The following is a 69,730-nucleotide window of genomic DNA, read 5'->3' as shown; positions in this document are numbered from 1 at the left end:
ATCTTGAATAATTATAGCATATACCTTTAATAATCTGAATGATTGTCTATATTTATTTTCTTAGAGGCCATGTGGTGTGGGAATCAAATTGTGAAAGGTTTTTAATTTCAGACCTTTTCCCTGAAATAAATAAATAAAGAGCTCATTACTCATTACTATATATCTTGCTTTTACAAGCAATAAAAATTCATATGTTGGGATTTTCAGAACCAAGTGGATTCCTTAAATAGTTGACCTTCCATGTGTATTACAGAATCTAGGGCAATTACAGCATATGTGGCTGAGAAATTCAAGGAAACTGGAACTGATCTCATTAAGCACAATAACCCCAAAGAAGCTGCTTTGGTTAAGGTGTGGATGGAGGTGGAATCCCAGAATTTCAACTCAGCAATCTCTCCCATTGTCTTTGAATATATTGTGGGGCCTATAATGGGCAAAGCTGCTGACCAAGCAGTCATCGATGCCAACTTGGAGAAGCTAGGAAAAGTGCTTGATGTGTATGAATCCAAGCTGAGTATCACCAAGTACTTGGCTGGTGATTTTTATAGCCTGGCTGATCTACACCACTTTCCTTACACTCACTATTTCATGACAACACCATGGGCCTCGTTGGTCAATGACCGTCCCCATGTTAAGGCATGGTGGGAGGACATTTCTTCTAGGCCTGCTTTCAAGAAAATTGTTGGGGCCATGACTTTTGGTGAAGGGAAATGAGAATTTGAAGGCATGATGTAGTCATGTGGTGGTTTTTCTCAATGGACTATATGAAATAAAAATAACTTGTAGTGCTTCCCTTTCTTAGTTCAAGGCTTTTTGAGCACTTTAATTAAAAAATTTCAGTCTCGCTTGAACTATCCTTTTCCCTTGCGGACTTTCATTATCCCAAAGAGATGGCAGGTTGGTGATGAATTTTGCATGCTTTACCTAGTCTCTCTTCACCCCTGTCGAATGTGCATATTTATGACTTTATGTTTATATCGAGGCGAAAATGTCTTTTCGGTCCTTTTATTTTCGGAAATTTCCCACATTTTTTGGAGCTCCTATTTTGGTTACTGAAAATTGAAACTTTAGTTATTACTGTGATCTCATTCACATAATTTAATTTGATATAAGATAGAATTTCTACTCTAGTCTAATTTAAGTGTATATGTATGTGAGTCTCTCTTCTATAGACTTGAATCCTGACCTTTGATCCTATACTCCACAAGCATTTATACTTGTGGAGTGACCACCACACCAAGAGTGCGCGGTGGTTGATAAGCGCTGACTTAACTATTAAAATATCTAGTTGCAGATTCACGTGATGTGTGAAAATAAATAATTATTTTATACTGTAATATAATATATAATTTTTTAAAATTTTTTTTTGAAGATAATTTATTCTTCCTAAAATTTAAACAATTTCTATTTTGTTAAATTCGGTCCCTGACAATTTCAGTTTCCATTCAGTCCATTTTAGACAAACTGGGCATTAGATTTTTTATTTTGTCTGTGGTTTTTTTTTTTCAAGTTAAACTTAAAATTCATTATTTTTTCTTCATTTTTGGGTTTTTGGGATGAAAAGTATGAAATTTTATTATATTTAGATTAAATTTTTTAATTTTGAGTTAAAAAAAAAAGTAGACACTAGAAATTAGAAATAGGGGCCCTAAAAATGAAGTAAAAATGATAAATATTTAAAAGTTCTATTTGGTCTATATTGGTTCTATTCAGTCCAATTTATTCCATTCTGTCCACTATAGCTCTGCTTGGTCCAATTAGGCCCATTTCGTCTTATTCAGTCCACTTTAGTCTAATTCGGTCCATGCAGTCCACATTGGCTCTATTCCGTTCATACTGGTCCTATCTGTCTACTTTGATCCACTTTAGTCCTACTCAGTCCATTCAGTATACTTTGGTCCTATTCGGTCCATTTTGTCCACTTTGGTTCCATTCGGTCCATTACACTTTGGTTCTATTCAGTCCGTTTTGGTCCAGTCTATCCACTTCAATCCTATTTGGTTCCTTTCGGTCCAGTCTGCCCACATTGGTCCTATTCGATCCTTTTTGGTCCATTCTGTCTAATTTGGTTCACCTTGTACCTATTCAGTCCTATTCTCTCCATTTGGTCTGCTTTGTTTTATTTCTTCCAAGTTGGTCCATTCAGATCATTTCGGTTTATTTTGGTATACTTCGATCTATTTTTGTGCACTTACATAATGGAAAAAGACATGTTTGGGTTGAAGCACCTAACTTAAATCCAAATTTATTAATAATTAAAAAAAATCTCAAACTCATAATATCTAAAATTTTAAGTATATCATTTATTGTTGTTACACTTTTGTTGAGGTTAGGGCTGTCCACAGGTCGGGTTTGGTTTTGGACCTAACTCGAACCTGACCAGTCGGCGTCGGGTGGAAGGTGGAGGGACCCAAAACTGACCGTTGGCGTCAATCGGTTGAGTCGGTTTCGGGTTCTGGTGATGCTTGGTCGGTTCGGTCGGTGGAGAGAGTCACCGGATCTTGCAAATGTCGTCGGAATCTTCAAAAACTTCGCCGGAATCTACAAAAACTCACTCCATTTGCATCGAAAATCACCAAGATCACAAGATCACCACCGGATCTAGACGGAGAACTCAAGATCTCCACCCGATCTGGGTGGAAATCGCGAGATCTACACCAGATCTGGGCAGAGAACTCAAGATCTCTACTCGATATGGACGAAGAACTCGAGATCTCCACCGAATCTGGGCATAGAAAGGAAGATCTCCACTAAAACTTGGCTAATTTGAGAGAGAAAAGGAGGAAAATCGAACAAATCTACCTATTCATCGATCAAGTCGGCTCCGGCGGGTTGAGAGAAGTGAAACCGAAACTCAAACCGAAGAGGGCCGGGTTTCGTTGGACAAAATCGTCACCGACCGCGGTGGTGCTCGGGTCGGTCGGCTTTTGGTTTGGGTGGCAGCGGGTCGAGCGGGTCCTGAGCACCCCTAGTTGAGCTATATTATTAATTAATGCAGTATTTTAGTCCATTTCGGTGCGGCTAAATTTTAGTGAAAGTCTTTTTAAACATAAAGCCTATGAGAATACAAATGTAATCTTTAGAGCAATTATTCCTTGTTTTAACATCGTTACTTTTAAATGATTTGTATGAGATTGTTTATACATTTAAGCAAAATAAATAAATATATACATATGTTGGTATGCATAATTTTTATGTAAATAAACTATTCAAATTATTCATTCTTTTAAAAGAGATTATTATGATAATCAAAACTTATATCAAATTTATACTGAATATGTATAATTTATTCTCTAAATTTTATTGGGGAGAGAGAGAGAGAGAGAGAGAGAGAGAGAGAGAGAGAGAGAGAGAGAGAGAGAGAGAGAGAGAGAGAGAGAGAGAGAGAGAGAGAGAGAGAGAGAGAGACTACTTGTGACAGGGAACTAAAAAATACAACACCAAAACATATAAGCCCAAAATAAAGTTTTAAAAATACAGTAATTCATCAATATAAAGTAGAGTTGTAAGAAAAAATAAAAAATCAAGAGAGAGAATAATAACTTTTTTCAAGAGAGAATGTGAGAAAGAATAATAAGAAATTTATAGAAAATAATATGAGAAGAAAAAAAAAAGGAAAAAAAAAATTATAGTAATAAACACCAAATTATTCAAGTCATGTTAGGTAATAAAATAACATTCTATTCTTCTATATTATCTTTTTAATGCAATATGATAAAATCTATGAAATCAAAGAGAATTAAAATGATAACAACTTAGAAACACCAAACTTAGTCATAGTGGAATTCCAAATAATACAAAAATTCATCAACCTAAAGTAGAGATGCAAGAAAAATATTTGAAAAATCCACCAAAAATGAAAAATAAAAGAGAGAGAGAGAAAGAGAGAGAGAGAGAGAGAAATACTTTCACACACAAGGTGTTTGGGTTTTGTAGAGGTTGTAGTTTGTTCTTGGTTGATATTTGGAGTTTGGCTGTGGGTTTGCTTGAATTTTGGAGTTTGGCTGTAGGTTTGTTTAGGCAAGGTGTTTGATTTTTGGAGGTTGTGGTTTGGGTTATGCTTGGTTGTAATCTCTTTTCTTTTCTTTTTTAAGTTTGCGTTCTTGTATTTTCATGTTCAAGATCAACGTATATTTGAATTCATGTACCTTTTTTGCTCAAATTTTTAATTTTGTTAATTTGATAAATTAATTTATTACAATCAAATGCTGACGTGACATTTTTTATTTCTATTTTAATGGCCATGTTTGCGCTTAACACGACAATTATGCATTTTGTGTGCCATATAAGTAGTTTCAGTTAGTGAGATGATGGTAGAGATTGAATTGATAATGATTTTTTATTTTTAGGGACCAAAATAGGAGGCTCCAAAAAAGTGTGGACCAAATTGGAAAATGACCCAAAATGTAGGGACAAGAAATGTATTTTTGCCTTATATCAATGCTTTTATTTAAAATATATTTTTGCATATATTTTATCCCTAATTTATTCATTTGTATCTATTACCATTCCAAAATACTCTCTCTCTCTCTCTCTCTCTCTATATATATATATATATATATATTGCCCTTCCTCCCCCCACTTTCTCTTTTATTTTTACCTTATTAATGTTGTAGCCACCTCATTATAGTAGGTACAATACCTCACTCGCCTCACCCTCAACCTCACCCTCAACCTACTTTTGTATCTTTTATATTTGCCTCTTTAATACCAAAGTCACCTCACTAAGATGGTAAAATACCTACAACCCGCCTCTCGTTTTAGACCTACTCTACAAGAGTTTATCCCAACCTAAAGAGGCAATGAGATGGGGACTTGAGAATCCCCTAAAGGTGGCTCCAAGATCTATGATATTTAGGTGATTTGAACCATTGACCTCATTGATTACATGAGGCTTAGGAACCACACTAAACCAAATTGCTGGTGTAATTTTTCCTAATTCACTTATTACTTATATGGTTTTCGACTAAGTCTACATTCACAATGTTATGTTCTAAAAATTTAGAATAATTGACAAACTGTAAATACAAACTTGTCTAAATATTGATCTTAGAGTCTATAGGGCATATTAGACAATGCTCAATGTGTTGCTAGTCAGAATACAAGAAAAAGGAATCTGTAGGTTTAAGAATTCGAAACATGTCAGGTTTGATCGATTAAGGTGCAGTTATGTAGAATTTTAATAAAGCCCAACATCTCATTAAGCTCATTAAGTTATTAGGGCTTCAGATCTATTTCACATAGTATTTAAAGGAAACCCTAAGACACGTTTTGTTATGACTTTGGAGGTACTCTTTTAAGATCTAAAAGGTACTTTTCTTTCCCTTTGTTACTACTGGAAATCATTCACATACCATTAGAACTAGTTGATTTGAAGTTGTTGCTACAAGATCATACATATTTAAACCCTCAAGGGTGGTCTTGGAATCATAAATTGAAGAGTTTGTGTTGCTAAACCTTTAAGTGGGATCTCAAATTCACAAACGTGGGTATTTGTGCACAACAAATTTAAGATAGAAGAGTCTGTGGAGTCGGAATTGCAGGTGATCATGTTAGTAAGTTCTACAAGAGGTAGCTTTAAATTTAGGGTTTAAATCTATTGTAATCTTCCATTCTATCATAGTGGCTTTGTTTATTTTGAGGATAATTGGATTAAAACCTCCCCAGGTTTTTTCCTTTGAAACAGTTGGTTTCATTAGTTTTCCTAGATCATCATATTACTATCTTCTTTACTTTTCCATACTAAGTAATATGTTTGCATGTGTTTAACCTAGATTTCATAATGAAGCTAAGTAACTACTTGAATAATTCATTCGGTTAAACTAATATGGTTTTAAAGGGTCTAAACATAAACAAACACACAAGTTGAACTCTACAATATCTACAAATTTGAGCTTACAAAACAAATTTGAAAAAATACAATATTACCCCAAACAGCTTTACAAAACCCAAAATTCAATTCAATTAAAATTTACAAACTTGTTTAAAGAAACCCAAACACCTTGAGACATTTGACTTAATAGGCTTCATGATCATGGTAGGAGAAAGAAAAGCTTGCACCTTTCATCCAAACTCTTATCTCACTTTTTGGAAAATTATTAAATACTTTCGAAGTACGATGATATGGAGCTCTCTACGATCATTTTTGCATACTTTCTTAGATAAAAAAAAAAAGTCCAATTACTTCTATCAACTATATAAAAAAGTGTCAATAGCTTTTCTACAGGAATTTGGTTTATTCAATTCTTGTCTTTTTTTGGGTTTTTGGTTTTGTTGTGAAAAAGCAAAAGTTGGTTTTATTGTGAGCAAAAACTCACCATTTCATGTGGCTTGGCCTTTTCTTTTTGTTCTAATAATCACTATTCATGCCAGTATGTTTTGAGCTTGTTTCCATTTTTATTTTTTAAAATATTTATATGTGGTGATAGATTATTTTGGTTTTAGAAGCTATTATACCTACACAATAAATTGTCATAATATATTTACAATTGTTGAGATGTTAGTTTCTTACTGATCAAAATAAAATATAATATAATAAACTATCAGATTGAAACTAACCACAACTGAAAATAAAACTCTTGTGAAAATATTATGACATTTTGGTGTTGTTACAATATTTTTTACAATTACTAAATTATCAGTTGCATATAAATCAAAATAAAATAAGATAAAATAAAATTTAAAAAAATTTACCATATCAAGACGTACCACAACTTAAAATAAAGGAATTGTAAAAATGTGACATTTTGTTATTGTCATAATATTTTCACATTGTAAGTTTTTCAAAGCATTCGCATCAGTTAATACAAAATGGCACAAATACCAATTTTTACCCAACTAACCCCAAAAGTCATCCACATTAGTTTATGCGTTTATAATGCAAAATGCATTTTAGCTATGGTTCTTGTGCAAATATGCACAAGCACTATTGTTGTGCATTCAATTTTTATTATTTCTTTGCATTTCTTGACAATAAAGGAAAAGAGTAGTTGGAGATTTTGTTATTGTCATAATATATTTACAATTGTTGAGGTATCAGACTATTATTAGTAGCTTATAGATCAAAATAAATTAATAATATATTATATCAGGACTCACCACAGCTTAAAATAAATGTATTATGAAAATGTGACATTTTGTTATTGTCACAATATTTTCACAACTGTTGAGGTGTAAGTTTTTTATAGGTTAAAATAAAATAAAAAATTATTCAATTGGGACCCACCACAACTATAAAAAAATGTATTGTGAAAATGTTATAACATTTTGTTGTTGTCACATATTTTCAAAACTATTGAGGTGTAAGTTTTTACTTTTCATATGTCAAAAATAAAATACACTATCAAACTGAGATTGACCACAACTAAAATTAAAGTTATTTTTGAAAATATTAACATTTTGTTATGTCTCTAAACGTTTTTGGTTTAGACAATTTTGGTAAGCATGTTTCACTCAATGTTTTCTTAGGCTACCTTTTGTTGTTTTATTTTACTAAGCACCAACACAATTTTAGTAAAAAAAAACCACTTTCCCCCTTTATGTTTGGGTTTAATTCACAATTTTCCTCCTAAACTTTAAAATTGAGCAATTTCTCTCTTTATATTTTGGAAACAACAGAATACCCTTTGTGGTTACTCTTTCAATTAAGCCCTAACAGAATGTTATGATTTCCAGTGTGCAATGTCTAAACTAGTCCCACTAAATCTTAATATCCCAAAATTTTCCTTCATATTTTTTAGTTTTATATGATAGTTTGAACTACCCTGAACTACCCCTGCTATACATGGTGTTCTATTTGTTACCTAGAGAACATTGATTTAGTAGGTTTTAATTTTCTAAATTTATAATTTTATATAATTCAACGACACATATGGCTTTTGTTATCTTGTTCTTTTTTCTTAAAAAAAAAAAAAAAAATTTATTTCTTGCTTAAAATGGTGTTTGTTAAAAACTAAATAAGCTAAACACTGTAGTTACGTGCATAAAATGTTAGTTAATAAAGAACGAAGTATGAATAAAGATCTTCATTGTGGATAGTTGTAGATATTTGATGAAGAGTTTCAATTTTCTCCTTAATTTAATTCATTACGAAAATTCAAATATCATAACAATGTCTTAGTAAAACACAGTTGCTTATTGTTGGAAGATGATATTTGTTATCATTCTTAGAATTTTTTTAGTCAAATAGCTTTTAAGAAACTATCATATTAAAATAGATATTCATATGTTAAATAGTTATGCTAAGTTTATATGTAATCAAAATTCTTATATAAATGATATTAGAAATGCATGACATGCATTTTTTAGTGCATGGTTTTATACTTCTTCAAATAGAACCTCCATCTTAAATTTTGCATGTGCTACCCAAACTAGTATTTAAAAGTTAAAACTCATAGTGTATTAACTATTGGTCCCACGTTTTTTCTGATGAGATTTGTTGCAAACTAAGTTTTAGTAACTTCTGTAAAATGCACGTGTTAAGTAGTCATTTAGTGAAAATTTCAATTTTGACAAAGAAGTTTTCATCTATATATATAATATATATGCTTGGATAAGTGTCTATCTAAGGCATGAATACATGTGTATTTTTACAAGAGTTGTTGCAACTTAGTTAACAACAAATCCTTGATCTAACCCAGCCCTACCATGAAAAAATGTGGAGACCAATATAAAAAAGATTAAGAATTTGCTGCAAATTAAGTTGCAGCAACTCTTGTAAAAATGCACATATGCCAGTGTCTCAGATAGATACATATCCAAACTTATATTTAAATGAAAACTTCTTTGTCAAGATTGAATTTTTTACCAAATTACAAGTTGACATGTGTGAATTTTAAAGGAGTTGCTACAATTTAGTTTGCAACAAATCTTTGCCCTAATTCTCGGTGGCGGCTCCAGAAATTATTTTTAGGGTAATCATTAAAAAACTTAAATTATACAATATTTAATAAAAAAGATAGTTATATCTCATTATCAATGCTGTACGCTATATCTCTTTCAAAATTTTAGTTAAATTTTTTTTTTGGATTTTTCTTTTTGTTTGTAAAGGCTCAATATATTGTTAAAAGGACCAAAATATGATTACAAACTTATTGTAGCCTAAGACTACAACTTTCACTAAACAAATTAACATGAATACATATTTTGAAAATCTGATGTCAAGTTAATTGTTGAATTGTATATTTTTGTTATATTCTTAAAACACATGTCAAGTTTCATGTCAATCAGATGTTATTTACTATTTGATCTATAAACTTTTTTTTTGTGTATAATTTTAGACTACAAAAACTTGAAAATTAAACATTTGATTGACAACATAAACTATTTATCTTTAATCTTCTTGAAGTTTTGCAAGCATGGAGGATTAAAAAAAATATAATCTTATTGTGAAATTGTTAAAATTCATATCCAATAAAAAAATATTGAGTAGAGTTGTAGCCTTAATCTACAACCAAGTTTATTACTAAATTTTTTCCAAAGTTTAATTATATTGGACCTAAAAAAAATTTAGGGTGGTCACACTTTTTTTTTTAAGATAAGAAAGTCATAAGATTTTTAAATTTTATATATAATAATGATTTTTTTTCTAGGCCAAGGTGGTCCTGTGACCACCCTGACTCTAACGTGCAGCCGCCAGGGCTAATTCTTATATTTAAGCAGTAGTTAATTAGGTCTATGTTATTTTTAAGTTTCCGTCAATTTGGTTCTTAATATCAAATCACAAATTTATTTGCACAATCAAACACAGAAAAAATACAAATTAAATTTACCAATTTCCAACTTCAGCATACACAAATTTCAACTTAGCAGTTAACAACTAAAATAAAGTCATATTTGGATTTAGAATGATTGTAAATTGATAATAATATGGATCAAATTGAGTACAAGAAGAAAAAAAAAAAAAAACTTGAATTAGTCTATGATTAAAATACAGTGATCAAATTGACTCTTAACAAAAGGTAAGTATCAAATTGCTAATAACCCAAAATGACCCTAAATTGTAGCATCAGAATAATATTTTTGACTGAAAACAACTATTATATATTTCAAATTTACCGCGTCAATGTTTAAACACGTTTAGGTCCAAACGGTGTCATTTTATGACTTCCCGACAGTGCTGGTCACGCCACGTGGGATGTGTCCGTTGGTTTGAAGGTGGAGATAATGGAGATTTCTAGTTAGTAGAAGCCTTAAAAGTTGGGCCAAAAATAATTTAATAAGATCTTATTGGCCGCTTGGACCGAAATAGGCCTAATATATTCTACCTCCACTTTGTCTTTTTGTATTGCATAGAATGATGAACTAAGCGAAGGGTAAGAAAAATATTGTAAAATGAAATATGCTTTTGCGAATAAATTACTGAGCCACTTTAGAGGTGTCTATATATGTAATGAAATGATCACATACTTCATCATGTCATGCTGTTGGAAATATTCAAAGAATTTTTTTTTGATAAACGTTGGAAATAGTCAAAAACTCAAAATTAGGAATATGTAATGAAATGATCATATGCTTCAGCTAGTCATTATTCTGTTGGAAATATTCAAAATTTTTTTATTTTTTATTTTTATAAACGTTGGAAATAGTCAAAATATATCCTGGCTACAATTTTGATAAGGTAACAAGAAAATAGTGGTGATTTGATGGTGAAATTCGACAAGCATGGTGATATCTGAAATGGTAACGCAATTAAATTTAGACCTCATTAATCATTATCTCCGTTCCAATCTGTATCCACCGTCATATGTCAACACTAGTGGTGGTCAAGACTAGCTGGGCCACAACTATATATAACACCTTCCTCTATATCTTAGCCTATATAACATACAGTTCACTTCACCTCAACACATAGCATATCTCTCTCTCTCTCTCTCTCTCACACTTTGGATCCTTGTTTTAGTGAGAAAATGGCTATGAAGCTTTATGGACTTCCCATGTCTACATGCACCACTCGTGTGATGGCTTGCCTCCACGAGAAAGGTGTAGATTTTGAGCTTGTTCCGGTTAACCTTGGCACTGGGGAACACAAACAGCCTCCTTTTCTATCTAAGAATGTATGTATTATCCACATCAAATCTAATACTATTTATTCTCCTTGCACTCGATTTTATATTATCGAATCTCCATGCTTTTGTAGATACACAATTTTTAGTTTTCAAATTGGCTTATAATATCTTTTTGGGTAAAAAAACATTGCAGCCCTTTGGTCAGATTCCAGTGCTAGAAGATGGTGATCTCACTCTTTTTGGTAAGTTCACCTTATATATATATATTTTCGTATAATTTTTCTTCTGCTACCTAATTATTTTCCTCATGCTTATGACTATATTGTCTATCATAGTGATGATTGCTCTAAATCCAATTTAGTGTGCATTTGGATAGCGCTGAAAAGCACTATCCTGCGTCTGCGTTTTTTTTTTTTTGAGAAGAGCATTCAGCACTTTTAGTAGATTCTGTGTACTGTTTTATGGGATCTATAAACCTCTTTTTTCAATAAAAATTTCATTAAAAATGGATCTCACGGCATTATTTACACATTTAAAAATGATTTTACTACAATATTCTCAATTTTCAATAAAATAAGCGGTATCTAAACACACCCTAGAATAACTTTTTCCTGCATAAATACTTGAATACAATTTAAAAAAAAAATTTTGTTTGAATGAAACTTATAATTAATTAATTAATCATTTTTATTTTTATTTTTTATCAAAGAGTGATAGAATAGGTCACTCTATACACTTGTACTGTTCCTGTTGAACTCTTAAAAAGTGTCAAAAGTGGTGCACTGGTGCTTGGCTCGGATTGTATTGGAGGCACCATTACTATAATTAACATGACAAGTGGCCTAGAGATAAAAGTGCCCTGCAAAAGTAAAAATGAAAGGGTACGAATGTACGATAGCTTGGTATTGGAGATGTTCAACAATGATCCAAGTTTAACAGAATATATATGACATTGGATTTGGATATTCATGTGTCAAAACTCCAAATCATTTTGCTAAGCTTGTTGTTTCTGTACCATGTTGTTGTGAACTTGTCATGGCTCGAAGACAATGGGGCCAAGCAAGCCATCATTGGTTTATATTGCCTTATGAGATCAACAATGTACATTAAATAAAATTTAAAGGGAATTCAAGATAATAATGGAATAAAAAAATAGAGTTAGATTAAATTAGAGTAAAATTTTATCTCAGAAAAAAAAAGAGTTAATTATTTTCCCCTTCTCCATAATAAATTCACTTTGATTTCTTACATATTCTACTAGTTTCTTTCTTAGTTCATCCTGATTAATTTAATTATAACATACTTTTAATCATCTGAATGTTTGTCGAGATTTTTTTTCTTTTGGCCATGTGGTGCGGGAGTCAAATTGTGAAAGGTTTTTGATTTCAAAATCTTTTCCCTGAAAAAAATAAATAAAGAGCTCATTAGTCATTACTTATATATCTTGCCTTCACAAGCAATATAAATTCATATGTTAAATATATGTTTTGTCAGGGCTGTTTTCTGAACTAAGTGGATTCCTTAAATAATTGACCTTTCATGTGTATTACAGAATCTAGGGCAATCACAGCATATGTGGCTGAGAAATGCAAGGAAACTGGAACTGATCTCATGAGGCACACAAACCCCAAAGAAGCTGCTATGGTTAAGGTATGGATGGAGGTGGAATCCCAGACTTTCAACCCTGCAATCTCTCCCATTGTCTTGGAATATGTTATTGGGCCTTCAATGGGCAAAAAAACTGAACAAGCAGTCGTCGATGGCTGCATGGGGAAGCTAGGACAAGTGCTTGATGTGTATGAGTCTAGGCTGAGTACGTGCAAGTACTTGGCTGGTGATTTCTATAGCATGGCTGACCTGCATCACCTTCCTTTCATGCACTATTTCATGACCACACCATGTGCCTCGATGGTTAAAGACCGTCCCCATGTTATGGCATGGTGGCAAGACATTTCTTCTAGGCCTGCTTTCAAGAAAATGGTTGGGGCCATGACTTTTGGTTAAGAGGAAATGCTAACATCTTGGAGGAACTTGATGAGATCATGTGGTGGTTTACCTTAGAGGATTATGTATAGTCTATATTAAATAAAATAACTTTTGAGTGCTCTGTCTTTCTCATATGAGTTTTCTTATCACCTAATGTAAACGTTCAAAGCTTTTTGAACACTTAATGAATAAAAATTTACAGTTTCGCTTGACCTATCATTTTCCCTGCGTACTTTTGAGGGCTTTCACCATCCCAAAGAGATGACAGGGTGGTGATCAATTTTGCTTCATTTACCTTGTCTCTTTGCACCCCGCCGTCGATTGTGTATATTTATGTTTTTATGATTGTATTCATAATTGTTAAATCATGAATTGTAATGTAAATCGATTTTTTATATTTCTATATCGTGAATTGTATCGTATCATATTGTATATTATAAGATATATAAAACACTTAATAAATAAATAAATAAATATATATATATATATACACAAAAACTTATAGATATACATATATAAAAGATATATTCATTATAAATCTGTAATATATTCAACAAAGGTCATTAAATAAATCAAATTAACATATTTTTATAACAGACGCATCAAATTGATTAAACACAGAAGTGATAATACATGATATATATAAGCCAAAACAATAGTTTCTTTTCATTATCTTGTCTAATCAACTCCATCTAAGTTAATGTTATCATATTGTTCATTATCTTGCAAAATTATTTTTTCATTGACATTTTAGTCATTATAATCAATATTTACTTTCTCTTTTTTTTTTATTCTGATATTTTATTCTTTATATTTTTTCTTAGCATTCTAGCTTTTCAGACTTGTAACAATAATAGTAACATAAAAAATAATTATATTTTCATTTAATACATTATTCATGGCATAGAAAAGAACTAATTTGCAAATATAAAAGTAAAGTGTCAAGTGTATGGTTTCGTAGGAGAAAGAGTAGAGAGGGGAAAAAAAAACTCATGGAAATGTTATTTAATTAGACTCAATTAAGTATCCCAATAATTTTGTGTTAAAAAAAAGTCTAACAATTTGTTTAAATCAAACAGAATTGAAACAACAAATTTTAACAGAAAAACCTCATTTTAAATCCAAATGTTTATGTATTGTACGATACACCAATACCATACGATTCATACAATACATAATTATGTATCGGACGATTCATGAGCACTTATAATGTGTCCTTATGATACAGAACTTTTTGTGTATACAATACGATACATATTTTATGATACGTATCACGTATTGTATGATACTACAACTATGTTTATATATGTGCTTTTAATTAATATTTATTTTGCATATTTTCTATTTCTAATTTATTCATTTACCATTCCAAAATAGTTATTCCCTCTCTCTCTCTCATGATTGATCCTCCACTTTCTCTTCTATCTTTACCTCATTATTGTTGAAGCCACCTCATTAGAGAGGGAAAAATACCTCCAACCTACCTTGCCCTAGACCTACCTTTGTATCTTTTATCTCTATCTCTTTTATACCAAAGTGTACCTCACTAGGATGGTAAAATGTCTACAACCCATCCCACTCTTGACCTACTTTGAGAGAGTTTTTCCCACCCTAAAGAGGCAATGAGATGTGGACTTGAGAATCCCTTTAAGGTGGCTCCAAGATTGATGATATTTAGGTGATTTGAAACAAGGGCCTTATTGATTACATGAGGCTTAGGAACCACACTAAACCAAATTGTTGGTGTAACGTTTCCTAATGTGCTTATTACTTATGTGGTTCGCGCCAAAGCCTACATTTACAAGTTGAGCTCTACCAAATCAACAAGTTTCATGGTCTCTTACTCATGTTTTATCACACAATTGAGCTTACACAAAAAATTTGGAAAAAAAAAAACAATATTACCTCAAAGAGCTTTACAAAACCCAAACTTCAACTCAATTAAAATTTGCAAACTTGTTTAATGCAACCCAAACACCTTTGAGACACTTAACTTAATGGGTTTCCTGGTCATGGTAGGAGAAAGAAAAGCTCACACCTCTCATCCAAACTCTTGTATTTCTTTTGAAAAAATTATTAAATATTCTCAAAATACTGTGATATAGTGCTCTGTATAATCATTTCTGTATATTTTCTTAGTTAAAGAAAAGTCTAATTACTTAGTTTATAGAAGCCTTAAAAAGGTGGGCCAGAAATAAGTTAAAAAGCTCTTATGGGCAACATGGTCTTTTTCTATTGCATGGAAAGATGAACTAAACGAATGGTAAGAGCATTCACATCTGTTTCTAAAAAAAAAAATCTCATTTTACCATCTCAAAAGCTACTTTATTATTTATACTATACCATTTTACAATACATCTATTATCTCATATTTTATTTTATTATTCCACTTATTAAAATAATTTATACTGCACAATAAAATAATATAATTCAATCTCTCTCTTTCCTCCCCATCTCTTTCTTTAACCACCACACATAAAACTCACATCCCAGTCACTACCACCACGCCACCACCACTGCCCACCAAAATCCCACTGAACCAAAAACCCGAATTAAAATTAACAAAACCAAGCAAATTCCCACCAAAAACCCAATAATCCAAATCCAACCCAAATCCAATCCAAATAATTTATCACATGTGCAATCACTAGTACTCGACTTGGTTGCTGAGAAATTCATAAGGGTGTTACTGTGTTTGATCATCCTAGAAAATAGAATAGACCCATTAATTCAATCAGCTTTTTCTTTTTTGCTTTCAAACTCACACGATCAATTCTTGTATACATATATTGCAAAGAAAATCGAAAAGACAATACATGGTTCTCTTTGTCTTTAGCAACCAGTTGACATACAAGAGGGATTCAATGGCCGGACCAACATGGTGGGGCTCGATAATATCAAAAGGAGGAAAAATGAAGTCCTCCAACAAGGAGTTGTAGTGGGACTCGGTCGCTAATCTTGCCACGCCGATCTTACCACACCGATCTCTGCCACGCCAATTGCCATGCCGTGACCACTCCGATCTCCAACCCACCTCCAATGGCTAGCTTTGAACAAGAGAGAGAGAGAGAGAGAGAGAGAGAGAGAGAGAGAGAGAGAGAGAGAGAGAGAGAGAGAGAGGAAGTGATGGTTGATGGTTGAATGAAAGAGAAGGCTCAGGGAAAAGAAATGAAAACATTGAAAAAAGAGAAAGAAGGACCAAAAAAATAATATAATATTTATTTCATATGCTATAGTACTGTTGTATAAGTAAGACAGTACTGTAGCACTATTGCAAAATTTTTTGCAATTAGAAGACTGGGTAAGAACATCCACATCAGTGAAGCTATTTGGTATCACAAAAACCTACTTTATCTATTTACCTACTCATTTTACAAAACATCCAGTAATAGTAGATCTATTTTAGCTTTCAACACAATAAAATAATATATCTATTACAATAAAATAATATATCTACTACAATAAAATTTTACATTCCATTACCAAAAAAAAACCACAAACCGATCAATGACACAATCTACAACCACTGCCAACCAAGAACAACCACCCAAAACCACCCAACAACAACTAGCTTTGATATACACACACAGAGAAAGAAATATATGATCTAAAAATTTAATGAAACTCATATTAGAAACTCAGCCAAATTGAACTGGTTTTTACTCTCCTTGTCGTGCTTGAGTGATGAAGTTGCTAATAACCAAAAAAAATGACTTCTTTCATTTCGAAAAATTTTCTTGGCAATTAAACGCCTTTAAAAAATTACATTTCTGATTAGAAAAACAACAAAACAGAACAAAAAATCAACAAAATTCAAAAATAGAAAAAGCCGAATCTTAAAAAAAAAAAAACAAAAATGGTGATGCAGTGAAGTAATAATGAAAAACAACCTTGGAAAACCGATCGGACGGTGAAGAAGAGGCCTTGATGAGCTTGGATCGGCGGTGGAGCTTGGGTCGGCAATGAAGCTTGGATCGGCTTTGGGTGAGTGGTGAGATGGAGGACTGGGCAAGATGGGTCTCGACGATGAGGGAGAGAGAAAAAAAATGAGAAGGAAAAAGGAAGAAAGAAGAGAATAAGATGAGAGTTTGAGCTTCGGTGAGAGTTTGATGAGAGCTAATTTGAGGAGAGAGGGTGAGAATGAGAGCAACGGGCAGAATGAGCAAAAAGAAAAAAAAGTATTATTTTAATAGAAGTAGGAATTAAAATAATATTTTCAACTTTTAATTTTACCTTCCGTACGAAGCAAAAAGTAGCTTCGTACAAAAGCCTGAAGCTAAAAAATTTAGGCTTTACATACATTGTTGTGAGAGCATTTTTTATGTTTTGGTGAAGCTAAAATAGATATATATTTAGCTTCACTGTTGTGAGTGCTCTAATGAATGTTACTTGTGTTTTGATGCTAAAATATACCATATTGCCATTTACAAGTCCGGATGTGAATGCTCTAGGAAGAATCTTGTAATATGAAGTATAATTTTGCAAATAAGATTACTGAGCCACTTTATGAAAAAAAAAAAAAATACTGAGCCACTGTATAAAACTTGGAAAATGTAGTAAAGGAAAGAAAATTAATCAAAACACTGAAGAGAGATTGGTACTTTTTTTTTGTTATTTATAAAATCGATGATTTTTTGTCTTTTCTTTTATGACATGAAGTACCAATATAATAAACCGTTTTGTTTTATCCGGATGTAAATTAGTGTGTGAATCAAATACGTCTGTATATTCAGTCCAAAAAAAAAAAAAAGTCCGTATATTTGTATTGAAAATGTCCACTTTTTATATAAAAAGACATTCGTGGAAAGTTATATTTGCGGTGATGGTTATACTTAACTGTTCTGTGAAATTAAAAAAAAAAAAAAAAGAGTCTAACTTACACAAATAATTTCACAAAAATATTCACACCTACGTAAGTGGCCAACTATGCCAGCTATTAATAATAAGTAAAAAAAAAAATATATATATATATATATATTAAAAGCCAGAGAACTAATAAAAATTTTACCAACTTAGTGGTTGAGAAAAAAATTGAGAAAGTTGTTGTTTTTGAAATACAAATCTTTTATCTCATTTTTTGCATTCCACTTTATGTTCCACCAATTATGATTTGTTATGTATTCTTTGTATCTATAGCATGGCTTATGTAAAAATAGGAAAAGAAAATCATGAATTCATTAAAAAATGAAAAACACTTTTTTATCATGTAAATTGCATTTCAAAAATGAGTAATGTAAATAACATAAGATTTTAATAATTTTTTCACGAGTGCTAACGTACCAAGTTCTAATTGATAAAACATCATTCTTACATTCATCAATTATAAATACCAATTTTATTAACATCCATCACAAGTAGGAGTTCCTACCCAACAATTTCATCATGACCCCAATCATGACCCTATCTGTCCACAAATTTTGACCTTTTGACCATATATATATATATATATATATATATATATATATAGATACCCTATTCTATAAATTTTTCCAACATTCAAGCTTAATTTAGTTGTGTTTCCATCCTTCAGTCAATATCAATTAGGAGTGGTGTAAGGAGAGCTTAACGTAAATGGCAGTCCGAAAAGTCTATGGAAGCCTCAACTCACAAGCCACATTGAAGGTTCTGGCATGCCTCTTTGAGAATGATCTTGATTTTGAGTTTGTTTCAGTCAATCTTGATGCTGGAGAGAAGAAGAAGAAGAATGCCTGTCTTTCCATGAATGTAAGTTAATACACTAGGATGTGAACTTTCTCCAAAATTCAGAACTTACACTAAAGAATGATAATAATAATTTTTCCAACCAGTTCTTAGTGAACACTTTGAATGACTTTTGAGTGAGTAATTTTTGTTTTGTTCACTGGTTCATCGTTGTCCTATTGCTTTTTAAACATGGTACATGGAATGCACAAGAATGGATTGCACTCGTTTTAATGAGCAAATGCAGTTGGTTAATTGAGCATTACAAAAGAAAATTTACAAGATATCAATGTAACATTTTTTTTTTGCTAAGCATATCAATGTACATTTGGTTTTAGATTGTGCAATACACTTTAAATGAAATATGTTTGCTTATTGATATATCAAATTTATATCATGAAATAGCATGTGATAATTGATAAAGGTCTCTCATGGGGCATAAATTGTGCTTTTGCTGGAGAGATCACATCTTGATCGAAAAGACTCTAATTGAGTAGTTAATATAACATTTTAGCATATCATTTAATTCAAAAGCTCAAAGTTATGAGTTTGGGCCCTACTCCATTTTGTTATTTTTATTCAATTGTGAGATTTTATTTGTGTACGTATTTAACAATCTTTCTCACTTCAAGCCCTCTCTATAGGCCATAAGAAAGTCCTATAGTCCTACTAGCCCTCTCTTGTCTATAGGTTTTTTTAAGCACCAGCACGTCATGGGTTTTGATACCACCTTTTTGTTGAAACTTCAATTGAGTAGTGAATATAAAATATAAGGATACCACTTTACTCAAAAGGCTTCAAGCCTCTAAATTTGACCAAACTACGTTATAGTAATCACCCCTCTTGTCATTCAATGTAGATCTTTATTAACATGTATATACCAAACTAGTTGTTCATCTGTATTTTGTAGCCATTTGGTCAGGTTCCAGTATACGAGGACAGTGGCATCAAGCAATTCAGTAAGCAATATATAATACCCTGACGCCTATGCAATTTGCATATTTTGCTATCCCTGGCTAACAAAAATGCAACCAATTGATTGTAAAATCAAGGGAAATAAAAGATGCATGGCCCATGAATATGACAAGAAAGAAGAAGAGCTAGTTTACTGGGATGGCAAGGATCAGGCCATAGTAGCCAATTGGGTTGATGTTGATTGTTGAGGACCACCAGTTTGAATCACCAGCATCGAAACTAATATTTGAGATTGTCATAAAACCAAACAATGGCTTGGCTCCTGACCAAGGTGTGGTGGCCGAGGCTGAAGCCAAATTAAGCAATGTTATTCTTGATGGTGAAATTCTTGGCCATATATGCAACGCAGGAGTTAGGAGCTTCTTGAAAAGAAACAATTAAATTCATATTCTGTGAGGCCATGCAATCAAACTGCAATAAATATAGGTATCTATATATGTAATGATAATCACATGCTTCATCATATGTCAAACAGTTGGAAATAGTCAAAATATATTCATTCTAATCTGGGTACAATTTTGATAAGGTAGCAAGAAAATAGTGGTGATTTGATGGTGAAATCTGAAAAGTATTGCTGTCTTAACTATGGCCTACGTGGCTTGCATATCTGATTGAGAATCTGGAAATTAATCCTTACCCATCGTCAAATTTCATCACTCTTGGTGGCCAAGACTAGCTGGCTACAGCTATATAGATAACACCTTCTATATCTTACTCTATATAACATATAGTTTACTTCACCTCATCAGATAGCATATCTCTCTCTATCACTTTGGATTCTTGTGTTTGTGAGAAAATGATTATCAAGATTTATGGAGTTCCAATTTCTACATGCACAGCTCGTGCGACGGCCTGCCTCTATGAGAAAGAAGTAGATTTTGAGCTTGTTCCGATTAATTTTTTTGGAGGGGAACACAAACAGCCTGCTTTTCTATCTAAGAATGTATGTATCACCCACATCTAATCTCATAGAGTCATAGTGTTTTTTTCTCCTTGCACTCGATTTATATTATCGAATTTGTAGAAACAGTGATACACAATTTTTAGTTTTCAAATTGGTTTATAATATTTTTTTGGGTAAAAAATATATACATATTGCAGCCCTTTGGTCAGATTCCAGCGCTGGAAGATGGTGATCTCACTCTTTTTGGTAAGTTCAGCTTTTATTTTTCTCACATGTTTTTCCTTTTCTGCTACCTTATTATTTTACTCATGCTTATGACTATATTGTCTATCATAGTGATGATTGCTCCTGCATAAATGCTTGAATGCAATTAAAATTTATATATATATATATATATATATATATATATATATATATATATATATATATATATATATTGTTTGAGCCAAAATTTTGTTTTTATTTTTGCAAAAAGTGATAGAATGGGTCACTTGATCTATACACCTGTATTGTATCTGTTGAACTCTAAAAGTGTCAAAAGTGGTGCAATGGTGCTTGAGCTCGGATTGCATTCGAGGCACCATTGCTGCAACAGGTCAAGTGGCCTATAGATGAGAATGAGAGTGCCCTGCTAAAGCAAAAATAATTGACCTTTCATGTGTATTACAGAATCTAGAGCAATTACAGCATATGTGGCTGAGAAATTCAAGGAAACAGGAACTGATCTCATTAGGCACAACAACCTCAAAGAAGCTGCTTTGGTTGAGGTGTGGATACAGGTGGAATCCCAGAGTTTCGACCCTGCAATCACTCCCATTGTCTTGGAATATGTTTTAGCGCCTATGAAAGGCAAAACTGCAGACAAAGCAGTCATCGATGCCAACTTGGTAAAGCTAGAAAAAGTGCTTGATGTGTATGAGTCTAGGCTGAGTAGCACCAAGTACTTGGCTGGTGATTTCTATAGCCTGGCTGACTTGCACCACTATCCTTACACTCACTATTTCATGACGACACCATGGGCCTCGTTGGTGAATGACCGTCCCGATGTTAAGGCATGGTGGGAGGACATTTCTTCTAGGCCTGCTTACAAGAAAATGACTGAGGCCATCGCTTCTTGTTAAGAGGAAATGAGAATTTTAAGGATTCTATTTTTAACATTTTGGAAGAACTTGATGAAATCATGTGGTGGTTATCTCAGTGGAATCTAGTAAATAAAAATCTCTCTCTCTCTCTCTCTCTCAGAGCACTCTCACCATTTCCCCTCTACTTTCTCTTTTATCTTTACCTAATTGATGCTAAAGCCACCTTATTAGAGAAGGAAAAGTACATCAAACCCGCCTCGCCCTGGATCGATGATATTTAGGTGATTTGAACCAAGGAACTCATTGATTACATGAGACTTAGGAGCCATGCACACTAAACCAAATTGTTGGTGTAACTTCTCCTAATGCGCTTATTACTTATGTGGTTCACTACAAAGCCGACACTTACAAGTTGAGCTCTACCAAATCAACAAGAATCATGGTCTCTTACTCATGTTTAATAACACAATTTGAAAAAAAAAAATACAATATTACCTCAAAAAGCTTTACAAAACCCAAACTTGGACTAAATTAAATTTTACAAACTTGTTTAAAGAAACCCCAAACACTCTCGAGACACTTGACTTAATAGGTTTCCTGTTCATGGTAGGAGAAAAAAAAAAGCTCACACCTCTCATTCAAATTTTTATCTCACTTTATGAGAAAATTATTAAATACTATTGAAACACGGTAATATTGTGCTCTCTACTCTCATTTTTGTATATTTTCTTAGTTAAAGACAAGTCGAATTATTTAGTTTATAGAAGTCTTAAAAATTTGGGCCAAAAATTAGTTAATAAGCTCTTATTTGCCGCTTGGTCCGAAAGAGGCCCATTCTACCTCCATTTTGGTCTTTTTCTATTGCATGGAAAGATGAACTAAACTAACGATAAGTGCCTGTTTGTTTCAACGTTTTCAACCCAAAAAGTCCGTTTTGAAAAAGCAAACCTAAAAAGCTCGTTTGGTTAGTTATAAAACGCAATTTTTTGGAAAAAGTTGCGTTTTGGGTTTGTGAAGAAAACGCGCAATGCGTTAATGGAGCTCTGAGGTGCATTTTGGAAAAAGTCCGTGCGCGTTGTCATATATCCGTTGGATGACCTTGGGCAATTACCAAATTACCCTTCAATAAATTAGAAGAGATCAAGTAGTAGTGGAGAAAAGACAAGCGGCGAAGTGGTAGGGAATCATGCAGTAGAATCACGCAGCAACTGTCCACCCAGTCAAGTGCAAAAACACAGTAGAATCACACAGCAAAGAAAGAGTTGTAGAATCACACAGTAGAAAAAAAAAAAAAAGAGTTCTGTGGAATGAAACTGGAATGTTCTGGAGGAAGATCAAGCATAGTAGAATCACGTAGCAAAGATCAAGCACAGTAGAACTTGCAGATGAAGTGGTAAGATAAAAGAGAGAAAGGAAGAAGAAGAAAAAAAGAAGAAAAAGAAGAAGAAAGGGCTTTGTAGAATGAATGTTCTGGAGGAAGTTACTGGTGAAAAGGGGAAAGAAGGACAAAAAAGAAAAGAGAAGGGTACGTGTGTGGAGGAGAAAAAAAAAGGGAAAAAAAAGAAGGAAATATGGATAAAAAAAAAGGTAAAACAATAAAGGAAAAATAAAATAAAAAATGAGAAATTAAAATTGATGTGACAATATTTTCACAATAAATTTAAGTGGTAGGTTATTATTAGTGAGAAAAAAATAATTTCTTTTAGAAACTTTGAAAGTACTTTTTAGAATAATTTTTTAGAAAGTATTTTCACAATACTTTATATGTACATTGTCATTTTTGGTAATTTATCACTCAAACTGCCACTTTTATAAGTCCTAGCCAAACACTCAACTTTTTTAAAAAGCACTTTTTAACAGCTTTTACCAAATGCTCAGCTTTTTCGAAAAACACTTTTTCATACTGCACTTTTTGAAAATCCCACTTTTTCAAAAAGGCCAATTTTAAAAAGCCGAACTAAACTCACCCTAAATAAGATTACTGAGCCACTTTATGAAAAATAAAAAATAAAAAATACTAAGCCATTGTATGAAACTTGGAAAATGTAGTATAGGTAAGAAAATTAATCAAAACAAAGTAGAGAAAATGGTACTTTCTATTTTGGTTATTTATAAAATTAATAATTTTTCTGCCTTTTGTTTTATGATATGAAGTACCATTTAAGAACACAAAAAACTGTTTTGTTTAATCGGGAAGTAAATTAGTGTGTGAATTAGAGGGAGAGAGAGAATTTTAACTTATGGCATCTGCTCCTGATGATAGCTCTTTATTATCAGATAAAGACACCAGTCGGTTTTTTGGAGTAGACATGTATTGAGTCCCAAATTTCTTATTTAACTATCAGAGAATTTACCAATTGAGTTAACTGGAACCCAACTTTTGTAGAAAGTTACATTCGCGATGATGATTATACTATACTTTTCTGTGGAAAAAAAAAAAAGAGTCTAATTTACACAAATAATTTCTCAAAAAATATTCACACTTATGGTAGGTAGCAAACTATTGATAATAGGTAAAAGAAAATTGATATTAAAAGTAAGTACAAACGAGAACAAATAAAAGCTTTACCAACTCAATGTGTAAGGACCAAAAATTAAGCTTGGTGTTAAAGCCCATTTAGAGCAGTGGTTGAATCAATTCATTCAAGGTCCAAAACAAAGAATTTGTAGAGAGGGAACAATACAACATTGGACAGCCTTGTCCTGAAGATTGAATAAGGAAGAAAAAGAGGAGAAAACGCTTTCATACAAGCCTTCCCGAGGAAGCATCAATTACATTCAAATGGTACTGTTCATCCCACTATAATGGCCACGTTCTTCTCTTTCGCCCCCCCTTCTCTAGCCTCTTTCATCCCTATCTTTACTCCTTTCTCCCTTGCATCTCAACCATCCATCTCCCACCTAACCACTTTCTCTCTTTGACACTTGTCCGTTTCCATTGCTTGTAGAAAGTGGTGGAAAGAAACTGCCTAGCTGTGATTTGCACTGTTTAGGTCACCTTCACATCAATGCAGCTGATATAGCTGTTGCTCACCATTTAATGCGGCCAGGAAACTAGGTGTAGAGCAATCAATGCGGAGCCCATAGGCTGACTACCCCCAAACCAGAGACTTTCCTTTTTAGCCATACATCATCGGACTCCTCTCTGCACATTTTCGAGCAGCCTTCGTCCTCGGGTCTGCATCCCTCAGCCCCATTATTACCCACTTTCGACCCTTGAGCTTTATCCTCAGTCCTCGGCCCCCCACACAATGGTTGTGAAAAAAAATTGAGAAAATTGTTGTCTAGAATACAAATTTTGTCTCAATTTTTGAGTTTTACTTTCTGTTCAACAAATTACAATTTGTTGTATTTGAAGCATGGCTTATATATATATATCATCTTCATTAAAAAATGAATAACACTTTTTCATCATGTAAATTGCTTTTCGAAAATGAATAATGTAACATAGGATTTTAACGAGTACTTTAATTAAAAAAGATTTTAATAAATTTTTTCACAACAGCTAATGATGGGACTAACACATCCAGCTTCTATTGACAAGGTCTTCACTACCAACGGGGTCATCTCCTCGGACGAGCCAATTAAATACCCGCATCAGTGACGAAGATATCCAAACCATTCAATACATGCAATAACGTTTTCGGCAGTTATGGAGACAGCTGTATAGACCGTTGGGCACCCATTGAAGTCCACATTATTGAGTACAAGACGTTACCAAAAGAGGAATTAAAGCCGCAATAACTACCACAACGACAAGGAACCATGGAAACATATATAAGGCCATCACAAGCACCAGACCAAGGTATGAGAAAAACGCTTAAAAAAATATTTATTGATAATACTAGTGCATTGTTTTACTTGGAAGATTTCCTTATACTGACTTTGGCATCAGAGACGCTGTGGCAGGCACCACACCAGTGACCACTTTGAGGAATAGTCCTATCATCTCCATAACCACAGGGACGAGGGCTTGGCTTCATCTGGACGCATTCATTGTGACTGACGAATTTGCACTTCATCAATTTTGGCGCCGTTTGTGGGAACGACATTTTCGTACTCATATTCGAAAACGTAGTTTCTACCAACTTCAAATTTCAGATGGAGTCCAACCAGGATTCAACAACCTTAGCTCAGCAAGTTCAAGCTCTTGCGGCCATCATTGATGAGCTCACCAGGCAGAATTAGGAGATGAGGCTACGGCTTCAACAGGAGGAGAACTGGTCCAAAGCCGGCCAGGAGGATGAAGGAGATAGCCATGGAAGAAGTGACCGTCGAAGGCCCACAACTCCAGATGAACAGAACTCTGATCTCCTTCGGGAGATGAGGAAGGAGATAGACGAGCTGAGGAATGCCATTAAGGAGAAGACGGATCGGAGCCTGGATAGAATGGTCAGGGCAACAAACTCTCCTTTCACTATAGTAGTCTTGGAACGCCCAGTGCCGTCGAAATTTCGATTGCCTCAGCTTGAGCCATTTGACGAGCTTAAGGATCCCTAAGACCACCTTAACACCTTCAAGACGACATTAGGCCTTTAACAGCTTCCTGACGAAATACTGTGCCGTTCCTTCCCTACTACTCTTAAAGGGCTGCAAGGGAATGGTTCACAAAGTTGCCAACTTTTTCCATCGACAGCTTCGAACAATTGAGCAGCGCCTTTCTGCGCCACTTCGTCAAAGGACAACATCCTAAAAGGCCAGCAGACTACCTACTCACTATTAGACAAGGGGACAAAGAAACCTTGCGGTTGTATGTGAGATGCTTTACCCGAGAAACCTTGGAGGTAGATGACGTTGACGACAAAGTATAGTTGATGACCTTTAAAGCAAGGCTGAAGTCTAGAGAATTTGTGGTTTCGCTTGCAAGGAATCCACCTAAGACGAAGGCAGAAATTCTCCTGAAGGCACAAAAGTATATGAATGCTGAAAATGCGTTAGCAGCCACAGTGGGTGAAGAAAAGCCAGGAAAAGAGGGAAGGAAAGAGGATGATCGTAGGGGACAAAAAAGGGAACGTCCAAGTCGTCGAAACAATGACGGAGATAAACGGAAGGACGAAAAAGCTCCTCGAACGGTAAAATTCATCCCTCTAATTATGCCCGTTGACAAAATCTTGACGCAAATTAAGGATGAACACTACCTCAAGTGGCCAAGACCATTACATTCATCCCCTAATGTCCGAGACAAGAAGAAGTACTGCTGATTTCATAAGCACCATGGTCACTACACAGAAGACTGCCGAGATCTAAAAGAGCAGATAGAGGAGTTGATATGGAAAGGAAAACTACAAAAGTATGTGAAGAAAGGGGAACCTAGTAGATTCAGGGATGGTAACAAAAACCAGCGCGAGCCCTCGCCTAGAGATGAAGATAACATATCCCAACCTCCACATAATGTGATTGGAGAGATAAAGACGATCATAGGGGGACCATTCATAGGAGGATCGTTCAAATCCCTTAGGAAAGTATGTCAGAGGCAGGTGAACAGCGTCTACATGATACCTTCATTCAAGCAGAGACGGACGTACCAAGATATGTCCTTCAATGAGGAAGATGCAAGGGGAGTGAAGTAGCCTCATAACGATCCTTTAGTTATAATGCTCACAATAGAAGGATTCAACACTAAGAGGATCCTGGTAGACAATGGTAGCTCCGTAGACATCATCTACCTTCCCGTTTTTTAGCAGCTTAAGCTAGATCCAGGAAGGTTGCGTCCTTTTAACTCCTCTCTCATTAGTTTCAGTGGAGACAGAGTATATCCCAAGGGCATAGTGACATTGACCGTAACAGTGGGGACCTACCTGAGGCAGTTGACCCGTCAGTTAGACTTCTTGGTGGTAGACTGCCCCTCGTCTTACAATGTGATCATTGGGAAGCCCACACTCAATCGATGGAAGTCAGCCACGTCCACCTACTGCCTAAAAGTAAAATTCCCAACGAAGAATGGTGTTGGTGAGGTGAAAAGAAACCAATTCCTGGCTAGAGAGTGTTACCAAACTATGTTGGCAGCAAAAGAAAATCATACTTGGACGATCGAGGAGAAGGAAGAAGACAAAATAGAAACCCTGGAGATAGTGGAGTTGGTCGAAGGAGAGGCAACAAAAACAACAAGAATAGGGACGACATTGAGTCCAGAAATGAGGGCAGGCTCGTTCAGTTTCTTAAAGAAAACCTGGACGTCTTCACGTGGAGTCATGAGGACATGCTAGGCATATCTCTAAAAGTCATTCAGCATAAGTTGAACGTAGATCCGGAAAGAAAACCCGTCCAGCAAAAGTGACGTGTCTTCGCCCCTGAACGAAACAAAGTAATTATAGACGAAGTTAACAAATTATTGTTGGCAGGCTTTATTTGGGAAGTTTACTATCCTGAGTGGCTTGCAAATGTCGTCCTAGTGAAGAAGGCAAATGGGAAGTGAAAAATGTGCGTGGACTTCAAGGACCTGAACAAGGTCTGCCCAAAAGATAGTTTCCCAGTACCAAGGATAGACCAGTTAGTGGATTCTACAGCCGGGCATAAGTTATTGACGTTCATAGATGCTTTCTCAAGATATAATCAGATAAAAATGGCTGAAGAAGATCAAGAGAAAATTGCTTTCATCACAAGTCAAGGGCTTTATTGCTATAAAGTCCTTTGGACTAAAGAATGCAGGAGCAACCTACTAGAGGTTAGTGAACAAAATGTTCATCAAGCAGATGGGCAGGAACATGGAAGTGTACGTAGATGACATGCTCGTCAAAAGTAGAGAAGAACTTGCCCATCTGGACGACTTGAAGGAGACGTTTGCCACCTTCAAGCAGTACCCGGTGAAGTTGAATCCCAGCAAGTGTGTTTTTGGCGTGGCCTCAGGGAAATTCTTGGGATTCATGGTGTCCCAAAGAGGAATAGAAGCAAACCCAAAGAAGGTGTAGGTCATACTCAACATGACATCACCCAAGACAGTCAAAGAAGTCAAAAAACTCACAGGAACGATTGCTGCACTCAGTAGGTTCCTCTCTAAAGCGACAGACAAATGCTTGCCCTTCTTTAAGACGTTGAAACAAGCATTCGCCTGGACTGACAAGTGTGGGGCAGCGTTTTAGGAACTCAAGCATTACCTGAGTAGTCCACCCTTCCTAAGTCCATCCAAAGAAGGGGAAAACTTATATTTGTATCTGGCAGTATCAACCTCAGCTGTGAGCGCAACCTTGATTCGAGAAGAGGACAAAAAGCAGCTCCCAGTTTACTACGTCAGTCAAGCTTTCCAAAGTACTGAAGCAAAGTACCCAAGGATTGAAAAGATTGTATTCGCATTAATAGTAGCTTTGTGCAAACTATGGCCATATTTTTAGGCAAACCCTATTCTCGTAATAATGGATCAACCTATCAGGAAATCCATGAACAGACTTGAAGCAGCAAGAAGAATGGTCCAGTGGGCAATCAAACTTAGCCAGTTCAACATTTAGTACCATCCTAGGACAGCCATTAAGGCACAGGCCTTGGCGGACTTCATCGCCAAATTTACCATACTAGACGAAAACGACCTCATCGACGAAACAGAACGGTGGATGATACAGACCGATGGTTCGTTAGCCCAAAAGAGGGGGGAGTAGGGGTCGTCATAACCACTCCTGACGGAGAAATGCTTAGATATGAAGTTCAGTTGCAATTCCAGGCCACCAACAACGAGGCTGAGTACGAAGGAGTATTGACAGGGTTAAGACTCGGGAAAGCACTAGGGCCCAAGAACTTGCTAATCCAGAGTGATTCCAAGCTAGTAATAGGGCAAATTCAGGGAGAATATGAAGCAAAAGAGGAAAGAATGCAGAAATACCTACGGCTGACGAAGTGTCTGGCATAAGAATTTGATAAAGTAGAATTCATATAGGTCCCTAGAAGCTAGAACATGGCAACAAATGAAGTTGCGAGACTGGCATCGTCAGAAGAAGGGATAACCAGCCTGGGATTGGAGATGGAGGTCCGGAAACACCCGAGCATTGATGAAGTCTCCACATTTGCAATCTAGAGCACAAGTAGCTGGATGTCACCGATCATATCCTTTCTCTAGAATAGGCACCTCCCTCAAGACATCTAGGAGGCCAGGAAGGTCAGGAAGAGAGCGGCAAGATTCACGATCCTAAATGACACACTATACAAGAGAGGCTTTTCCATGCCCTACCTAAAGTGTGTTGACGAGGAAGAAGCCAAGTATATTCTAAAGGAGATCATGCAGGCCCCAGATCACTGGTAAGTAAAATCATCTGAACAGGTTATTTCTGGCCTATAATGCAGGTAGATGCAAGGGAGCTTGTCAAGAAGTGCGACAAGTGCCAAAGGTTTGGGAATGTCCAACGCATTCCAGTAGAGAAATTGACAACGAGATCCTCCCCTTGGCCCTTTGCACAGTGGGGAATCGACATCGTCGTTCCATTGCCTCAAGGTAAAGGACATGTAAAATTCCTACTGGTCGCCATTGATTACTTCACGAAGTGGGTCGAAGCAGAGGCACTGACAACCATCATCGAAGCCAGAATCCAGAACTTCGTGTGGAAGAGCATAATCTGTCGGTTTGGGATTCCATGAACAATCATATTAGATAATGGGCGGTAGTTCGACAGCCAAAGCTTCAGGGATTTCTGTTTAGGCCTAGGGATCAAGAACCAATTCTTGTCCCTAGGACATTTACGGGTAAACGAATAGATGGAGGTGACGAGTCGAACACTACTCAAGATAATCAAGACCAAATTGGACGACACAATGGGCGCTTGGCTAGAAGAATTAGCCAATGTCTTGTGGGCCTACAGGACCATGGCAAGAACCCCAACAGGAGAAACCCCCTTCAGACTCACCTATGGCACCGAGGCAGTAATCCCAATTGAAGTGGGGATAACTAGCACCGGGCGAGAAATGTTTCGCGAGGAGAGTAATGACGACCAGCTACGAGTCAACCTAGATTGCCTAGATGAAGTGAGAGAAAAAGCCTTCGACAAGATGACGAAGTACCAGCAGAAGATGGCCGAGTACTACACCAAGAGGGTAAAGCTCAGACAACTTGATATAAGCGACCTCGTCCTGCGCAAAGTCATTCCGACGACTTTGCTCAAGGAAAGCTTGGTCCCAAATGGAAAGGACCCTACCAGGTCGTCCATTACTCCAGACAAGGCAGCTATCACTTGGAGACCCTAGACGGACAGAGACTCCCGAGACCATGAAACATTGAACACTTGAAGAAGTATTACCAATAAATGTAACAGACGATTGTATTCAGTCCAAAATGCAATAAACAATATTCAGACAAATGTTTTAATAAGTGTAGGTTTTGTAATGTGGAAGTCGCGTAAGAATGGCTAAGTAACAAGATTCCACCTAGATGGATGTAAGTTACTCACGAAGCCACAAAATTGAGGGGATCCTAAAAGGGGTGTATGTCACAACAAAACCCAAGAATGGCTAAGTAACAAGATTCCGCCTAGACGGATGTAAGTTACTCACGAAGCCACAAAATTGACAGGATCCCAAAAGGGGTGTATGTCACAACAAAACCTAAGAATGACTAAGTAACAAGATTTTGCCTAGACGGATGTAAGTTACTCATGAAGCCACAGAATTGACAGGATCCCAAAAGGGGTGTATGTCACAACAAAACCCAAGAATGGCCAAGTAACAAGATTCCGCCTAGACGGATCTAAGTTACTCACGAAGCCACAAAATTGACAAGATCCCAAAAGAGGTGTATGTCACAACAAAACCCAAGAATGGCTAAGTAACAAGATTCCGCCTAGACAGATGTAAGTTACTCACGACGCCAAAAAATTGACAGGATCCCTAAAAGGGTGTAAGTCACAACAAAGCATAGAAATGACTAAGATTTCATCCAGACTGGTGTAAGCTATTGACGAGGCCAATATTTAATAAAGTACTGATGCAGGAAAAGAAAGAAGCAAAGGGCATAACAAAGAGTACAAAAGCAATCACGAGCAAGAATATGTGCAAGTAAGTGTGCAATCATGAATAAAACTAAGAGCCCAAGAATAAAGGGCCGATACCATTGCTTTAACATTAAAATTAAAAGCCCATAAACGCTAGGCTAAAAGCATTGTTTTTAGACTAGAAATATTGTCCTGAAAATATAACTAAAAGCCCAAAACACACCGGGCAGAGAGAAAAAAAAAACACAACAGTTGAATTTGAAACAGGGTCAAACATTAGCAGCAGCATCTTCACCATCTAGAGGGGGCATATGAGTATCCTTGGGAACATCTTCAGAAGTTGTAGATTGAGAGCCTCGTCTGCCGCCATCTCCAGGTCACCATTTTCATATCGAGGCTTTCGAGGTCTACTCAAGAAGGATGCTTGATCATATACCGACGAAGAAGCTCGAAACCCTTAAAGTACCAACTAAAAAGCACGGAATTGTACTCCTCAGTCTGCTAGAAGCCCTCGACGGCCTTGGCAGCGATAACCTTCAGCTTCTCCCAAGCGGCAGAGAGTTGTTCATCCTTCTCCAGTGTAAGCTGCCTTTCCGCCCTGAGGTCATCTCCCAAAGTCTTAATCTTCTCCTTGACGGAGTTGGCCTCGTCCATAGAGGTGATTAAATCTTTCTTCAGCTTAGAATTCTCCACCTCCAGAGCCTCTATCCTAGACACCGACGAAGTAACCTTTGCATCCTGGGCGAGGTACTCGGAAGTAATGTGGAGACTCTCCCCGAACACCTGAAAATTGAAGCCTATGTTAAGAAAAGACACAAAAAGATGAAAAAGGTAAAGTCATATAAGTACAATACCTGAACAAGCTTATGGAGATGACGACCCACAACTTTGTTAGCCGATATTCCCGAAAACATCTTCATGTCGTTAGCGATGAAAATGTCTCGCACCCGAGCCTGAGCCACCTTGGCATCATCCCAAATGCTAGAGGACCGGGAGTCGACTTTCTCTTTTTGCTTATCCCCAGTCCTCTACCTTTTATTTCGTTGAGAAGGAATCTCTTCAACTGAAACATCCGGGGAAGCCGTCCTCATTGATTCGGCTGCAGGAGTTTACGGTGTGGCTGTAATGACGAGAGTCCCCTTTTCCATCACTCACACACCCCTGGTCCCAAGCTTGGACAAAGGCTCATTCTTCTTAGCCCTCATCTGGGCATACATTCCCTGTTTAAATTTAGTAGTCATTCCTGCAAAAGGAAAACACTTAAAAAAAAAAAAGGAAGGAAAGGAAAAGAGAGCAACAAGATCGACATGGATAAGCCTAATACTTACTCTTCGATTCTTCAATTTCCAAATTTCACAGGACGTAAGTAGATGGCTCAGGGCTGAGACAATGAAAGGCAAGAGTCTGAGGATCCACCAGGTTGTCAAAATCCTTGATCGTCTTGGCGTACTCGATCGCCTTCTTAACCCGTTCCTTGTACCTACTTTTGAGCTTAGGTCGTCTCTTAACTGCATAGAATGACAGGCATAAGAGTTAAGTGACAGCAAGTAAACAAAAAGTTGAAAGGTTGGGAAGAATAATGACTCACCTAAGTTCGGGGTACTCCACCAACGGAGCAGCCTTGGGAGATCATCCCAAACTTTGTTAGAGAAAGTCTCCCAATCATCCCCGAACACGAAAAAGAACTGGGACTTCCAATATTTGAATGACGAGGGTAAATCCTGGACGATCCTAGTCCTTCTCTCCCACGGCACCAGTTCATAATACCCATGTTCCTTAGCCGCTTTCAGATGATACAAGTAAACAAGCTCGTCCACCATAATCATGTCTCCGTCTGTAGCAGCCAACCATATCCTTATACAGCTAACCACAATCCTCCATGAATTGGGCATAAGTTGCCCAGGAGCAATACCAAAATGGCCCAACAATTCCATAATAAAAGGATGGACGAGGAACCTAAGCCCACAAAGAAAGGCAGCCTCATAGAAGCATGCCTCCCCAAGGAAGAAATGGCAAGCCCGATCCTCCTCACTGGGCAGACGAACCCTAACCCTAGCCAGGAATTGAAATCTATCCTTGAACCTAGAAAGTGTATCACCGTCTAGACTACACACACCCTCGAGAGCATGGAAAGCCCTAACATCCTGAGGGGCAGAGACGACAGTATCTCCTTCTACGGGTCTGTCAATAGACGATAACCCAGTCTCTAATTCACTCGACCTCACCTCTGACATCACTCCCCTTTCCTTTACCAAATCCTCAAACCAACTAATTGATTGACATAGCAACGGTAGCAGATCACCCTATGCTACACTCAACCCGCTACCCTCTAATAGGAATTTCTCAAGGTGAGAAAAAGCTCTTAAAGACCCCCCTAAACGAGCAAAAAGGAAAGAAACAGAAGGACAAAGGGTCCAAACCTCAGAGCTGCTAAGCATAGGACTCAAGAAAAGAAAAAAGTGGGAATCCTAGAAAGACCAGAAATCACCAGAAAGCCAAAGAAAAATCAGAAGTTGCTACAGAAAATATCTACTTAAAGAAAGAAAAATAACAAGAGTAAAGCCATACCTCAAAAAACAACGGATAGAGAAGGCAAAACGCAGAAGGTTCACGGTGACAATGGCAGCATAAGGTCAGCGGTGGCAACTCAGAAAACACAGAGCAAAAGAGAATGTGGAAAAAAGGAAAGAAGAAGTAAGGAAGTTTAAAAAGCTAGACACCAAAAACTGAAAAATCAGTGGGAAAACCAAGAGTCACAATGGGAGCATTAAAACCGCTTCGCTTAGAACGTGCCACGTGGCCACAATGCACGAAACACCACCACTACACCTTAAATGCAGAACGAAATCCCAAAAGCTATAGAAAACTTTTAAACTTCTGATGGTTGTCCTGACGTGCCACAACGGCCACAGAACTCGAGGGGGCAACTGATGGGACTGACGCATCCAGCTTCTATTGACGAGGTCTTCACTACCAATGGGGTCATCTCCTCGGACGAGCCAATTAAATACCCGCATTAGTGACAAAGATATCCAAACCATTCAATATAGGCAATAACGTCTCTGACAGTTACGGAGACAACTGTATAAACCGTTGGGCACCCATTGAAGTCCACATTATTGAGTACAAGACATTACCAAAAGAGGAATTAAAGCCGCAATAACTACCACAACGGCAAGGAACCAGGGAAGCATATATAAGGCCCTCACAAGCACCAGACCAAGGTATGAGAAAAACACTTAAAAAAAAATTTATTGATAATACTAGAGCATTGTTTTACTTGGAAGATTTCCTTATACTAACTTTGGCATTAGAGACGCTGTGGCAGGCACCACACCGGTGACCACTTTGAGGGAACAGTCCTATCATCTCCATAACCACAGGGACGAGGGCTTGGCTTCATCTGGACGCATTCATTGTGACTGACGAATTTGCACCTCATCAGCTAACATATTAAGTTCGAATTGATAAAACATTAGATGTAATCCTTTATCAATATTGATTTGGTGAAAACACTCTTTTGATCGCTATATTTTAATCAATATGATCCTTACATTTTGGTAGCAATCATTTTGGCCCCATGCTATTTTCAACTTAGAGTCAATTTGGTCCCTACATTTAATTCACTAACTAAAAATCCAAACCTTTTACAGTTGGCACACTTATTGCTTACATGGCTACTAAAACAATAATAAAAAGTTTATTTGACATTTATAAAAATACTGTTAACGACATAGGCATTTTCTATTAGTGACAGTAGGGACCAAATTGATTGTAAGTTGAAAATAACAGAGACTAAATTAACTGCTACCAACATGTAAATACTAAAATAATGTTTTTGCCTACCGATTTTATTAATATCCATCACAAGTAGGAGTTCCTACATAACAATTTCATCATGACCCCAATCATTATCCTATCTTTCCACAAATTTTGACCTTATATATATGTACCCTATTCTATAAATTTTTCCAACATTCAATCTTAATTTAGTTATGTTTCCATCTTCCAGTCAATATCAATTAGGAGTGGTGTAAGGAGAACTGAACGTAAATGACAGTCCGAAAAGTCTATGGAGGCCTCAACTCACCAGCCACATTGAAGGTTTTGGCATGCCTCTTTGAGAATGATCTTGATTTTGTGTTTGCTTCAGTTAATCTTAATCTGGAGAGCAAAAGAAGAAAGCCTTTCTTTCCATGAATGTAAGTTAGTACACTGGGATGTGATCTTTCTCCATAACTCAGAAATTACACCAAAGAATGATAACGATAATGTTTCCAACCTGTTCTTAGTGAACACTTTGAATGAGTTTTGAGTGAGTAATTTTTGTTTTGTTCATTGGTTCTTGTCATTGTTCTACTGCTTTTTAAAAATGGTACATGGAATGCACATGAATGGATTGCAGGCATATGCAATTGGTTAATTAAGCATTATGTTATGATCCTAGTGTCTCACATTGGTTAAGTGTAAGCTTAATTAACCATGCATTTTTTAGCTCTTGGGCATCCTCTCCTTGCAAGTCGGTTTTCAAGGGTGAGTTCTATCCATGGGTTTGTAACATTTGGTATTAGAGCCAACCATCACCCCGAGGCTAGATTAAAGTTACTAATAGTTGAGTGAAGCCACCAAAATGAGAAAGGGCTACCAACGGGCCAGTGTCGCTAGAGTGAGTCGTCGTAGACGTCGACTGTGGAGTGTGGTGGTATGTTATGATTCTAGTGTCCTACATTGGTTAAATGTAAGTTTAACCATGCGTTTATAAGCTCTTGGACACCCTCTCCTTGCAAGCTGGTTTTCAAGAGTGAGTTTTACCTATAGTTATGTAAATTCAATAGAAAATTTACAAGATATCAATGTAACATTTGGTTTGAATTTGTGCTACAATTGGCATGATATATGTTCGATTATTGATATATCAAATATGCATCATGAAATGTCATGTGATGATTGGTAAAGTTATCTCATGGGACACAAGGCGTATTGGGGAGATCATATTTTGAGGAGACTTCAATTGAGTAATTAATATAACATATAGTGACACCAATTAACTAAAAAGTTTAAACTAATGAGTTTGAGTCAAACTACTTTATATGTACTTCTTGCCTCTTTGTGGGCCATCAGAAAATCTTACTGTCATATTAGCTCTCTCTCGTGTATGGGCTTATATATATTAACCATTGAACTTTACATTGCACCACTATCTAGCACCATTGGTACTCATTCTCTCTTTTTCTGAAGTAAGGGACCTTAAACACCTTGCCACATACCATCATGAGCTCTGATACCACTTGTTAAGAAGGCTGAATAGTTAATATAACATATATATTACTTGACTCAAAAGACTTTAAGCCAGTGAATTTGACTCAATTATATTATGTTAACCATCCATTTTATCATTCTTGCTCAACATAAGACTTTACTTCCGCATATATATCCAATAAGTTGTTCATCTATGTTTTGTAGCCATTTGGTGAAGTTCCGGTATACGAGGATACTGGCACATATCAAGCAATTCGGTAAGCAATATATATATATATATATATATATATATATATATATATATATATATATATAAAATACCTTGACACCTATGCAATTTGCACATTTTGATATTCCTGGCTAACAAAAATGCAACCAATTGATTGTTGAATCAAGAGCAATAATAAGATGCATGGCCCATGATCTTGGCAAGAAGGGGGAAGAGCTAGTTCACTGGGATGGCAGGGAGCAGGCCACAGTAGCCAATTGGGTTGATGTTGAGGACCACCAGTTTGAGCCACCAGCAACGAAACTTATATTTGAGATGGTCATTAAGCCAAACAATGGCTTGGCTCCTGACCAAGGTGTGGTGGCTGAGGCTGAAGCCAAATTAGGCAATGTTCTTGATGTGTATGAGACACAGCTCACAGCTAGCAAAATTTAAATATTTGGCAACTGACAAGTACACCATTGCTGATTTACTTCACCTCCCAATTTTGCAAAGCCTTATGGGAACGCCAGCCAAGAAGCTCATTGAATCGCGACCTCGTGCGAGAGCATGGTGCTCTAAGATCCTAGCTCGACCTGCTTGGGCCAAGGTGCTTGAGATGAAGCATAAAGCTCAGGTTTAGGTAGGAAAACAAATCTCTTATTCCACTTTTTATTCTAGCTAGCTAGCTAGAATCTTATATCCAATTATTTAAAAATACGCTTAAAATAATCATCGGGTGCAATGTTAGTGCATGGATATTATTCACTTCAGTTTGTCTTTGAATAATCACTGGAGGTGGCTTGTAATTTTCTATTAAAGATATAATAATTTTCACAAATTTTTTTATAATTATTGAAATGACATGTTTTGATTGTAGTAATTAACATCATTTTTACCTTAGTTCACCCTTGAGTTGACTCTTCCATTACAAACTTTAAATGTGTACAGTCTACCACGTCATTTAAAATTTTAAATTGCATAACAATATTTACACTATTAGAGCATTCACATTAGTGGATGCATAAATGTGCATAAATGTGCAAAATGAAAAAAAGTCACTAGTTTTACACATTTTGAGCAAAAAAACATTCACATTAGTGGGTGTAAACTCATGTATAAAATGCACATTGCTACAGTACCGTGTAAATTTACACGGATACTGTAGCATGTGTATTTAATATCTTAATAATAATTTCTCTCTCCTCTCTACTTGACTGACTCTCACCTCCCTTTGTCTCAGGCGCACAACACAACTCTCTCTTTCTCTTACTCTTTTCTTCTTTTTTGCCTCTTTGTCTGACTCTTCACTCTTTCTTCTCTCTATCTTCATTCTTCTCCATTCTTTCTTAGACATTCTCTCTCGATTTTTTGGCAATGGATTGAAGGGGCTGTAGATCGGGTCTCGCGATTTGAGTGATGTGGGTTTGCTGTGGGTTTTCTCGCCGTTTGTTGTCGTGGTGTGCTCGCCATTTGCTGCCATGGGTTTGCGATGGGTCTGCTCGCCGTTAGCTACCGTGGGTTTGCGATGGGTCTGCTTGCCATTTGCTCATCGTGGGTTTGCCGTGGGTGTGCTCGCCATTTGCTCATTGTAGATTTGCCGTGGGTGTGCTTGCTGTGGATTTGGGTTGCCATGGGTTTGGGTTGTGCTCACGGTGGTGGATATTGTGGGTTGAGGGCAGTGAGGAAGGGAATAATAAAAAATGGTAATAATGAATATTTTATTGAATAAATGTGTAGAATAAATAAACTGATGTGGGTTTTTTGTAAAAATGGATGTGTAAAATAGAAAAAGTAAGTTTTTCCGTATAAAATAGAAGAGAAATTTGCATCCACTGATGTGGATGCTCTTTAGAGTATTCACATCAAGGGTTTTATAAATTTTAGTATTTAACAACTTAAAAGGCCACTCTTATAGCATTTAACACCTTACTTTACAATACATTTAATATCAAGACTTCTATTTTTTATTACTTCATTTAAATATTCTTTCTTTATTATTTTTTATTCCTTTTTATATATTTTTTATTACTCTATTATCCCTTCTCTTTCTCCCTCTCTGTCTCTCTTTTTCTTTCTCAACCCAATAAACCTACACACCGCTAGCCGCTAGACACCAACCACCACAATACCAAAACCCAATCACACCCAATAGCCACCACAATACCAATAGCCACCTTGTCCAAAACTCAAACATTACCAACAACCACCACAGACCCACCATACAAACCCAACCACCTACCAAAAATCTACCACCCATATCACAACTACCACAAACCTACCAAATCCTAAAATCACAATATCAATTCACAACAGAGATGCACGAACCCACCAAATCACAAAATCAGATCACCCTGTTGAAATCAAACCACAAAACCCACCAAAATCAAATCACACCTACCAAAATTAAATCCCAAAATTAGCCACACTTGCTGAACCACAGTTGCCCAAATCCATGAAATCAACCCAGACCCACACTCGTCGAACCATCACAGCCACACTCGTTGAAACCTAGCTAAAATCAATTCACAACAAAGACCCACGAACCCACCGAATCATAAAATCAAATCACCTCGCCGAAATCAAACCACAAAACCCACCAAAATCAAATCACACTGTAGCCCACACTTGCTGAACCACCGAACCATGAAATCAACCTAGACCCATGAAATCACAAACAAGGATGATCCACCACAACCCATGAAATCAACTCAACTTATGGAGAGAGGAGAAAGATCAACAAGGATTTAGGGTTTGTCACCTTTGAAACCCTAAATCCCAAAACTTCAAAACCCTAAATCCCTCACCATCAAACAACCCCAAATACCCCATAAAGAACCAAACACAGTTAATAGCTAACTGTTTACAACCCTGGAACATCAACCCAACTCTCAAAATTTTCCCTTCATTTCATCCCGAAGTCCTTCTATTTCTTTTAACCATTAGAAGCCCTATCTTCCTTACTATTTTCTAGCCTTTTTCCCACCAAAACCAAAGCTTAAATTCCAAGTAGTCCAGAACTGCCAGACCTAATTTGGCTATATTACTCTTTTTTCCTACGCCATCCTCTCTATTTGCCATGAGATATTAATGTAAATAGATAAGACTTAAATTAGCCACATCAAGCATAAGGTTAGATATTACCCACAAAAAACCGTTGTTTTATCCAAGATATAAAATTCACAGAGAGAGACCACCGAAAATGTAATTTGTTGATCAATGCTGTCAAAGACAAAAAGGTCATGCCAAAGAAGAGGAATGTATCATTTACAGATGTGGACAAAGACGATAACTAAAAAAACAAGGAGATGCATCGGACCCACAAATTGCCAAGGGCTAGTGCACTCCACCAAAGACGATATTTTTGGTTCTAGAAAGATTGGGAGGACACCAAAGGGAGTGGACTTGTATCAAGTAAAAAATGATATCTAATACAAAACTGCTTTTATTGATTTTTCCTCTTTTCCTTTTTCTTTTTTAAGAATTAAACAAAATGTTGTGCTTATAAAAATAAAAATTACAAAATAAAAATAAAAACAAACAAACAAACAAAGAAAAAAGAACTAAACAAAATGTTGTATACAAAATGATGCCTAATGGTTAGTCCCAAAAGGTAACGGCAGCAATGCTGCTCCACCATATAATATAATCAATGTTTTTATTGAATTTCAAGCCACACACCATATTGATCCTCATAAATGGAAATTCAAAGTCTCTCTATCCCTCTTCCCCTATGTTGATTCGACTGCAGTTGCCAGCATAAATGTCTATTTTCTAAAATATTCCACCACACCATTGAGGTGGTTAAATTTAGTCCTTCTAATTATACACAAATGATGCCATAAGATCCGATCTTTTTAACTGGGCTTAGTCTATTTTAATCCAAATGGAGAGGATCTCAATCCTTGCACCTGACCTTGCTAAGGTAGACTATCTTTACTTCACTACATTAATAAGTTCCATTCAACTAGAGTATGACACTTGGATGCAGATTTGCTAGATGGAACATCAGTTTGGTTTGCATAGTAAATGCTTCCACTCTAATATCAATTTTCAGTACAATATTCCTTCTATGAGCACCATGAGGGCATATGCCCTCCAAGCCAAGAAAGTACAGCTAGTCTTTATCATTGAACTCAAACTCTTTTACCTAACCAATTTCATAACTTGATGATCTAATCTAATATCATGCCTAATCATCACATAGCAAGAGCCATAATTTGACATTCTCTATCAAATAACTGACATACACTCTACTGCAAGTCTAAATTGCAGCCCTAGAGTTTACAATTGCTTTTTACTAGAGTTTGGAGAACTTTATATAAACAAAAACTTAAGTAGAGTAGACAATTAGCGAAAACAACCAAAACTAATGGAAAGGATAACCTATTTAGCCAATTAATTAGGGGAGGATTGGTATGATATAGATGACTGAAGTAAACGAAACAATAATTCAATATCAAATAAAATATCCCAACATAGTAAATGCAGGTAAGGCAAGAACTTATCAAATAGAATAAAATAAAATAAAATAACACTACAGCAATATTACATTAATAAACACAATATCATTTCTGACATTATCAAATTTAGCAAGAAGAAAGTCATCAAAATTTCAGTAACATGGATCCAAATAAATTAAACGCTAAATCATCAACTTTAACAAACCCTAGCATCAACAATTTAATTTAACAAAGACCCAGTTAACAAACCCTAACTTCATCACTACAGAACAATGCATAGTTCAATCTAGAAATTTGAAATTTTCCTGATATCAACAGTTCAACCCACAAACAAAAAAAAAAAACGCAAAAAAAAAAAAAAAATCATTTAAGAAACGGATTACTTGGCGTGGGTTTCAGAGAGGGTAGAAGTGTGGAACAAGAATTTGGTGGAGGACGAGGATTTGACAGAATGAGAGTGAGGAATTGACAGTGTCTCTGTGTCTCTTAGGAATTGAGTGTGAGGAATTGACCGGATGAGAGTAGAGGTGCGTGAGAGTGGAGACCGAGTGAGAGTGGAGAGGGTGCGTGAGAGTGGAGACTGAGTGAGAGTGGAGAGGGTGAGTGAGAGTGAAGGTGCGTGAGTGAGAATGGTTTGGTGTCTATGACTTATGAATTTTGAATAAGCCCTTTTATGAAATCAAGTCTTAGAGACTCGGTTTCCAGTGGCTTCCAAGTGGATCAACCACGTCATTCTTAGAGAACACAAATCAAGGCTCTAAGTGTCGAGATGGAACTCGAGTCCAGGTGGATGCCACATGAAAAAAATGCCAAATCAGAACATGATTAGAACAGGAAAATCGAGTCTCTGAGACTCGATTTAGAAGCCCTAAATCGAGTCTTTGAAATTCAAGATGTTAGTTAAAAATATAGTTTCGAAACAATGCCTATTAACTATATAGCTGGACAATTGGGGTTAATTGCCAATTTTGGCCGAACAATTCTTGTCCCGCAATGTAAGAAAACTATGAGGATTAAGTAAGAAAAAAAAAAAAAAAAAAGCCTTTTCCAATCCTTCCATTTCTTGTAAGCCAATTGTTCATTATTATAATCTAGAAGAAACAACAATGAATAGGTTCAATTATTTTTTATTATTATTATTATAATCATTTTGAATCAAATTAAATTTCCTTGTCTATATATGCAGCCATTTGGTCAAGTTCCAGCTTTTGAAGATGGAGATCTCAAGCTCTTTGGTAAGTGTTTATTTAGCTTGTAGACATTAGTCATACTGTCATAATTTACCTCATGTTTGGACTGCCGAGAGAGACAAGAGGCGAAAGTGACTGGAATATATTCTAAAAATTAATATATTTCAATCAACTCCCCTTTTCTATCATTAAATTGATTTAGTAGTTTATCACTCTACTCTTTGTTTGTTTAAACTGTTTATAGATGTAGTTTAGTGATAGGAAGCTCTTGTGACTCATTACACTTGTAAGTTTCGTGAGTTTCAAAGTTGTGGGTTTAAGTGACAAGACTTATGTGGTGCAAATGGTCCCACACCATTCATGACAAAGTTTAAATTTAAGTGAACCAGGGATAATAACCACATTTGCAAGTCCTTTTGTGGGTTTGGGAGTATGGAATATTTAAGTGACAAGTCTTATTATTGCACAGGTGGCTCACACCATGCATGACATGGTTTGAGTTTAAGTGAGTCAGGGGTAGCGACCAAATCTACAATTCTTTTTTTAGTTTTATTCATTACAAAAAAATTAATGGGTGGGTATAATTAGTATGATACTCATACTTTCTCACCTTTTGCAATTCAGAATCAAGGGCAATTACTAAGTACATTGCCTATGAGTATGCTGACGAGGGAACCCAGCTTATATACCAAGACTTAAGGAGATGGCAATTGCATCAGTTTGGATGGAAGTTGAGGCTCTACATGAGTACGACCAAATGGCTACAACTCTAGGCATGGAGCTGGCGTACAAGCCAGTAGTTTATGGCATTAGTACAAACGCAGCAGTTGTGGAGGAAAATGAACCTAAGCTGGCTAAGGTCCTTGATATCTATGAAAGTCGACTAGCTCAGTCAAAATACTTGCGAGGTGATTGCTTCACCCTGGCGGATTTGCACCATTTACCCACTATACATTACCTGTTGGGGACACAAGCTAAAAAGCTCTTTGATTCTCGCCCCTATGTGAGTGCTTGGGCTTGTATGTTTCTATATCGGTTGCTTTCACAAGTTGTCATTGTTGTTGTGCCTTCAATCTTCAAGTTGAAGGCATCAAGTTTATGCACTGTTTAAAACGAGTGAATTCTCCCATGCCAGGGCAATGGGATTGTTGCACTAATAATCCATAGACATGCTCCTCTGGTTCATGCCCCACATTTCTCAAACTGAGTTTAATCCTCTCTCTCTCTCCCTCTCTCTCAGATTAGACGGACTATGCACTCTTGCTATGCAAGTATAATGTTCTATAGTGCGTGAAAATCCATAATCCTCATAAGTCATGGACTTCAAGATTTATACCCATTCCGTGTGATCCACATCCCAGCCAATAAAAATAATACCAATTACAAGTTTTGTTCACAGATAAAAGAAGGTGAAAGATGACATGAATAACTGAAAATGACACTTTTATTAAACGCAAGTGAGAATCTCAATGTATTGAAGTGTCAAACCCTCCAAGTTTATCTTAATCTCCATTGAAACTGCAGGTTAATTGGAGGCAAATCACAAAGTTTTTTTGGAGTCCTTATCCACAAGAACAATAAAATTGTCTAGTTGGATTGCCATGGGCTAATTTAATTGATAGATTCACTTTATATATAATATTCAAATTCAATTTTATCAAGTTCGGGTTAAATCGAGTTTGTGCCAGGAACAGGTCATCTTAAACGATTTGCAATTTCTGTGGCCTTTACATTTGAAGGTCGGGTCAACTTGGTACGACACACATTTTATTCCCCATAAAAAAATATATAATAAAAGTTATATTAGTAGTTCAAAAAAAAAAAAAGGTTATACTTTGAGCATGGTCATCCCATGTCCCAACTATAGGCGCCATTTTATTAATAAACTCAAGGAAAGGATGTAAATACATTCGAGCACCAGAGTACACTGGAACAACTAATCCAGACCAAGTCTTTGCTCTTTATTATATGGTTTCTTGTTTTCCCACGCTTCTATTTTCAATAATAAATGGATATACTAAGCAATGAGTAGGCTGCTTTGACGATTACACTGCTATCAGCCTAACATTATTTTCTTCGGGGCTGGGCCGGGATCGGTGATACCGTGATGTAATATCAGAACACATGTAACAAACTGGAACCTAGAGTGGTTGAATTCTTGAAGCCACTGGTAGCCTGACACACAGGGAGCTCTGGCTTAAATTTATCAATTTGTACAAAAAAATATTACTACTTTCTTTATCACTCTCACTAGTAAAATAGTATGACTTGTTTTGGTCAGAATAGAATAGTAATTGAGATCATCCAAACCAATAATAGAGGGGAAAAAATCATCCAACATGGCAATATGTAATCAGCTGCCACGGACTTTTTCCAGGATTAAGAATTCTCATTCAGCCGAAAAAAAAAAGGTTCAGGAACCGAGATCCTGGTTTGATTGGCTTACAAAGTAAGCGTTCTAGAAAGAAACTTGAAACTTTCCTTCCTTCCAAAAACCAATATATATGTATATATAAATGGATCAGATAAGGCCTGTGGTATATTGCTTGCTCTATCTGCTCTTTGTTCTTGATTATATCACCATCCACCATCATGTCAGCAATCAAAGTCCATGGCAACCCTCTCTCAACAGCTACAATGCGAGTTCTCGCTACCCCCTTTGAGAAAGAGCTAGACCATGAGTTTGTTATTGTAGACTTGAGAGCTGGTGAACATAAAAAAGAACACTTCCTGTCCCGCAATGTAAGGGAACTGAAAACATTAATGTATCTCAATTTTTTTAGGATCAAGTAAAAAAAAAAAAGCCTTTTCCAGTCCCTTCCATTTCCTATAAGCCCATTTTTCATTATAATCATCTAGAAGAAACAACAATGAATAGGTTCAATTATTATTATTATTATTATTATATTTTTGAATCTAACATTTCCTTGTCTATGGTTTACCTCATGTTTGGATGAAGGAGAGAGAGAGATGAGAGACGAAAGTGACTAGAATATATATATATATATTTCAATCAACTTCCCTTTTCTCTCATTAAATTGATACTTTCACCAATAATTTAAGTTTTTGGGACCAAGTTAATTTATCACTTTCCTCTCCATCTGTTAAAATCTGTGGAGATGGCTTAGTGGTTGGAATTAAGGAACTCTTGTGACCGATTATACTTGTAAGTTTAGGAGTTTTAGATTTAAAGGGCAAGCTTTATTATTGCGTGGGTGGTCCCACATCATACACAATAGGGCTTTAAGTGGGCCCAGGGCAATGACCTCATTTGCAAGTCATTTTTTTCCATTAGAAAAAATTATGGATGGATATAATTAGTATGATCCTTATGCTTTGACCTTTTGTAATTCAGAATCAAGGGCAGTTACTAAATACATTGCCTATGAGTATGCTGACAAGGGAACCCAACTGATATACCAAGACCCTAAGAAGATGGCAATTACATCGGTTTGGATGGAGGTTGACGCCCTACAGTACGACAAAATAGCTACAACTCTAGGATTGGAGCTAGGATATAAGCCAGTAGTTCTTGGCATTAATCCAGACGCAACAGTTGTGGAGGAAAATGAACCTAAGCTAGCTAAGGTCCTTGATATTTATGGGAGTCGACTAGTTGAGTCAAAATACTTGGGAGGTGACTACTTCACCCTAGCGGATTTGCACCACATGCCTATTATTCATTTCTTGTTGGGGACACAAACTAAAAAGCTCTTTTGTTAGGTTTTAAGACTTTAGGGACTAATGTATTAGAATTTCAATGTATATTGTGTCGGCAAACCATGATCAAAACATTTAGTTTAGGTTTAGACTTGCTCAAAGTTTGGTTTAATGTAAGTTTGGAATCGAGTAATTGCAGGAAATTACTATTCTATTTCTGCAAAGCTCGATTGATCGAAGAACAGACTTGATCGATCGAGAATCGTGGATCAAGAATTTTCTGAAAAATTTTAAGTCGGCCTAAATAGCAGTTCAAGCCCATTAAGGATTAGGGTTTCAGATTTACTTCTCCTAGTATATAAAGGAAACCCTAAGCACGTTTTTATAAGACTTTTAAAAGAGAGAAGAGTGTGCCTCTTTTAGATTTAGGGTTTTGATGATGCCAAGAAAATCAGTAGGCTGGATGCTTCGGACTTGAAAGGACTACTGGTTCTTTCTACGGCCTGAAAAAGAAAGAAAAGCGTATCAAAGGCGACCGGGGCTGCCGGCCAAAAATCCTCCGATGGCAAAGTTAGTTTTTTCCTCTAAGTTATTCGAATTCCAACTTTTTTGGAGTAAAAACTGAACATACCTTGGCCTTGTCTGAAGCAGCCTTTATATAGTGTTCTTATAGACGGTTATTGAGACAGGAACCTCTCCTGGATTCAAGGAGGCTTAACGTAACTGCCATAACCGTTTAGGAGTTACACTTCTATTCCACAACGGGTACATGACCGTTATGCGTGGGATAAGGGATTGTCACATTATATTCGGAGATTCTCCTAAGTATGATACCCTCGTCCTGGAATTCCTTCATCGAGCGCGCCTGTTAATTCTAAGTGTAACATCCTAGTCCACGAATCTTTATATGGACGAGTCCTCATAAGGTAGGCTGTGCGCATCCCATGGACGAGGGATGTAGCTTCGCTATAACCCTCTGGACGTCCTTGTCCGTTACTCTCGTCTTGAGGATAACTTCTGGACGGCTGCGAAGGTGGTGACCGTCCAAGGACGGGTTGAGTGTTTTCATCCCACATCAGGTTTTGTATCTAAAAGCTCTCTAGAGTATTTTTGTTTTGATATTGTATGTGTGAATCTCTTGTGAGATCTAGAGGTATTTGCCTTCATACATACGTAGAGTTATCAAGATCAAGATTGATGTCGAGAGCTTGATGATTGTTTCAGTTGCTGCATAAAGAACTTCAAGAAATACAAGTGGTGTACTTGTTGATACTATGGATCTGAGAAAGAAGTAGTTCGTGGACTCGGAGCTGTCACGTGGTCGTGGTTGTAAGTTTCCTACTCGAAGTAGCAATAGGATGTTAGTGGTCTAGGTCGCTATTGTGTAAACTTCAATTCTTTCATAGTGAATTCGTTTTACCTTGAGGATAGCTAGGTTAAATCATTCCCAGGTTTTTTACCGGTTTGGTTTTCCTAGGTTATCATATCATTGTATTATTTATTTTTCGCACTGTTTCAATAATATGATTTATATGTGTTAACCTAGATTTGCATAATTTACCTAAGTTAATCACTTGGTTAAATAACTAGGTTAACCTAGTTGTGTTTAAGAGGTCTAAAAACTGTACATCTTTGATTCACGCCCCCATGTGAGTGCTTGGGTAGCAGACATCACAGCAAGGCCAGCTTGGTTAAAGGTCCTTGCCTTGCAAAGCAAATAGTAAGGAATTGATTGTTACTAACTACTCTGTAGATCTCTCTGGATGTCATTTGTCTCTAGTAAGTGAAGAGGATAAATTTAAAGTAGAAAGTCTCGTTTTACAGAACCTGCCATGAGCGACGGTATTGGGTAGTGGATGATCAAAGGGAAGGAAGAAGCACAACGGAACTTGTCCAAGGTGGACGGACTCCCTATGGTGGACGTGGCATCCATATGGTTTAATTGGTTCTCAAGAAACTTCAAATGGAAATGATTTGTGCTCCACGATTAACCATAGTCAACTAAATCTCTATATGGAAAGATCCTGTAAAATACGTGTATTAACGAGGATCTTCCCTACAAGGAAATATCTTCTTCGCCAAGAAACCAAAGTCGGTTGTATACTACTATAAAAATTCAAAACCCTCAGAAATCAAGGTACACATAATTTACCCTAGCTCTAGCACTCTAGAGTTGTGAAAGTTCTCTATCTTAACATTCGAAGGATATTTGACCGGTACCACACTGATACTTTCTATAAGGTCTTCTTCTTTGTTGTGCAGGTCTTGTCTAGAACATGCAAGGATCATGTAGCTTACTGACGATTTTCGATATCATCATTAAGTATATGTGCTTTTACTTCATGTATTTTGATTTTAAGGTTAACAGTCTACCATTTCCAATGTGGAGACTTGTATGTTTCTAGGTTGCTTTCATGAGTCTCATTGCACTAGGATGGGAGACTTGCTTTGTATGTTTCATAAATTGTCATTGTTGTTTTGACTTCAATCTTCAAGTTGGAGGCATCAAGCATATGGGAGTTGTTGCACTAATACTCCTGATGCATTCTCTCTCTCTCTCTCTCTCTCTCTCTCATACCCTTAGCTTTCTCAACAACACTGTATTTGACTATTTTCACATCTAATATAGATAAAAAAGAAGTAGCTATGAACTATTCACTATTGCTATGCAAGCACAATGTTCGACAGTGGGTGCAAATTCATTATTCACACGGTTTGTTAATAAAATAATTATTTAATTAGTTATTTTTTTAACTTTATTGGCTGCAATTCCGCTAGATTTAATTAATTATAAAACGAACCGGTTTAGACTTTATAGCCCAATTACGATTAATTGCCAATTTTAAAAAAATTAACCAATTAAGCCCGAATAACTAATTTGCCAATAACATAGTTTAATGGATATTTACAAAATTCAGAAAATTCCAATACGCACACACCCAAACAGAAGATGTATTTAGAAAGAGACCCTTCGGAACTTTAAAATTAAATATATGAATTATTTGATTAGTTTATAAGGAATTTTTATTTATGTTGACTTGTTTGAAGGTTTTAGTGCCTTAAGGACCTATTGTAATAAGGTTCAAAGTTTAAACTCATCAAAGACAAAGTAATCCGTCACTCTTTATCCCAGTAACCTTTGGGAACAAATCATAGGTTATAATGCCGAAATCTACCTCACGTATTATATGAATTTTAAGTTAATGTTTTCCTGAAGGGTGTTGAACTAGATAAGCTTGATAAAAATAAAGGTAAATTACAATAAATTTACTTGTGGCTTGGTCCGTTTTCACCTTGCCTAGTCACAATTTAAATCTTAACACTTTGTCCATTTGTGTTTAACTCCGTTTAGTCTTTGTTACCCACCTTTGGTTTTTCTGTTAAAAAACAACTTTTACCACCAAAACATAACATAGCACGAATCAAAAGGGTAGGATTTGAATTCTTTTGAAAAACATAAATGAATATTACATATAAAATTTCAAACAATTACAAATCAAATTATTTGGAAGAGCTTGGGCTGGGAAGTTGAATTTACTGTTTAGAAGATCTCCTTGCCATAGTAGAAAATGACATACTTGGAGATGTTGCCGAAGAAAACGAAGTGGGAAAGAATGCTTAAAAAATGAAAGAAACAAAGCCATGAATGTCTTTAAAAACACTTGAAGTTACAATTCATTGGCAGGAGCAAATGACACAAAAATTCAAAACATAATTGGAAAGAATGTTGAACCACATAGCTGTTGGTATTGAAGGAATTCCATCTCCTTTCATTGGTTCATCAATTTTGGCTTTTTTTACCGTAGAGTTAATCTTGTTAGTCTTTGTGTGCAGATTTGAAACTTTCAATATGTCCTGCCCATTATTATTTCCCAGACATCATAAACATGAAATCAAAAATCAAACAAGACAACATAATCCCAACTTCAATCGCTTATCGCATTCAAAACCCCCAAATCTAATTCTCTCCTTGTTGTCCCTTTCTTTCTCTCTCGTCCACCTACATCCAATGCAAACCCACAAGCAACCACCATCAGAACCCACCACCACCACCGAATGCCCCACAATCTACAACCACTACAAGCCACAACACCACCAAAATCAGATCAAACCCACAACCCAAAGGCAAAACAAAACAAAACACAAAAAATGAAACCCACAAAGTGACGCAATCCGATCGGCCTCCTTAACTCTGGGTGTTGCTGGGTTTTCATCTGATTGGCTTTCTCAATGTTGGGTTAGCTAGGTTTTCACTATGGTGCCCAATTGGTCTCCTCAATGCCACGGAGAGAGAAGAGATGAAAGAGAGAAATCAGAGATATGAGAGAGAGAGAGAGAGAGAGAGAGAGAGAGAGGATCAAGCATATGAAAATTGAGACTCAGTTGTATCTATTTTAGTTTCTTTACGAATCCCCTGTTTGATCTTGTTTCTTTGTATATTTTTGTTATTTTTATGTTTTTGGAGGGGAGAGACAGGAAATATAAGCAAAAAAGCTTATCTATCCCTATTTTTAACAGAGATAGATAACAGAGACCAAATAGAGCTAAACATAGGTGGATAAAGTGTTAAGTTTTAAACCATGGGCAGACAAAGTAAAAACGAGCCAAACTATAAATAAGTTTACTGTAATCTGTCCTAAAAACAAAGGAGATACCTTGAACATTCTGAACGTACGTGTATAACTAGGCTTAGCCCTTAGGATTTGATTATTGAGAGTACAACATATGTTGCTGAAGTTTCTATCTGGATTAGTTTTTTGTTAGTGTTCCTATATGGATTTTTTTTTTTTTTTTGAGTAAATCCTATATGGATTCTTGAGGCTACTTTGAAATTGACCTATATTTGTCTAAAATCAATTGGTATATCAAATTTGAAATTGACCTATATTTGTCTAAGATCAGTTGGTATATCATAGAAACTACATTTTTTCCACCTTAAATTATACCCCAATTTATACTTTGTCCTCTGAACCATCAAAACACATGATAGACCCTCCAAATCGAAAACCTTGTAACATTTAATTTCTTAACAAATATTTTTTTTTTTACGAAATTTAGCATAAAAAGACCAATTTATCTCTCTACCAACTGTTTTGTAAAGGGGTATATTGGTTTTTCAATACCTAATCATGTTATACTTAACACGAAAATAGTCAGCATAGAGGGTATTAAAATAGAGTTATAACTTTGTAAAGCCAAGTATGCATGTTTATACTTCAAAGGAAAAAGTATAAAATGAGATATAATTTATAATGAAAAAAAATATAATTTCCCCTAACTATGCCCCTTAGAAATTACGACGAGGCCTTAATAGTTGATGGAAGCAACTATCTTTTGGATCCATTCACACCCGGTGAGAATTTACTCATTAATAGTGCAACAAACATTTGATAAAAATAAATTGAAACTATGTTGGTACACTAAATGATAATTACGTTAAAAATGATAAGTTTAGGGGGTGTTTGGTAGAGTAGTTTGAGATGAGATTTGTGTAGTTTTTTGAAATTTGTGTAGGTGAAAAAGTGTGTAAAGTTGTTTAAAATGTAAGTTTGAGCATGCATACCAAACAACCCTTAATATTTCGAGTTTATATATCTTAATACATTCTGACGAGTACGAATATAACGGTCATCCATTAAGAGGACAACTGTAATGATTTTACGAAGCTTTCATTGCAAGGGGAACAACCATACACATCAATACCAAGAATAAACTGGTGGTTGAATTTTTTTAAGCCACATGTGGCAGCGATCAGCTAGCATTATTTTTCTTCGGGGGCTGGGGTTAGTGATATCATATCAGAGCATATGTAACAAAACCGGAGCCTTTGTGGTTGAATTTTTTAAGCCACAGACAGCCTAGCACAGGGAGCTCAATGGCTAAAATTTATGAATTTGCACATAAAATATTACTAATTTGGTCATTATGCTCACTAGTTACTACCACTTGTTTTGGTCGGGAATAAAATAGTAATTGAAAAGTCCAATATGTAATCAGCTGCCTCGCTCTTTCAACTAATTAAGAATTATTTCTAAAATCACAAATTATTTCAAAAAAATTTCGCCACAACTTTAATGTAGCAAATATATATTTTTTCTTTTTAAGAGAGTTCTAATTTATGGTTTCAATTGGTTTTTGGTATAGGCAGGAATTGAACTCCAAATTTTTTATATATTCAACCATTAGAGACTTTACCAATTGAGATAACTAAAACTCACTTTGATGTAGCAGATTGAGAATGGTTAATCATCACTTACATATGGACCAATAATTTTTTTCACTAATTACATTTTGTCATATCACAATTATGACAAGAAGTTGTGAAAAATTTTGCTAACCTACCCTTTAAATGCCGATATAAAAAGTATAAATTATTATTTCAAATACCAATATATATGTATATATAAATGGATCAGATGAGACCTGTGGTATATTGCTTGCTCTATCTCCTCTTTGTTCTTGATCATATCACCATCCTCCCCTATCATGGCAGCGATCAAAGTTCATGGAAACCCTCTCTCAACAGCTGCTATGCGAGTTCTCGCTACCGTCTATGAGAAAGAGATAGACCATGAGTTTGTTTTTGTAGACATGAGAGCTGGTGAACATAAGAAAGAACACTTCCTGTCCCTTAATGTAAGGAAACTAAAAACATTCATGTGTCTCGAACTTTTTTGGGATCAAGTAGAAAAATCCAATCCTTCTATTCCCTATAAGCCCATTATTCATTATAATCATGAACGAAAACAACAATGAAATAGGTTCAATTATTTTGTTGTTATTGTAATAATTTTGAATCTGACATTTTCTTGTCTGTGCAGCCATTTGGTCAAGTTCCAGCTCTTGAAGATGGAGATCTCAAGCTCTTTGGTATGTCTATATGCAATTGGTACACATTAGTTATGGTTTAGCTCTTGTTTGGACGGGGAAGAAAGACATTAATATATTTCAATCAATTTCCCTTTCCTCACATTTCTCAACAAAAAAAAAAAAAGAATTCCCTTTCCTCACTCGTTAAATTCATGAAATTTTCATTAGCAATTTAAATTTGTGCGACAAGTGTTAGTTTATTACTCTCCTCTCTATGCGTTCAAATATAATAGATGCATTTAATTAGTATGATCCTCACGCTTTAAGCCTTTGTAATTCAGAATCAAGGGCAATTAATAAATACGTTGCCTGTGAGTATGCTGTCGAGGGAACCCAGCTGATATACCAAGACTCTAAGAAGATGGCAATTACATCTGTCTGGATGGAAGTGGAGGCCCAACAGTACGACCCAGCAGCTTCAAAGCTAGGCTGGGAATTGGCAATAAAGCCACTGCTTGGCATGAGTACAGACACTGCAGTTGTGGAGGAAAATGAAGCTAAGCTAGCTAAGGTTCTTGATGTGTATGAGAGTCGATTGGCTCAGTCAAAATACTTGGGAGGTGATTGCTTCACCCTGGCGGATTTGCACCATTTGCCCACGTTGCATTACTTGTTTGGGACACAAGTCAAAAAGCTCTTTGATTCACGCCCCCATGTGAGTGCTTGGGTAGCAGACATCACAGCAAGGCCAGCTTGGTTGAAGGTCCTTGCCTTGCAAAGCCAACAGTAAGGAATGGATTGCTATCGACTACTCTCTGGTCATTTGTCTCCAAGAAGCATGTGTGCTTTTGACTTCATGTATTTTGATTTTAATGTTCATAGTCTGCCATTTCCAATGTGGAGGCTTGTGTGTTTCTAGAGTTTGGTTTCACAAGTTGTCATTGTTGTTGTGTCGTCAATCTTCAAGTTGAAGGCATCAAGTTTATACACTACTAATAATCCATAGACATGCTCCTCAGGTTCATGTCCCACGTTACTCAAACTTAGTTTAATCCCCCCCCCCCCCCCCCTTCTCTCTCTCTCTCTCTCTCTCTCTCTCTCTCTCTCTCTCTCCATTTAGATCAGATAGACGTAGCTAGGGACTATGCCCTATTGAAATGCAAAAAAAATGTTCAATAGTGCGTGAAAATTCATAATTCACACAAGTCAAGGACTCCAAGATTTATACCTACTCCATGTGATTCATCCCAGCCAATAAGGCAATAACAATAATACAAACTACAAAGTAACAGAAAAAAGAAGGTAAAATATGACATGAATAACAGAACAATTGGCACTTTCATTAAATGCAAGTGAGAATCTCGATGAATTGAAGTGTCAAACAATCCAAGTTTATTTCATTTCCCAGGCTAGAGGACTTAGTAAAATATAATCATAAAGTTTCTTTGAGGTCTTATTCACAAGAATAATGAACTTGGTACAAGGACTTAGTAAACAAATTGGGTTGATTATATTCAGATTCAGTCTAATCAAGTTAGGTTAAGTCGCATTCTAAAAAAAAAAAAAGTTAGGTTAAATCGTGTTTGTGCCGGTAACGTAAACGGTTTGCAATGTCTATGAACTTTACTTGCTCTTTTGAATATCATCTCAACTTGGTACGACTTGTATTTATTTTACATGCAATAAAAAAAATACAAAATAAAAAAATAAATTCAATATTATTGTCTTTGTCATCCTTTTAATACAAATAAAAAGAAGAAATGAACAAAAGCACATAAAAATAAAAGTAAAATAATATATAAATTTTTAAGTTTACATAGTTTGAACGTAACTCTAAAAAAAAAAAAGATCAAAAAGCCAAAAAAAGAAAAGAAAAGGAAAACAAAACATCAACCATGTGATCCATGGGTTAACTCAACCCACCATTTCAATGGGCTACGTGTGCGGTTATTTATTTGGAAAAGAAGGTAAAATAAACAACATGTCATTTTTTAATTAAAAAAAAACACATTCTTAATGGAAACAAAAAATCAAATGTGAGTAAGGTAAACAAGAAAAACACATTTTTAATGAAAGTAAAGAAGGAAAAAAGAAAAGAAAAAAAAAAGAGGTTTAGAAAAAAAATAATGATTTGTTTATATGTGGGCCAAAATCACAGGTGAAAGAGTAAGAATGAGACGAGATTTTAAACGAGATGAACTAAAGTATTGATTTATACCAACCGACTAACTAAAATAAATTTTTAATATTAGTTTATACCTACTCCCATATACAAACTTTGTCAACAGAGAAAACAAGGTGAAAGTCTGGAAGATACATGATTTAAAATTTAAAATTTAAGAACTGAAAGTTTTTTTAAAAAAATTTGAAGTTTAAATAAAAAAAATTTTGATTCTGAAAATAAAATTGAAAGTTTAAGTTTTAAGTGAAATATACCAAAAAATCCAAGTTTTAAAAAATAATTTACACTTTTTTTTTTTCAAATGTACAATTTCTGTTGTTCTAAAACTTGGGAAATTTATAATTCAAGATACATACTCTATCAATAGAATTAGGTAATCTTTTAGTTATTTAAAAAAAAAATATAACCAAATTTTACTATTTAAATTGTTCATAAAAATTAGTTATGTAAACATCAAATAAATATAGTAAAATTCTTGAAGAATATACAAAGAAGGTACCCCGCACATTGTGCGGCTCACTATAGAAGTTATATTCTAGTTTTATTAAAGTCAAAGCATAATCAGAATCTATATTGAATTCAAATGCATTTCTAATTTTTGCCTTTTTTTTTTGCTGAAAGAAAATTTTCTAATTTTCAATTTCTAATTTTTTTTTTCCTAATTTTGCACGACCTAGTCTAATTAATTTAATTTATTCAATTTTAGTACTAAGTAACCCATTTACATTACTTAGTGCGAAAGTCAAACTTAAACAAGCGTACCACCTCAACACCATTATTCTTAAATATTTTTTTGAGTGTAAGTACAAGTTACAACTTATAAAAAAATAAATAAATTAGATTAAAGGAAAGAGTGTAAAAACATTGTATGATCAGAGAACAAGAGTAATAGATGAACGGGTTCACTACATTGGAAGAATGAATGCAGACCAAGTCATTACCTTGTATTAAGCAATTGGTTGTGTGGGAGGGGTAAAACCCGAGTATGAAATAGAGCTCGAGGGCCTAGTCTGAGGAGGAAAGACGAAGAGGCAAACCTTCCAAGGAGCCTGAATAGTGAGTGCTCCTTGGGAATTATTGAGCAAGCCACTTGAACTAGGAAATTGGATACCGAGAAAGATGGTAGAGACATGTAAGCAAAGAAGAAGGAAAATATCCAGATAAAGTAATTATCACCTCCACATTTAATGCATTGTACCAACTTAGCTAGTCGCATTAATAAAAGAATGATTCCTCAATAGTAGCCTCACAGCTTGCAGCACACTCTACTACCTCCAGCACAACCCTGATAGGATAAGTATCCAAAGGAAGGCCCATGACTATACAAGTGGAGGGTTGTGATGCAATTCGATTGACTATATAAGGAAAGGAAACCACTCCAAATTAGGGGATGAGAAATTGAAAGAAAATAGATAAACTGTGTAACATAATCGTATATGTGAGACTTGAACTTTATATGAACATGTGCACCTCGGCTAGACCCGAGGAAGTGTTAATCCCTAATTTAGTCTCTCTTTGGTGATTCATTCAGCTTTTTTGCTATTAACGTGGCAATTTGACCATAAAGGCGCATTAAAATTGACCTCAGAAGCCCATACTCTAACAAATTAATTGTTTTGGGCCTTCTAAACCTGACTCCACTATACTAAGTGGATTTAGCCAGTTTTGGCCCCCTTGCAAACTACTTTGATGATTATATTGCCATCAGCCTAACATTAGAGCATATGTAACAAATTGGGAAAAATGTTTATTTCTAAACTTGTTTGAAGAAAAACTTTACAAATTTATCTCATATATATATATATATATATATATATATATATATATTTAAAAATCTAACCGTTAGATTACATTTTTTTATTATTATATATTTTTAACATATATGTCAAATTTTGTTTAAATTGAAAATTATTTAATATTCAATCTGTAAACTTATTTTCTATGCATAAATTTATATTACAAAAATTTGAAATTTAAACATGTAGTTGATCGCATAGTTATTGATCTTTGATCTTTTTAAAATTTTACAAACATGAAAGATGAAAGATGAAAGATATAATAAAATTATATAAGAAGAGTACAGAGATAAACGTTTTCCACGAAGTAGATTGTTGAATTTTTTAAGCCACTGGAGCTTTGGCTAAAATTTATCAATTTGCAAGTAAAATATTACTAATTTGGTCCTGATGCTCACCAGTAAAATAAAACCACTTGTTTTGGTCGGCATAATATAGTAGTTGAAAGGCCACCAAACCAATAATAGTGGTTGATAAAACAAATCATCCAATACGTAATCACCTGCCACTTTCAACTTTCTGTTTCTCTTGACCTTTGCCAGGATTAAGAATTCTCATTCGGCCAAAATAAATAAATAAGGGACTATTCTATGATCTTACCCTTCCTTCCAAATACCAATTTAAACCGATGCAGAAGAGAGAAACATAAAATAGAAACACAAGAATATTACGATTATGTGGTTCAGCCTTATGGTCTACGTAGAGAAAACCCTTAAGGGTTACATCTTCATTAAATAAGAGTGTAGTACAAAATCTTTGTTACAGTGAAACATAAGTATATATAATAGATTAAACCTTAGACTAATAGACTTCTAGCATAAGTAAGAGACTTGACTTGTATACAAAGTAGAATTAAGTTAGAGCTTATGCTAATGGGCTAATATATGTCTGGCATAAACTATTCTTTCATATACCAATATATAAATGGATCAGATGAGGCCTGTGGTATATTGCTTGCTCTGTCTGCTCTTTGTTCTTGACCATATAACCATTCTCCCCATCATGGCAGCTATCAAAGTCCATGGAAGCCCTCTCTCAACAAATACACTGCGAGTTCTCGCTACCGTTTATGAGAAAGAGCTTGACCATGAATTTGTTCTTATAGACATGAGTGCTGGTGAACATAAAAAAGAACACTTCCTGTCGACCCACAATGTAAGGAAATTTTACTTTTTTAGGATCAAGTACAAAAAACCCATTATTCATTATAACCATCAAGAAAAACAACAATGAAATAGGTTCAATTATTTTGTTGTTGTTATAATCTTTTTGAGTCTAGCTAACATTTCCTTGTCTATGCAGCCATTTGGTCAAGTTCCAGCTTTTGAAGATGGAGATCTCAAGCTCTTTGGTTAGTATATATGCAATTGGTAGACATTAGTTAATAGTTCTAGTTTTGCTCTTGTTTGGACCGGGGAGAAAGGCATTAATATATCTCAAATCAATTTCCCTTTTCTCACTCGTAAAATTGAAACTTCCATTAGCAGTATTAGGTTTTGGGACAAGGGTTAGTTTATCACTCTCCTCTCTTTCCGTTCAAGCATAATGGATGCATTTAATGAGTATGATCCTCATGCTTTGACCTTTTGTAATTCAGAATCAAGGGCAATTACAAATTACATTGCCTGTGAGTATGCTGACAAGGGAACCCAGCTGATATACCAAGACTCTAAGAAGATGGCAATTACGTCTGTTTGGATGGAAGTGGAGAGCCAACAGTATGAACAGATAGCTGCAAAACTAGCCTGGGAGCTGGTGTATAAGCCATTACTGCTTGGCATGAGTGCAGACACAGCAATTGTGGAGGAAAATGAACATAGGCTAGCTAAGGTCCTTGATATCTATGAGAGTCGACTAGCTCAGTCAAAATACTTGGGAGGCGATTGCTTCACCCTGGCGGATTTGCACCATTTGCCCACTTTGCATTACTTGTTTGGGACACAAGTTAAAAAGCTCTTTGATTCACGCCCCCATGTGAGTGCTTGGATAGCAGACATTACAGCAAGGCCAGCTTGGTTGAAGGCCCTTGCCTTGCAAAGCCAACAGTAAGGAATGGACTGCTATTGACCCTGGCGACTACTCTTTGCTATCGACTATATGTATGTGTGCTTTTACTACATGTATTTTGATTTTAATGTTCGCAGTCTGCCATTTTCAATGGAGCCTTGTATGTTTCTAGAGTTTGATTTCACAAGTTGTTGTTGTTGTTGTGCCTTCAGTCTTCAAGTTGAAAGCATCAAGTTTATGCACTATTTAAAACTCCTATGCCAGTGCAATGAGACTTGTTGCACTAATAATCCATATGCACGCTCCTCAGGTTCATTTCAAGATTTATACCTACTCCATGTGATCCACTTCCCATCCAGCCAATAAGGCAATCACAATAATACAAAGTACAAATTTTGTTAACGGATAAAAGAAGGTGAAAGATGACATGAATAACTGCAAAAAACAAGGGCACTTTTATTAAATGCAAGTGAGAATTTAGATGAATTGAAGTGTCAAACCCTCCTAGTTCATCTTAATCCCCATTGAAACTGCAGGCTGGAGGCAAACCACAAAGTTTCTTTGAGGTCTTATCCACAATAATAATGAAATTAGATTCACTATTAATCATATATATATATATATATATATATATATATATATATATATATATATATATATATATATGCGTATGCCCACGCACACACGAGAACTTAGTAAACAAGTTGGATTGATAATATTCTGATTCAAGCTGATGAGGTTTAGGTTAAATCGTGTTTGTGCTGATAACCTAAATAGTTTACAACGTTCATGGCCTTTACCTAATCTTTTGAAAATCAAATCAACTTAGTACGACATGCATTTTTTATTGCAAAGAAACTCAATATTATTGTCTTTATCATCCTTTCAATACAAATAAAAAAGAATTAAAAAAAAAACACATATAAATAAAAGTTAAATAATATATAAATTTTTAAGTTTATTTCAAGCCTTGACTTTATGAAGAAAGAATCTGTGAATAAAAAACAATAAAAAAGAAAGGAAATAAAGAAAAGAACATTGGAGCAATAAGCGTAAGAATGGACATTACTTTAAACAGGGTCAGATAGCCAAAGAAAAAAAATCAACCGTGTGACCAATGGGTTAACTCAACCCACCATTTCAATGGGTTAGGTAGGCGTCGACTCGCTAGTTAAAAAACTCCTAATTTATTTGATCCTCATATTTTAGGTCTCGTTTCATTTTGGTCTTGATGTATTGAAAACATTTAATTTAGTGCTTGACTTTTCAACAGATTTTCATTTTGATCCTTGTGGTTATCAACAACAAAAACCACTTGGTTGAATAAAGGGTAAATCTCTCATAAGTTGCCCCATGGGATGGACACAACAAATAGCCCCTTCTACTCTAGGTATAAACCAAGGGTTATTTTTTAACATAACCCTTGGTTTATACCTACCCCATATGATCCAAATCCCAACCAATGAATAATAAGATACAAACTTTGTTAACAAAGAAAACGAGGTGAAAGTCTGGTTAATAACATGATTTTAATAACTGACTATAACATCATTTTCAAAGCAAGAGAATCTCGATGAATTGGTAACCAGTGTCTAAGTTTATATTTTTAATACTCAAGTTTCCTTCTTATCTATTGTCAAAAAAAACAAAAAAAAAAAGTTTCCTTCTTATCTACAATATTAATGACATTACCAAGTTGTAGACAAGAAAAAGTTAAATCAGTCTTTCCCTCTTTTTTTTTTTTTTTTTTTTTTGATAGTAGGACAAATATATTTTGCTAGGAATAATGCTGTACACCCGAGAATATGCTACGAATATGCTCTGTTTCTAGATATTGATCCTTTTTTTATATTAGTTCATTTAAGAAAGGAACGTATGTTACTGAATGGATGGAGCACCCCAAAAGACTAAAAGATAAACGAGTCAACAGCACTGTGGACCAATAACTAATAAAAACCCAACAAATCTTTTGCCTTTGCATTATATTCTCGGTTCTCTAAAGTCATTGCCTATTTGGCTGTATTACACTGCTTCTTCCGTCTACAAAGTCGTCCTTTTCTAACATTATCTTCTGCACCAGGCTGAAGAAAAACGTGTCCATTATGTCCTGTGGCTGTGGGACTCGCCTAGATTTGGATCCTAGTGTCCATGTAATCCAAAGTAAAATAAATAGTCGGCACCGTAAGTACCTGTTAAGAAATTGTTTTATATCAATTTTTTTACTTTATCGCAAAATTTTGAACGGCTTTTAGCCTCTCTGATCAATTCATGCTATTCTAGCCAATTCATTTAAAATTTAACTGCTTAAATAATTTAATTATGATTAAACTAAATTAAAGTTAATACCCCTTTAACTGGACACTCAAGTCTCTCACATTGATTGAGGTTGTGACTGACTTTAAGAGCTTATGTAACATCCTAGAAGCCACTGAGAGCCTGATTCAGATACCTTTTGACTAAAATATATCTATTTCTACATAAAATAGACTAAATAGTACTGCTTACTTGACCGTTCAAACTAATAAAGTTGTACCATTCTCATTTTCTATCGAAATAAACTAGAAGGGATGGGGCAGGTTGAATCATTGTGTATGTAACAAGCTGCCACGAAATTTCTAGGCTGTTTTCCACGACTTTGTCCAGGATTAGATTGCAAATTCACAGTTTGATAGACTTTTCAAATAGAGCATTCTAGAAAGCCTATTTGCAACTCACCCAACTTGGAAAATACATTATAAAGTATAACCACTTCCCTCATTGCTATAAGCCATCTATTCCTTTCTCTATCTCTTCTTTGTTTCTCATCAATCTAATTCAGCAGTCATGGCAGCCATCAAAGCCCATGGAAGCCTTATCTCAACAGCTACAAACCGAGTTCTAGTTATCCTTTATGAGAAAGAGCTTGAATTTGAGTTTGTTTCTGTAGATATGAGCACTGGTGAACATAAAAAAGATCATTTCCTGTCTCTCAATGTAAGGAATCTAAACATTCATGTACCTCTACTGCTTAGGATTATGTATTATATTGCCTTTCCAATCTTTGTATTTCCTAACATAATCATTATAATATCTTACATATACTTGTTTATGCAGCCATTTGGTCAAGTTCCAGCTTTAGAAGATGGAGATCTGAAGCTCTTTGGTAAAGTTTACATGAAATAGGCAAACATTAATTATCTACTAAAATATTTATATATTCCCACCATCAAACATACTCTTAATGGATGCATATAATTGGTTTGATTCTCATGCTTCGACCTTTTTTAATGTAGAATCAAGGGCAATTACCAAATACGTTGCCTACGAGTATGCTGGCAAGGGAACCCAACTGATACACCAAGACTCCAAGAAGATGGCAATCACATTGGTTTGGATGGAGGTGGAGGCCCAACAGTATGACCCAGTAGCTTCAAAGCTAGTCTGGGAGCTGGGAATAAAGCCAATGCTTGGCATGGTTACAGACAAAGCAATTGTAGAGGAAAATGAAGCTAAGCTGGCTAAGGTTCTTGATGTCTATGAGAACCGACTGGCTCATTCAAAATACTTGGGAGGTGACTGCTTCACCTTGGCAGATTTACATCACCTTCCAACTCTTCAATACTTGTTGGGCACACAATCTCAAAAGCTCTTTGATTCACGCCCCCATGTCAGTGCATGGGTAGCTGATATCACAGCAAGGCCAGCTTGGTTGAAGGTCCAAGCCTTGCGAAAGAAGCACTAAGGAGTTAGCTGCAGCCTGCTACTCTATTTTAATTTTTCTTAAATAAGCATGCCCTTTGACCTGTGTGTTTTGAGTTCAGTGTTACAATCTCCCACTTCAATGTGGGAAACTATGCTTTTAAGGAGCCTTAACGAGTTGTTACTAGTGTTTTGCCTTCAATCATCAAGTTGGAGGCATGAAGTTTATGGTGTTTTGCCTTCAATCTTCAAGTTCGAGACTTGAAGTTTATGTACTTTATTTATCAAAAGAAGTTTATGTACTACTTTATTATATTAAATGTTTACTCTTGCACAATTTAGAGATCACCAATTCCTATGCTTAAAACAACAAGATTATATGATCCCGACTGTAAAATTCATCCTTATTCTCTGAACAGCCGAAAATTGCAATTCAACAATTGTAGTTTCTTATACAGTGTAACTAGTTGAACTAGGAACTAGAGGGAATTGACATATCCGGAGTCTAAGATAAAAAAATTCTAGATAAGCAACAGCTTGTCCTCAACTCTAAGTGGAAATAATTGCCCACTGACCCGTTCATTCACTGAGAAGAGAAAAGAGGGAGCTAATTTGAACATTTCCAATTATTCTGGTTGCAGAAAATCCCAATACAATGCTATAAATGGATTATTAGTCTACTGTACAACAACAATCAAATCTTAGTCCCAAAATATTTGGGGTTGGCTATAGCTCCTCAACAAAAAAAGTATAGAGTAGTGTTTACCTTTGTACTGATATCGAAACTGGGATGCTGAGGTAGAAGGTTGAAACAGGCACATCAAGTTCAATTAAAGTGTAGCCTTGACTGACAGCAAATAATGTGATTCAACAACCAAAAGATCGCAGCTTTGAAGCGGATGTTTCCATTCCTTCCCTTAAGTTAGCTATTTTAGAGCATCTGTATGGCCATTTAAGTAAGAAGATGCAAATTGATTAAATCATTAATCCTGCGGCCAAATATTTGTGCTAAGTCAGAGTGTTCAGAAAAGTTGTAAAATTACCAGGGTCAAATCAGACCATAGAGGCACATCTATTAAACAAACTGGATAATCATCTCACCGCACGCATATGACTTAATGTGCTACTAATAATTCATAAACATGCTCCTGAGGTTCAAGCTCCACAGAACTACAACCCAAGTCCTTCATAAGTCCTCTCTCTTTCATCATACTCCGCACTTTCTCAACATCACTCCATCTTCCCATCTCTGCATACAGATTAGAGAGCACAACATAGTAACCACTATTCTCTGGTTCCAGTTCCACAAGCTTCCAGGCTGCAAACTCACTGAATTTCAAATTCCCCCGAGCTCTAGAACCAGCAAGCAACGATCCCCACATAGCTCTCGTAGGCTCAAAAGGCATGTCTCTTATGAATTTGAATGCGTCTTCAAGATATCCAGCACGCGCAAACAGATCAACCATACATGCATAATGTTTAACACCAGGTGAAAACCCATACTTCCCACCAATCAAGGAATTAAATATCCATCTTCCGGTATCCACAAATCCAGAGTGACTACAAGCACAAAGCACTCCAACCAAAGTCACTGCATCAGCCTTGAACCCTTCTAGCTCCATTCTATTAAACCACAAAACCGCCTCTTCACCACTTTTAGCAAGTGCTAGCCCTTTGATAAGTGCATTCCACGTAAACACATTCTTCTCCTTCATGCTTTCGAAAACACACAACCCCTCTTCAATTCTCCCACATTTTCCATACATGTCAATCAAAGCAGTCCCCAAAATCACATCCAATTCCCATCCACTCCTCTTTATAAAATCATGAATCCACACCCCCATATCAAGGGCCCCAAAGTTTGCACACGCCGCCAATGCATTGACCATAGTAACATGATTTGGCACCACGCCTGCATATTGCATTTGCTCAAAAGCCATCAAAGCATCATCATATTTCCCAGCATTCTTATACCCCATAATCAAAACCGTCCATGACACAACATCTCTCTGAGGCATTTCGTCAAACACTTTATGACATAACCCCATTTGTTGACACGATGCATACACATCCAAAAATGAATTTTGGACATAAATATCATAAAGATGACCCAATTTCACGACATGGGTATGTACGTATTGAGCTTGTTTAAGATCATGGGAGTCAGACAAGGACTTAAGGAGGAAAGGGAAGGTATAATTATTAGCAAGTATACAGTTTCTATGCATGTGGGTGTATATATAGAGAGGGGTATGGGGGATGTGAGAGTGAGAGAAGGCTCTAATGAGAGTGTTGCAAATGAAAACATGGGGTCTGTGTAGTTGAGCAAAGAGAGCAAGAGCCGAATCCAACAGGCCTAATGATTGGGACGCAGTGATGAAGTGGTGGGCAATAGTGGTGTTTGAGTATAGACCTTGGAGGATGAGTTGGGCTTGAATTTGGTGTATGTGTTTAAGAGACGAGCAATTGCTTACTAGATACACAATCTTGCTTGTCATAGCATTCATCATCATTGGTTGCAAAACGAAACTGACTTCCAAGGAAGAGTGAGAATTTATACAAGTATCTTCGTTGCTTTTATTCTTCAAGAATCATATCTCAGCCAACAAACAAAAAAAATATATAAAAAAAGGGTTTGCGCAACCGGGGAATCGAACCCCGGTCAGTACCGTGGGAGGGTACTATGATACCACTACACCAGTTGCGCTTCCTGATGTTATTGAATGATAGAAGTACAATATAATATGAATCTATAGCCCAAGTTGCTCACAAAAAATAAGAAACTCGCTCTGGGTCAGGGTCAGAGTCAGAGTCAGAGGCAGAGTTGAGCGTGAAAAATAGAGAAGATGAGAATAGTAGGACTAACGGGTGGAATCTCATCGGGGAAGAGCACCGTCTCCAATCTTTTCAAGTCCCATGGTGTCCCCGTCGTAGACGCCGACCTCGTCGCTCGCGTATGTTGTATTCTCTCTCTTTGTTTCTGTAGTAACTGTCAAAGATTTGCAATACGAATTAGCGTACCTAATATCTAAATTTTTGTTTTTTTAAAAAAAAAATTTATTAATGGATTATTCATATCAATTCGGTCTAATATATATATATATATATATATATATATATATATATATATTTTTTTTTTTTTTTTTATTTGTTTGTTTTCAAGTTAATGAATGAGCTTGATTTTGTACAAATATATAAAAGTGGATTGTGTTTTCAGGATGTGTTAAAGAAAGGCACCGGTGGGTGGAAAAAGGTAGTTGCAGCATTTGGAGAGGAGATTTTACAAGCTAATGGAGAAGTTGATAGGGCTAACTTGGGCCAAATTGTGTTCTCTGATCCTGCTAAGCGCCAAATTCTTAATCGGTACTCATTTTTTAGCACTATACTCTCTAAAGTTTGATTTTTTTAAATCGGCCAACATACATTGTTCGTCCTTAAACTTTAGTCCGTCGGTGATTTTTTCTTCTTCTTTTGTTTTTCCAAAAGTTTACTGTAATCGCTTTTGTTCCTAACAAACCTAAAGGGGTTGCTCTTAGTCCTAAAAAAACTTAAAAGTGATAGCTTTTAGCTTTTTTTATGAACAAAAAGGGGGCAGGGGCGACCATTGTGACTCACCCCCAGGCAGGATCATAGGGCACCCGTTAGAGAATGTTGGATTGGGTCATAGTTATTATGGTCGGGTGACGACGTCAGACATCAACCTAGCCCTACAAGAGAGCTAGAAGCTTGGGCTAGGTGCAGGCAGAAATCCCATAGTTTATCCGTTGGGAATCGAACATGGGACCTAGTGCTCTTGCATTCACACCAAGACCACTAGGCCACCTCTCTTGGTGGTATAGCTTTTAGCCTTTTAGTCCCTAATGTTTCTAATGGAGTCATAATGTGATAGTTTTTTTGTTTGGCTACGATCTTTAAGGGAATAAAGTAATTTCTTTAAAATTTAGGACTAAAATTGCTCGTTGGCTAACTTTAGGCACCAATAATATCAATGAAATCGGAATAGTTCCTATCTGTTTTTGATGCATTTACCTTTAAGAACCCAGAATTTTTTATTCATCCGACATGCGTATTTTTAATATATAAATTTTAGAGCTTAAGTATTCTTTGCTTCATCCTCCCCCACTTTTTGAACAAATGAATTAAGAAAATAAAATAAATAAAAAAACTCCAATGCTTTTGGGTTATGGCATGTGCTAACTTCCTTTTCAGTTTTTCACCACATCTTTCTTTCTTTACTTTTATCCGTCTTTCTCCTAAATATGGAATTTTGAATTGAATTTATCATTTATGCAATTGTGTTGTTTCAATTTGTTCAAATCATATATGATCGTAGTTCTTTCTTTCTTTTGCGGCTTTGTGATATAGTATGGATTTGTCATATCAAATTAATACAAAGACATGATAGACAAACTGAACTTCCATAGGAAAATGGTTCTTGTTAAATTCTTTAAATTTATGCAATCATTCTTATTGTTAAATTGGCATATCCATCAGCATCTTTTATGAGATGGCACTTAATGGATCATTGTTGTCTAATTGCTTTCATTGCCGCCATCATGCTAGTGGAATCTCCCTCAATGTCAACTTCCTGCAATCCTATTATATCTGCTCTCTGCAAAACTGAGCTCTCATTGCAGTCTTGCAGATATTGTTTTTGCTTTGTCCAGCTCATGCACAATGTTACTTCTTTTGCTAGCAGCTGCAGTTACATTCCCCTGATTGTCTTGAATGACTAATCCAATAACAGTCAACTTGTGTCCCGACCTAAAACCTCATCAAAGTTAATTTCATACCTGCCATCTGGTGATCATTGCCATTTGTGAACTCTCTCCCCTGTCAGAACCTCTGTCTTGTCCTGGCTCAGCTCAATTTCTTTCTTAAACTCTACTGCTACTCTTGCCACTAACTGAGCCTCCTTCATTGTTTCCCTGTTTTGTACGTCATTCTGATGAGTCCAGATTCTCCAAGCCAAAATTAGAAAAAGCTCTTTTTCCTCAATATGGTGGTCTAAATCATCACCTACTACATCACGGAGATTTTGTTACCTTGTAGCTTCTTATTTTGCATTAGTTCCCTCCTTGATATCTAGTAGATCAACTTTTGTTCCAAGTTGAGCCACACCACTAACACCAGTTGCTTAAATTTCTGATGGAAGAAATTTGGTTCTCAAAATGTAGATTATAAAAAATTGTTGTCTTTCAAACTTTGGTTATCTAACTTGATTTGAAAATAACCTGTAATTTCTTGATTGCCAAGCTGGTTACATTTTAATTTTAGTGGCTGTTAGCAACTTTCAATCATGTAATGGTATCCTTGAAGTTGTACCTGCTATGACTTCTCATTTGCAATGTTCAAGTTTCAGAAATATAAATTTTTATATCTAGATAAATTACGCCTATTACAATTATCAATATTTCCTTTGCTACAATATTCTTGGTCATGTATTATTAGAGTTTTGTGTTGGTATTATTAGAGACTTGTGTTGAACTATGTTGTTGAAGAAATTGCATATCAATCTATTCTGAGTTTTGGGCAGTGATCTTCTTGTAGTCTATTGGCTCCTTATATATCCTCTGGTATCTTTTGGGAAATTGCAAAGCTATGGATGAGAGGGTTTAAGGTGATTGTTCTTGATATCCCCTTGTTGTTTGAAGCCAAGATGGACAAGTGGACGAAACCCATTATAGTTGTATGGGTTGATCCTGACACACAACTTAGACGACTCATGGCAAGAGACAGAGCAAGTGAGGAAGATGCTCGAAACAGGATAAGTGCTCAGATGTCTCTGGATTTAAAAAGGACTAAGGCAGACATAGTGATCGATAACACAGGATCACTAGAAGACTTGAATGAACAGTTTAAGAATGTATTATTTGAGGTAAAAAAGCCCTTGACATGGACTGAATTTGGGCTTTCTAGACAGGGAGCATTGTCAGTCTTTGTTTCTGTTATTGTAGGTGTTCTTATATGCCGAAAAATCTCTAGACTCTAGTGGTTATGGTTTGGAACCATCATAATTATCAAAACCTCTTCCACTTGAGATTCGCCAGTGTATCTGTGCTTTACAGTCATGTTCATCTATTCTTGGAAAGGAAAATGTTCGTTTTGTGTTTTCAAGCAACCCTGCAATTATACAGGCCACAGCCTTGAGATAAAAGAATAGCATTTTTGCTTTCCTCTCAAGTACTCAACAGTTGGGTCTAACAGTGAATGTAATGAAGACTTGACTTATTTGTGAATCTTTATATTGATATTTTCTACTAGATCTTCCAAATTGTATTGATCATTTCTCATTTTATAATTTCTTAGCTCTTCCAATCAAAGCGATCTTTAAAAAGCTGGGCATAACTTTTTTGTGATGTTAGTAAGAGCCACTTTGGAGGTGGACACAGTAGTGCTCTGTTGATAGTGTTGAATTTGAAATTCCAAATCCTGAACAATTTGTATTATTGCATCTTTAACTGAAATACGTTCAATGGAGCTAAAGAAATCTAAATTCTCATGGTGGAAGAGATTGCTGAGGAAGCTAAAAACTCAAAAGGAAGGCTACCCAAGATACGTCGTACTTGCATAATTTTATTACAATGCTTTGTTCATCCTTAAAGTTTACGAAAACAACTGATGCCCCTAATGCTTGGATCACGGGGCAAATTTACATGTAGTAGTTGTAGTAGAAAAATATAGCATCGACTCTGTTATTATAATACCCCTCTAGAACTATTCATACCTTTTGAAGTTGTGAGCACTAATCTGTTCCCACAAATTTTTATTATTAGTCTTTTTGATTCACTGGGTACTCAAGTTATCATCTCAGTTTATTTTGTGCTGTAATGGTCATTGCCTTATCACTGACCAGTGACAAGTGCTTTCATTGGGCATAATCTGAGACGATATTCCACTTCGAGTCTGCAATCATTAA

General features: G+C 35.8%; 10 protein-coding genes, 1 non-coding gene and 3 pseudogenes across 12 annotated transcripts in view; 12 read left to right on the top strand and 2 right to left on the bottom strand.

Moving 5' to 3' along the window:
* Positions 1-863, top strand: part of LOC142612756 (glutathione S-transferase F13-like) — a 2,077-nt gene extending 1,214 nt beyond the window's left edge. The window contains exon 3 of the mRNA XM_075784906.1: positions 254-863. Within this exon, the coding sequence (XP_075641021.1) occupies positions 254-714 (461 nt within the window). The 3' untranslated portion in view covers positions 715-863. The remainder of the gene's footprint in view (positions 1-253) is intronic.
* A 10,039-nt stretch (positions 864-10,902) lies between these two features.
* On the top strand, positions 10,903-13,048 carry LOC142611675 (glutathione S-transferase F13-like). Its single transcript, XM_075783776.1, has 3 exons — positions 10,903-11,054; positions 11,200-11,248; positions 12,559-13,048. The coding sequence occupies exons 1-3, from the start codon at positions 10,908-10,910 to the stop codon at positions 13,008-13,010; spliced, it is 648 nt and encodes a 215-aa protein (XP_075639891.1). The 5' UTR covers positions 10,903-10,907; the 3' UTR covers positions 13,011-13,048.
* Positions 13,049-18,563: 5,515 nt separating this feature from the next.
* LOC142612326 (glutathione S-transferase PARB-like) lies at positions 18,564-20,048 on the top strand (annotated as a pseudogene).
* A 254-nt stretch (positions 20,049-20,302) lies between these two features.
* Positions 20,303-21,793, top strand: LOC142614221 (glutathione S-transferase F13-like). The gene is made up of 3 exons (XM_075786784.1): positions 20,303-20,610; positions 20,769-20,817; positions 21,241-21,793. The coding sequence occupies exons 1-3, from the start codon at positions 20,464-20,466 to the stop codon at positions 21,690-21,692; spliced, it is 648 nt and encodes a 215-aa protein (XP_075642899.1). The 5' UTR covers positions 20,303-20,463; the 3' UTR covers positions 21,693-21,793.
* Positions 21,794-30,329: 8,536 nt separating this feature from the next.
* LOC142612325 (uncharacterized) lies at positions 30,330-30,815 on the top strand. The gene has a single exon (XM_075784430.1). It carries the CDS (start codon positions 30,330-30,332, stop codon positions 30,813-30,815), a length of 486 nt encoding a protein of 161 aa, XP_075640545.1.
* A 4,796-nt stretch (positions 30,816-35,611) lies between these two features.
* LOC142612324 (glutathione S-transferase-like) lies at positions 35,612-37,668 on the top strand (annotated as a pseudogene).
* A 4,779-nt stretch (positions 37,669-42,447) lies between these two features.
* Positions 42,448-43,789, top strand: LOC142612323 (glutathione S-transferase-like; annotated as a pseudogene).
* Positions 43,790-45,270: 1,481 nt separating this feature from the next.
* Positions 45,271-47,951, top strand: LOC142614233 (glutathione S-transferase PARB-like). Its single transcript, XM_075786800.1, has 3 exons — positions 45,271-45,420; positions 46,000-46,396; positions 47,950-47,951. Coding segments are annotated over exons 1-3 (549 nt in total).
* A 4,823-nt stretch (positions 47,952-52,774) lies between these two features.
* LOC142613790 (glutathione S-transferase-like) lies at positions 52,775-54,190 on the top strand. Its single transcript, XM_075786292.1, has 3 exons — positions 52,775-52,974; positions 53,160-53,208; positions 53,490-54,190. Exons 1-3 carry the CDS (start codon positions 52,825-52,827, stop codon positions 53,936-53,938), a joined length of 648 nt encoding a protein of 215 aa, XP_075642407.1. The 5' UTR covers positions 52,775-52,824; the 3' UTR covers positions 53,939-54,190.
* A 3,827-nt stretch (positions 54,191-58,017) lies between these two features.
* Positions 58,018-59,389, top strand: LOC142613096 (glutathione S-transferase-like). Its single transcript, XM_075785286.1, has 3 exons — positions 58,018-58,281; positions 58,429-58,477; positions 58,724-59,389. Exons 1-3 carry the CDS (start codon positions 58,051-58,053, stop codon positions 59,173-59,175), a joined length of 732 nt encoding a protein of 243 aa, XP_075641401.1. The 5' UTR covers positions 58,018-58,050; the 3' UTR covers positions 59,176-59,389.
* A 456-nt stretch (positions 59,390-59,845) lies between these two features.
* LOC142613092 (pentatricopeptide repeat-containing protein At5g66520-like) lies at positions 59,846-65,475 on the bottom strand. 2 transcript variants are annotated; one of them, XM_075785283.1, is made up of 3 exons: positions 63,855-65,475; positions 63,578-63,751; positions 59,846-61,322 (listed from the first exon to the last, which is right to left on the bottom strand). In XM_075785283.1, exon 1 carries the CDS (start codon positions 65,322-65,324, stop codon positions 63,927-63,929), a length of 1,398 nt encoding a protein of 465 aa, XP_075641398.1. In that variant the 5' UTR covers positions 65,325-65,475; the 3' UTR covers positions 59,846-61,322; positions 63,578-63,751; positions 63,855-63,926. The 2 variants fall into 2 exon arrangements, with proteins under 2 accessions (XP_075641398.1, XP_075641397.1); XM_075785282.1 differs by lacking the exon at positions 59,846-61,322 and having other exon boundaries at positions 62,202-63,751.
* On the top strand, positions 61,566-63,131 carry LOC142613094 (glutathione S-transferase-like). The gene is made up of 3 exons (XM_075785285.1): positions 61,566-62,106; positions 62,227-62,275; positions 62,406-63,131. The coding sequence occupies exons 1-3, from the start codon at positions 61,957-61,959 to the stop codon at positions 62,852-62,854; spliced, it is 648 nt and encodes a 215-aa protein (XP_075641400.1). The 5' UTR covers positions 61,566-61,956; the 3' UTR covers positions 62,855-63,131.
* On the bottom strand, positions 65,448-65,518 carry TRNAG-CCC (transfer RNA glycine (anticodon CCC)). Its single transcript has one exon. It is a non-coding gene; the product is annotated as a tRNA-Gly (tRNA).
* Position 65,519: 1 nt separating this feature from the next.
* Positions 65,520-69,092, top strand: LOC142613093 (dephospho-CoA kinase). The gene is made up of 3 exons (XM_075785284.1): positions 65,520-65,765; positions 66,029-66,174; positions 68,362-69,092. Exons 1-3 carry the CDS (start codon positions 65,658-65,660, stop codon positions 68,801-68,803), a joined length of 696 nt encoding a protein of 231 aa, XP_075641399.1. The 5' UTR covers positions 65,520-65,657; the 3' UTR covers positions 68,804-69,092.
* Positions 69,093-69,730: the final 638 nt, after the last annotated feature.

Source organism: Castanea sativa, chromosome 10 (genome assembly GCF_040712315.1).
Source record: "Castanea sativa cultivar Marrone di Chiusa Pesio chromosome 10, ASM4071231v1".
In the NCBI taxonomy this organism is placed as follows: domain Eukaryota; kingdom Viridiplantae; phylum Streptophyta; class Magnoliopsida; order Fagales; family Fagaceae; genus Castanea; species Castanea sativa.
Note: the sequence above shows the minus strand (reverse complement) of the source record. Positions and strands in the feature narration are given on the sequence as shown.

Excerpts from the sequence above, each read along its gene's own strand:
- LOC142614221 (XM_075786784.1), top strand. The coding sequence starts at position 20,464 with ATGATTATCAAGATTTATGGAGTTCCAATTTCTACATGCACAGCTCGT. Across the intron at positions 20,611-20,768 it reads CTGCTTTTCTATCTAAGAAT|CCCTTTGGTCAGATTCCAGC; the intron begins GTATGTATCACC and ends TACATATTGCAG. Across the intron at positions 20,818-21,240 it reads TGGTGATCTCACTCTTTTTG|AATCTAGAGCAATTACAGCA; the intron begins GTAAGTTCAGCT and ends TGTGTATTACAG.
- LOC142612325 (XM_075784430.1), top strand. The coding sequence starts at position 30,330 with ATGGAGGTGACGAGTCGAACACTACTCAAGATAATCAAGACCAAATTG.
- LOC142614233 (XM_075786800.1), top strand. The coding sequence starts at position 45,271 with ATGTCAGCAATCAAAGTCCATGGCAACCCTCTCTCAACAGCTACAATG. Across the intron at positions 45,421-45,999 it reads AACACTTCCTGTCCCGCAAT|TATGATCCTTATGCTTTGAC; the intron begins GTAAGGGAACTG and ends GGATATAATTAG.
- LOC142613790 (XM_075786292.1), top strand. The coding sequence starts at position 52,825 with ATGGCAGCGATCAAAGTTCATGGAAACCCTCTCTCAACAGCTGCTATG. Across the intron at positions 52,975-53,159 it reads AACACTTCCTGTCCCTTAAT|CCATTTGGTCAAGTTCCAGC; the intron begins GTAAGGAAACTA and ends TTGTCTGTGCAG. Across the intron at positions 53,209-53,489 it reads TGGAGATCTCAAGCTCTTTG|AATCAAGGGCAATTAATAAA; the intron begins GTATGTCTATAT and ends TTTGTAATTCAG.
- LOC142613094 (XM_075785285.1), top strand. The coding sequence starts at position 61,957 with ATGGCAGCCATCAAAGCCCATGGAAGCCTTATCTCAACAGCTACAAAC. Across the intron at positions 62,107-62,226 it reads ATCATTTCCTGTCTCTCAAT|CCATTTGGTCAAGTTCCAGC; the intron begins GTAAGGAATCTA and ends TTGTTTATGCAG. Across the intron at positions 62,276-62,405 it reads TGGAGATCTGAAGCTCTTTG|AATCAAGGGCAATTACCAAA; the intron begins GTAAAGTTTACA and ends TTTTTAATGTAG.
- LOC142613092 (XM_075785283.1), bottom strand. The coding sequence starts at position 65,324 with ATGATGATGAATGCTATGACAAGCAAGATTGTGTATCTAGTAAGCAAT.
- LOC142611675 (XM_075783776.1), top strand. The coding sequence starts at position 10,908 with ATGGCTATGAAGCTTTATGGACTTCCCATGTCTACATGCACCACTCGT. Across the intron at positions 11,055-11,199 it reads CTCCTTTTCTATCTAAGAAT|CCCTTTGGTCAGATTCCAGT; the intron begins GTATGTATTATC and ends AAAACATTGCAG. Across the intron at positions 11,249-12,558 it reads TGGTGATCTCACTCTTTTTG|AATCTAGGGCAATCACAGCA; the intron begins GTAAGTTCACCT and ends TGTGTATTACAG.
- LOC142613093 (XM_075785284.1), top strand. The coding sequence starts at position 65,658 with ATGAGAATAGTAGGACTAACGGGTGGAATCTCATCGGGGAAGAGCACC. Across the intron at positions 65,766-66,028 it reads ACGCCGACCTCGTCGCTCGC|GATGTGTTAAAGAAAGGCAC; the intron begins GTATGTTGTATT and ends TTGTGTTTTCAG. Across the intron at positions 66,175-68,361 it reads AAGCGCCAAATTCTTAATCG|TCTATTGGCTCCTTATATAT; the intron begins GTACTCATTTTT and ends ATCTTCTTGTAG.
- LOC142613096 (XM_075785286.1), top strand. The coding sequence starts at position 58,051 with ATGGATCAGATGAGGCCTGTGGTATATTGCTTGCTCTGTCTGCTCTTT. Across the intron at positions 58,282-58,428 it reads ACTTCCTGTCGACCCACAAT|CCATTTGGTCAAGTTCCAGC; the intron begins GTAAGGAAATTT and ends TTGTCTATGCAG. Across the intron at positions 58,478-58,723 it reads TGGAGATCTCAAGCTCTTTG|AATCAAGGGCAATTACAAAT; the intron begins GTTAGTATATAT and ends TTTGTAATTCAG.